The 72,089-nt window shown below is 45.3% G+C and overlaps 1 protein-coding gene across 1 annotated transcript; it reads left to right on the top strand.

Annotated features, from left to right (window-relative positions):
• The first annotated feature begins 7,301 nt into the window (after window positions 1-7,301).
• LOC126183331 (uncharacterized) lies at window positions 7,302-36,396 on the top strand. The gene is made up of 3 exons (XM_049925196.1): window positions 7,302-7,501; window positions 34,779-34,827; window positions 34,903-36,396. Exons 1-3 carry the CDS (start codon window positions 7,402-7,404, stop codon window positions 36,299-36,301), a joined length of 1,548 nt encoding a protein of 515 aa, XP_049781153.1. The 5' UTR covers window positions 7,302-7,401; the 3' UTR covers window positions 36,302-36,396.
• Window positions 36,397-72,089: the final 35,693 nt, after the last annotated feature.

Consider the following 72,089-nt stretch of genomic DNA (forward strand, 5'->3'; position numbering starts at 1 on the left):
AGTGTGTCGCTGTTGCCATCCAGGACTACTTAGCAGACCAACCTCCTCACTTTCAAATATTTCCATGTTAAGGCTCATTACCTTATTAAGCAGAGTAAAAAGGAATGCTGCAGGCGCTATGTTTCCTCCCTGGGACGTATGCCTCATCACAGGTTTGGTACAAGCTCCATAGCATTCTGGGCCGCCAACTGTCAAGAGTCTTAACCTCAAAGGTGATCTGTGCACTGATTCAATGGTCCTTGTAGAACACCTTGACACTTCGACAGCATTGGCATCCTCCTATCCCATTACCTTTCTCCAGGAGAAACAGTTGAACACTCCCCCCCTGTTTCATTGTGCACCATGTTGTGCCCTATAATGAACACTTCACTGAATGGGAATTCTTGCAGGCTCTTGCCTCTTCCTGAGACTTGGCCCCTGGCCCAGACTCCATCCACAACCAGGTGATCCAACACTTGGCTGTTCTGCAGAGGCAACATCTCCTCAGGGTCCCCCCCCCCCCACCCCCAGGGGGTCCACAACTCTTTTGTGGATACGTGCGTAGCGAGCACAGGACCCCGAGCTAATGTGGCTCTCCTTCCTTTCTGGGCTGCATACCTTCCCTTTCCTCATCCTTCCCCATCCCCTATCTTCGCCCCCCCTCACCTCTGGCTATTTCCTTCCCTTTCTCCCCCTCTGGGGGTATGGTTTGTGCCTACGTCTGGAGACGGACACTCTAAACTGTTACAAATTCCTTGCTTTCTATACTTGCAAGTCTTCGTCCTTCCTCTGTCCTTCTCTTTTCCTTCCCGCTTCTCTCTGCACTTTTCTCCGCTGCGGCGTTTGAGACCCCTCTTCTTTCCTTTCCCTTTCTCTTTTTTCCACCCTGTGCGTGTCTGAAGGCCGACCCACGCACTTCCATGCGTAGCCGGTGACGGGGTAACGCGTAATTCCCCGCCCCGGGTAGACAGGTAGGACATGTACGTACCCCCTGGTAACGGCCAGGCCCAGGGAGGGGTGATTACCTGAGCTGATACCTTCCGAAAGTGCCGATTGGTCCCTCCGTCCGTTTGTCGGGAGGTGTGACCTGAGGTGTGAACAATCACCTAAGGCGGGAGTGCCCTCAGTGAGGGCCCCCACAAGGGAGGAGCGCGCCATCGGAGACGCCGGTAATCATGGGGGATTCTTCCGCAATGGTTTCCTCACCTTCCACTATGTCTGCTCACAAACGTAAGTATACTGAGTCTCAGCCACAGACTGTTCTTCCATCGTTGCCACAGTTCCTTGTTGTTTCTCGGTCTGATGAAGGTCACGACTTCTCCACGGTCAACCCTTTCATTATTCAGAAAGGTGTCGACGCAATTGCAGGTCCTGTAAAGTCTTGTTCCAGATTACGGAATGGCACCCTGTTGTTAGAAACACACAGTGCCCTCCAGGCACAAAAATTGCTGCGTACTTCTCTGCTCCACACCTTCCCTGTCCGGGTGGATCCGCACCGTACCTTAAATTCCTCGCGTGGGGTCGTTTATACACGCTCCCTCGATGGATTGTCTGACGAAGAAATTCAGCACTATCTGTCTGACCAGGGCGTAACGGCAGTTCATAGAGTAATGAAACGGGTTGACACGAACATCATTCCAACCCGCACTGTATTCTTGACATTTGACACAGTTCAACTCCCATCGAAAATCAAAGCAGGCTATGAGATAATTTCCGTTCGCCCTTACGTCCCAAACCCTACGCGTTGCTATCGATGTCAGCGGTTCAATCACACCAGCCAGTCCTGTTCCAATCCAGCCAAATGTGTTAAGTGTGGCAAGGATGCCCATGAGGGTGCTTGTCCACCTCCATCCCCTCGCTGCATCAACTGTATGGGTGACCACGCTGCTTCCTCTCGAGATTGCCCCGTTTTTAAGGACGAGAAGCTCATCCAGGAAATAAGGGTGAAGGAAAAGGTGTCGACCTTTGCTGCTCGAAAATTATTCGCCAGTCGCAAGCCCACCGTGCCTCAGACAGGAAAATACAGCACTGTCCTTGCTTCTCCTCGGCCAACAAAGGAGGCGGCCACGCAGACTTGCGACCTCACCTTTAGTACCACGGTCGTCAGATCGGCCAGCGCAAAGATCGCTCGTTCAACCTCACCACTTTCGCCTGCCCACTCTATGGCTCACCCTTCGTCGGGTTCTGCTACATCTCGAGCCCAAAAGTCGGACGCCAAGTCTTCGAAAAAAGAGCATACTCGTGAAGAGTTTTTACGTACCGCAACTTCACAACCATCGGTTCCTTCATCTAAACCACATTCTTCCAAGAAGGCTACAAAGAAACCCAGTTCCTCTCCTTCTCCGCCAAGGCGTGCCCCCTCTACAGCACCACCTGGCGGAAATCGCCCTCGGCCATCTTCTGTGTCGCCGAGGCGCACTGCTGGTGGCCGGTCAACCGGCCGATCGCTGGTGGCAGGGACTGCTCCTGACCAACCTATGGATCAGGATCTTCTGCCTTTGGCTCAATGCCATTCCATGCTGTCGGTTGCTAGCTCCGAGCAGTCCTTGAGTTGACAGCAACTTTGGTCACATTCCTCCATTTTCTTTTCACCCCATGTCCATTATCCACTGGAATATCCGCGGCATTCGAGCCAATCGGGATGAATTGTCGGTCCTCTTACGCTCCTACTCGCCGGTCATCTTCTGTCTTCAGGAAACAAAGCTGCGTCTCCATGACCGCTTTGTTCTCCCTCACTTTCAGTCCGTCCGATATGACCTCCCCTCTGTTGAAGGCACTCCAGCCCATGGAGGACTCATGATTCTTCTCCATGGTACTCTCCATTATCACCCAATCCCCTTAAACAGTTCCTTCCAAGCTGTCGCCGTCCGTCTTTCCCTTTCTGGATACACGTTCTCTCTTTGTACTGTATACATTCCATCATCCACACCAATGGCACGAGCTGATCTCCTTCATCTTCTTGGTCAGCTTCCACCCCCCTATTTGCTGGTTGGGGACTTAAATGCCCACCACCCGCTTTGGGGATCTCCTCATCCTTGTCCACGTGGCTCTCTATTGCTAGACGTCTTCCACCAAGCGGATCTAGTTTGCCTCAACACTGGGGTCCCCACATTTTTGTCTGCCTCCACGACAAATTTATCTCATTTGGACCTTGTGGTCGGTACTGTTCCGCTAGCTCGGCGCTTCGAATGGTTCGCCCTTGATGATACACACTCGAGTGACCCACTTTCCATGTGTCCTTAGACTGCAGTCTCCACTGCCATATATGCGCTCGCGACGCTGGAAATTTGCCCAAGCCGATTGGACACTTTTTTCGTCTCTCGCGACATTCGATGACCGTCGCTTTCCCAGCGTCGACGATGAGGTCACACATATTACCGACGTTATTCTTACAGCTGCGGAACGTTCAATACCACGCACCTCCGAATTGCCCCGGCGCCCCCCAGTTCCTTGGTGGAACGAGGCATGCCGTGACGCACTACGTGAGTGGCGACGTGCTCTACGCAATTTCCGTCACCATTCTACTTTGGCCAACTGTATCCGCTATAAGCAGCTCCGTGCGCGATGCCGTCGCGTCATCCGCGATAGCAAGAAGGCAAGCTGGAAATTCTTTATTAGCTCATTTAACACCTTCACTCCCTCCTCGGAAGTTTGGGGTCGGTTTCGACGGTTCTCAGGCGCGCCTAGTTTCTCCCCGGTCTCTGGGCTCACTGTCGCGCATGATACCTTAGTGGACCCCGTCGCAATTTGTAACTCATTGGGTCAGCACTTTGCTGAGATTTCGAGCTCTTCAAATTACCCGCCAGCGTTTCTCCCGAAGAAACGTGCAGCAGAAGTGAGATATCTTGCTTTCTCCTCTCCAAATCACGAAAGCTACAATACTGTTTTCTCCATGCGGGAACTCCAACATGCCCTCTCTTCTTCTCGCTCCTCCGCCCCAGGACCGGATGGAATCCATGTCCAGATGTTGCTGCATTTATCAACCCATAGTCTGCGTTACCTCCTTCGCCTTTATAATCGAATTTGGACCGACAGTACCTTTCCCAGACGGTGGCGGGAAGCTATTGTCGTTCCCGTTCCGAAACCTGGAAAGGATAAACATCTCCCCTCTAGCTATCGTCCCATTTCTCTCACGAGTAGTGTCTGTAAGGTTTTGGAGCGTATGGTGAATTACCGTTTAGCTTGGTGGCTGGAATCCCGCAGTCTTTTAACACCTGCCCAATACGGATTCCGAAAGCATCGTTCTGCAGTTGACCATCTAGTTGCTCTCTCCACTTATATCATGAATAATTTTCTCCGGAAACGCCAAACAGTAGCAATATTTTTTGATCTAGAGAGCATACGATACCTGTTGGACAGGTATCCTCCGCACACTGTTCTCTTGGGGCTTCCGAGGTCGGCTGCCCCTTTTTAGGGTGCGGGTGAACACTACTCCCTCCCGTACTTTCTCCCAAGAAAACAAGGTACCCCAGGGCTCCGTGCTGAGTGTTGTACTGTTTGCCATTGCCATCAATCCAATTATGGATTGTCTCCTTCCTGATGATGTCTCGGGCTCCCTCTTTGTGGAAGATTTTGCGATCTACTACAGCTCTCAACGGACCAGCCTTCTTGAACGACGTCTTCAAGGATGTCTCGATCGCCTCCACTCTTGGAGCATCGAAACCGGCTTCCGTTTTTCTCCCAGTAAGACCGTTTGTGTTAATTTTTGGCGACGTAAGGAGTTTCTTCCACCCTCCTTACATCTAGGACCTGTCAACCTTCCGTTTTCAGACGTCGATAAATTCTTGGGTCTTATGTTTGACAGAAAACTATGCTGGTCCTCCCACGTTTCGTATCTTTCGGCTCGCTGTCTGTGATCCCTCAACACCCTCCGTGTCCTGAATGGTACCTCTTGGGGAGCGGACCGAGTGGTCCTTCTCCGCCTCTATCGCGCCTTAGTGCGCTCGAAATTGGACTATGGAAGCATAGTCTACTCCTCTGCTCGGCCGTCTATTCTTCGGCGTCTCGACTCTATCCACCACTGTAGATTACGTTTAGTGTCTGGAGCTTTTTACACCAGCCCTGTGGAAAGCCCTTATGCTGAGACAGCTGAACCTCCGCTATCCAATCGGCGAGCAGTCCTTCTGAGCCGTTATGCCAGCCATCTGTCTTCCATGCCTGCTAATCCAGCCCATGACATATTTTTCGACGCCTCCTTTGATGTAGGGTATGCAGGCCGCTCCTCCGCCCTAGTACCACCGGGAGTCCGCTTCCGTCAACTGCTCCATTCTCTTTCCTTCCGCTTTCCTAAAACCTTCTTGACAACTTGGGGTACAGCACCGCCTTGGCTCCGTCCCCGGATCTGCCTGCTCCGTGACCTTTGTCGATTTCCCAAGGATGGTACCCCTTCACTTGTTTATCATCGGGCATTTGCTGCTCTATGTGCACAAATGAAGGAAGCCACATTTATTTACACCGATGACTCGAAAACATCGTTAGGTGTAGGGAGTGCCTATGTTGTTGGCGACACCCCAAATTACTTTCGGCTTCCCGACCAGTGTTCGGTCTATACTGCGGAGCTTTACGCTGTTCTCCGGGCTGTCCACTACATCTGCCGCCATCAGTGGATACAGTACGTTATCTGCTCAGATTCTCTCAGCTCTCTCCTCAGTCTCCAAGCTCTTTACCCTGTGCACCCTCTGGTCCACCGGATTCAGGACTGTCTGCGCTTGCTCCACTTAGGGGGCGTCTTGGTGGCGTTCCTCTGGCTCCCGGGACACGTTGGTATCTGCGGAAATGAGGAGGCCGATATTGCAGCCAAGGCTGCAGTCTCTCTAATTCGGCCAGCTATTTCATCGATTCCCGTCGCCGATCTACGGAGCGTTTTATGTCGTCACGTTGTTCATTTATGGCACGCACATTGGTCGACACTTCCCAATAATAAATTGCGGGACGTAAAAACTCTTCCTTGTGCTTGGACCTCTTCCTCCCGAACGCGTCGTCGGGAGGAGGTAATTTTAACTAGACTCCGGATAGGGCACTGTCTTTTCAGCCATCGACATCTTTTAAGCTGCGATCCTCCCCCACTCTGTCCCCACTGCTCTCAGCTGTGGACGGTAAGACACCTTTTGAGTGCCCCTATTTTAATCCGTTACGCTCCCGTCTACAGCTGTCGCCTGATATATCGTCGATTTTAGCAGATGACAGGTTCTCAGCCGATCGCGTTCTTGAATTTATTAGTGCCAGTGAAATGACGTCAGTCATTTGAAGCTTTTTTGGGGACAACCCACCCCTTTCTGTAGAGGATTTTTAAGCCTTCGTTCTGCTTTTAGTTTCTCCAATTTTATGACTTTCGTTCCCATTGCTGCTGATTTCCATTTTCGGTTTTTTACTGTTTCCTAAGTCACGGACCGGGCGCTAATGACCAAAGCAGTTTTGCGCCCTAAAACCAAAACAAAACAACAAAAAATTGGTCATACCAGGCACACCCGTTGTTTCCTCCTACATAACAAACCACACCCACAGTAGGGTTGTGGAGCCAGACTGATGGTATCCCACATTGGTGGATTGTCCCCTTTTGTATCTTCGTGCTAGGTATAGTCATCCTGGTTCCTTAAATTTAATATTAGCAGACGATTCACGAATGTTTGAACGGCATCAGTTTCCTCTGAAAGTGGTTTTTATTTCTAGATGTAAGGTTTTACTTTATTCTTGGGGGCAGGGGAGTTGTGGTTGGGACCTATTCACGTATTCTGCCTGGGACCCCATAACCACTCCCCCATGGAAAGATCCCCCCCCCCCTTTCGATTAAGGCCTTTTATGGTTTGTTAACTTAATTATTTATAATTTTGCTCCCAGACCGGATCTGTCCACTTTTAGCGGACCCTCTTTCTTCTGTGATTAACTTCGGAATCGTGGGACTGATGACCTCGCCGTTTGGTCCCATAAACCCTCTGTTCTGTAGCCAGTAAGACGACTTTAACATTTTTGGCCTACTTCCACTGCTTGTATTTTACATTCAAGAATTGAGAATTAAATCTCAAAGTTGACAAAATCAAACGATCTCTTTAAAGTCTCTTTCTATGTTCAGTTTGTCATTGGTTACTTTAAAGAAATTGTGCTGTTAAAGGTGGAAATAAAAGAAAAAGGACTAAGTGAATTGACCACTGGAACAAAATGCTGAGGAAAAATTAGGCTGAGTACTAGATTCTAAAAGGTAATAATCTGTAGTAAAATAAAATAAGTTTATAGACTAACAACTGTGTAAAATGCCTAAAACACTTTCATTAATTGCTGAAAACTAGTGAAAATATCAAATGTTCCTCTTTCTCTGCTAGGAATCGGCGCTGGACGTAAGAAGATACTAATTTTAGAAATTCTACTTGGATTTTACGTAATTGTCAGTCTGTTCATTACATACCATCTGAGTACTGGACGTGAACAATGGGTCGCAGTATGCTGAAATGGCATGGCAGGCGCAAATATCGTATAAGGGACACACCATATGTACGCTTGGAAGAGAGCCCTGATACTACTAATGCAGGTGTGTAAACATTTACTTTCAATCTTTTAAATTGTAAGACATTTCCAGGGGCAGATTGGACTGTGACCACACAGTTGGTTATGAACTGTAGATTAAAACTGAGGAAACTGCAAAAAGGTGGTACCTGGATAAACTGAAGGAACCAGAGGTTGCAGAGTGTTTCAGAGCATTAGGGAAAGATTGACAAGAATTGCGGAAAGAAATGCAGTAGATGAAATACTAAAGGCAACAGATGCTGTAGTAGGTAAAAGGACGATGGCTAGTAGAAATCATTGAGTAACTGAAGTTACTGAATTTAATTGATGAAAGGAGAAAAAAATGTAGTAAATGAAGCAGGCAGAAAGGAATACAAACATTTAAAAAAAGAGATAGACAGGAAGTGTGAAATGGCTAAGCAGGGATGGCTAGAAGACAAATGTAAGGATGCAGAGCTATATATCACTACCTGTAAGATACTGCCTACAGGAAAATTAGACCTTTTGAGAAGAGAACCACTTGCATGAGTATAAAGAGCTCAGATGCCCAGCCAGTTCTAAGCAAAGAAGGGAAAGCAGAAAGGTTGAAGGAGTATAGTGTCTATACAAGGGTGATGTTTTTGAGGGTGATGTTATGGAAAGGGAAGAGGATGTAGATGATGAAATGGGGGATACGATACTGCATGAAGTTTGACAGAGCACTGAAAGACGCAAGTCGAAACAAGGCCCCAGGATTAGACAACATTCCATTAGAGCTACTGATAGCCTTGGTAGAGCCTGGCCTGATAACTCTACCATCTGTTGAGCAAGATGTATGAGACAGGCGAAATACTCAGACTTCAAGAATACAATTTCGATCCCATAGAAAGTGTTGACAGGTGTGAAAATTACCGAACTATCAGTTCATTAAGTCATGCCTGCGAAATACTAACACGAATTATTTACGGATGAATGGAAAAACTGGTAGAAGCCGACCTCAGGGAGAGTCAGTTTGGATTCCGTAGAAATATTAGAACACGTGAGACAATACTGACGTAAGACTTCCTGTAGAAGATAAAGGAAAGGCAAACATACGTTTCTAACCTTCGTAGACTTAGAGAAAGCTTTTGACAATGTTGGAGTACTCTTTCAAATTCTGAAGGTGGCAGGGATCAAATACAGGGAGCAAAAGGCTACTTACAATTTGTGCAACAACCAGATGGCAGTTGAATCGAAGGCATGAAAGGGAAGCAGTAGTTGAGAAGGGAGACAGGGTTGTAGCATATCCCGGATGTTATTCAATCTGTATATTGTGCAGGCAGTGAAGGAAAGAAAAGAAAAACTTGGAGCTGGAATTAAAATACATAGAGAACAAATAAAAACTTTGAGGTTCGCTGATGACATTGTAATTCTGTCAGAAGGCAAAGGACCTGTAAAAGCGGTTGAACAGAATGGACAGTGTCTTGAAAGGATATAAGACGAACATCAAAAGCAAAAAAGGATAATAAAATGTAATCTAATTAAATCGGTTGATGCTGAGGAATTAGTTTAGCAAATGAAACACTTAAAGTAGTAAAGGAGTTTCGCTATTTGGGGAGCAAAATAACTGATGATGGTCGGAGTAGAGAGGATGTAAAATGTAGACTGGCAATGGCAAGGAGAGCGTTTCTGAAGAACAGAAATTTAGCATAGAGTATAGATTTGTCAGGAAGTCTCTCCTGAAAGTATTTGTATGGAGTGTAGCGATGTATGGATGTCAAACGTGGACGATAACTAATTTAGACAAGAAAATAGCTTTCGAAATGAGGTGCTACAGAAGAATGATAAAGATGAGATGGGTAGATCACGTAACTAATGAGGTACTGAACAGTACTGGGGAAAAGAGAAATCTGTGGCAGAACGTGACTAGAAGTGATCGGTAGGTAAGATATGTTCTGAGGCATCAAGGGATCGCCCATTTGCTATTGGAGGGCAGCGTGCAGCGTAAAAATCGTAGAGGGAGACAAAGATGAATACATCAAGCAGATTAAGGATGTAGGTTGTAGTAGTTACTTGGAGATGAAGCAGCTAGTGCAGGATAGAGTAGCATGGAGAGCTGCATAAAAAAGCCTCAGGACTGAAAAAAAGGGTTGTCGTGACATAACATATCCTGTGAGCGAAGTAACTTTCTCTGTAGTTACTTCTGTAACCTAGTATCTATGAAAATACAGGGCGTTGAAGTATGAATAAAAAATACTTTAAGTGGTGGTACAGACCAATCAGAATAACATTCTATAAACGTGTCGAATTGTTACTCTTGAGGTACAACTGGTTAGTGTTAATTTCACGTGTTGATAAAAGCTGTGATGGGTTTGCTTATCCAGTGTCTTTTGTTTTAAAATTACTGTAATTGTAGTTTGTTAGCCAATTCTACTGCAGCATTTAAGCACCCCACAGATATTTACAAATACTGACATATCGATACAGTATTTGTGTAAATTTTGTAATAGAAATTCTGCGGCTGCTTCTTTCAGACAATAAGGGGAAGTTTTCCTAACTGCAGAGTACCGTACCAGATTTAAGTGCCAACTAGTGACTTCAGCACTGCCCTGCAGTTATCTCGTCTGAATGTACAAGTTAGTTGTGAAGTAAAGGAAATTAGTTGCTAGGTGCTTAAACCCTTAGTTAATAGTGTGTGGTCAGCATGAGGCAACAAGCAATTGCAGTAACTACTCAATTTTTTGTGTTACAGTCTGTCTTGCTGAAGCCTTCTTAGACTCAGTCTCAAGGACAAAATGCTTGTTAACCTAGTTTCTTCGCGGGGCAGATTGAAAACATCACATTTCTTTTATTCTACACAACTTATTTCGGTTAACTTATTTTCGGTGCCAAGTTCTGGATCTGACTGCGTATTCAAAATTTCTTTTACATATGAGTGGTACATAAAGTTCGCGAAGTACACAGCATGGTAGACGGTCCATTTTCATGTATATTTGTAGCCCCCTGACTATGCAGGCAACACACTATTGATTCGAGCTTTAACCAAGCGGTAGGTGCATGTCCGTTTGAAGCATCAGGACCTTGGGCAATGGCCATCCAGCTAGGTGGGAGGGCCTTTGTAGCCTTTGTAGCCACTTAAATTCATATTTACCTGGTAAGAGCGTTAGACATAGGTCCAACTTTTAAACTGAAATATTATGCTCAAAAACGTTTTTATGCACATCTGGCTTGAACACCTTCAGGTCGTGAATCCATCGTCGTTAAAGCAATTTCAGAACATTAGTTTCAGGTCATGAGCAGCAATCAGTAAACTCAGCTGTTAGTCTCAATGTGATCCTGCCTAGAGTGCGAATGCATGATTTTGGTTATGTTTGACCACTTTATTTTAAACATTATGCAGTAAGGTCACTATGCTGAGGCGAGTCACCATTAATCAGCCAGCAACTCGTGGCGTAAGAAACTTGTAAAATACTACTCCTGCCAGACGTCGGTCAAGCTGCAGCTGTAAAAGGCATGGCCGACCATGAGGGGGTAATAAATTTAAGTGGTGAAGCCCACTTTCCAGCTGAAGTCTCCTACCACTCACTCAGGTAAGACAGCCTCGCTGGCAATGTTCATTCGCATATGGCTTTAAATTATACATTTGTGAGCGCTGATAACGTAAGTTGTCTTCAAATTACTTCGCTGCTACAGCTATATTGGTTTTGCTCAAGAACAGTTTTAATCACACAGGAAGCTAAATTTTGACTCCCTTTTGAAAATGTCTCTGGTCAACTTGTTTCACCACGTTTACTGCCTTCGTCACTTCCACAGTAAAGTCCTGAAAATTTTGGTTTTTCCCAGTGACATTCGTCTAATTTTTAGCGGTATTTTCTGCGCCTTTGGTCCAGTGGGCATATTTCAGCCACCATTTGTAAAGTCAGTTTTCAACGAATAGGCTTTTTGTTCCTCTGATGCATCTGTATGAAGACATTTAGAAGTGGGTGTACCAATTGGCTCTCCATTGTCTCTGGCTGAGAATGACCTATTTTGTTCACATTTGGATCAAAATTTTTCAAAAGTCCATTTAATTTAGTTCACCAATAAAATTTTTCAGAACTGTCGCATAAACGCAAAGAACTACATACACATAAAACAGCAGTACATACAAATTTAAAGCTTCTTTCCCTGTCAGTGTAGACCCATTGCAGTCAAACATCAGGCGAGCTGGTAGTGCGCCAGAGGGAGTCTCAGCTGAGAATGTTTGGGATAGGATTTGCCGTACAGTCGTGGGAAATTACACGAAAACGTACTTCTATGTCCATACGCCGCAAGCAACCGTGTGGTGAATGGCGGAGGGTACCTTGCTCTACTAGTTATTTCCATTTAAAAATAGAGCAGGGGAAATAAGACGAAGATTTCCCTCACTGTCGATGTAGAAGCCACCTGATGGGGGCCCACTTAGACTGCCTTAATTTGGCTGCTTCCAGGCGGCATAGTAACCTTGTGACAAGCTCCCTCTGGAGCTACCAGATCTCAAAGCGACTGATCTGGTGTTAAGTTACACCCTCCTAAGATGGCTTCTATTCATCCCTGTAAGGTAGGGCGTTTTCTGGCCTCATTGACCGCCTGAGCGGTTGGAGGGGCACCCTTCTCCTGCTCCCCACCCTCTCCCCAATGGTTTCTTGGCGGCCCAGCCTGGCCTCTACTGCTCCTGTCTTTCTCTCTTTATCATTTCTCGATTTTAATGCCTAGCCTTGACTGACCTTCTAATGACCTGTCTGTGCTGTCTTTTTGTGGGCTTAGGTTTTTTGTTAGTTAAAACCCAGGATTTTTTGCGTCCTTTTGATAACTGCTGGTTTGCCACTAAACGGCTGAAGGACTGATGAGCCTGTTGTTAACTCTTTCACTCCAAACAGAGGGAAAATAGTCTATGAACCCTAATATCTCTTACCTTTGTGGTCCTTACTGCAAAATGTAAGTTGGCTACCATTCTGCAGTCAGCTTCATGTGCCAATTCTCTGAATTTTCTCATCAGCATTTCACGAAAAGAACGTAGTCTTCCCTCCAGGGATTCTCATTTGAGTTAGAAAAGTCTGTAATAATGGCTTATTGATCAAACCTACAGGTAAATAAATCTAGCGCCTCACTTCTGAATTGCTTCGAGGTCTCCCTGTAGTGACATGGTGGGGACACCCAGGCTCTTGAGTGGTACACAAGAATGAGTCAAAAGTGTGCTACATGCGATCTCATTTATAGATCCCCAGGGCTCACGGTTCTTCAGAGAGATCATGCATGGTGCACACTGGCCCTAAGCTATTGCAGCCCATTCTTACTTACCTGGCAGCAGTTCCTTCACTGTGCATCTCCCTCTCCATCCTCACTCCTTCCCCACTGCCCCCTCATTCCTCTCTTGTTCTGATTCATCGACCTGGCTATCCACCTGGTTACCCATACTACTTGCAGTTTTGTTCCTTTAGCCTCTTTCATTTTTGGCTTTTTGGTCCCCCTCGGGTGTTACCCCAATTCTAAACTTCCTGCTTCCTTCCTAGCAGGTGTGGCGTGGATTCCTCTCCACCCCTTCCTCCTTCCCCTCTTCCTCCTGTCATAACACCTCTCGCCCCTGCTAGGTCACCAGCAGGTGTAGTGGGTCATTGTGGTGAGGCTGTTATGTACCCATCGGGTTGACCCCCTGACAACCCAAAGATCACACTGATGAAATATACCAAGCTGCAAAAATCTGGCCCTTCTCAAATGACTGCTTCTGAGTGGCAAATGTTGCTTGACTGTTGCTTCCGTGGCCTTGGAGCCTTCCCTTCCTGGCTACACCCTGGGATGACTGCCAGGATTGCCACCTTCAGCTAAAACACATTCCCCACTACATGGTTTGTCCTAAGACGGATTGGAATAGACTGTGTCAGAGCGGTTTTTTGTGGAGAATATTAAGGACAAATTTGGAGAAGTGGGGGTCTCGGTAAGATGTGGATGGGCTCCCTGTTGTTAATTTCCTCTGCCACCCAGTCTGCAGCTCTAAATGCTGCCAATCGTCTTGGCGACGTCCCAGTGTCTATTACCGCTCACCTGTCACTGTATATTGTCCAGGCAGTGATTTTTCATAGAAACCTCAACCTGCAAACTGATAAGGAACTGCAGGCTAATCTGGAGTGGTGTGGCGTTCGTTTGACATGTGCAGAGGCATGAAATGGACGACTGCACCAATACTGGCGCCTTCATTCTTGCATTCGCAGGAAGATACCATTCCAGAGGTTAAGGTTCTGTGGTAATGATAAGATATGAAGCTATACATCACACCACCCATGATGTGCTTTAGGTGCTTGGGTTTTGGGCCCTTGACATCCTGATAAACAGCAGACCCTCTGTGTGGTGACTATGGCCCCACTCCATGAGGAAAGCCCCTGTGTTCTGCCACCTGTGTGTTAATTGTGACTGCCACAGTCCATGCTTGCCAGATTTTTCAGTTTCCAAGAAAGAGTTCAAAGAGTAAAAGTCCATGGAGCGTCTGTTATGCTGAGGCTCGCAAAAATAAGACAGACTCCACTCACTGTCCATTCCTTTTACTTTCGCCTCTGTTGCTACCTTTCCCTATCTTAACTCTTCCTTACACTGGCCCAGTTCACCTGTCATCTCCCACTGCCTTGTGGTCCCCTCGCTCTCCCCTCCCCACCCAAAGAAGTGCTTCCCTTCTTTAGAACTCACTGACGATGGGACTCCTTCACTGGATCACTCCCCTTGGTGTCTATCAGACCAGAGGCCTGCTACCACAACTTGGACACAGGACACACTCTGTGTGCCCCAAGGTTGCCTACTCTGTTGCGGATCCTGCAGAAGCCTACTTTCCCTCTGCCCTACCCTCCTAAACCTAAGACAGAAACGAAGAAACGAAGATAAGGCCCAGGACAAGGTGCCCCAGTGCCCCCCTCCCTCCAGAGGTGCTCTGTCTACCTACTTGAAACTTGAGTCTGACATACACATGGTTGTCGACCTGATGTGATTGGCTGTAGCCCATTCATCTCCCATTTGGATACCTGCTCTACATCTTTGTACCACATTGGAAGTGGTTCATTAGTCCTCTTGGACTCAGCCATCACAGTTGCCTTCATATTGGCCTTTGAGGGTGATACATTGCCCGAGAAGGTCAAGGTGATCTCCTACCACTGTGACGTAAAGCCCTATATCCCTCCTGTGATGCAGTGCTTTAAGTGTTGGAAGTTCGGCCATGTCTTCCTGCTGTACTTCCAGCGTCACATCGAGATCGTAGACGCCCATCACTTCCCAATACTCAATGTGCTCCACTTCCATCTGTGTCAACTGTGGAGAGCACCATTCGCCTTGCTCACCAGACTGCAGGATTCTCCAGAAAGGAGAATCATGGAGTAAAAGACCCTGGACAGACAGACCTACACTGAGGCTAAGAAAAAATGTGAATGCCTGTATTCTGTGCATATGACATCGTCTTATGCTGCTGCTGCTGCTGCTGCTGCTGCTACAATAGTTGTGGCACCATCAGCTCCGCTAACCCAGGTCACCTCTGAGGTGGAAAATTTCCCCCACCTGCTGCCTTGATGGTGGGGTAAATTTCCCTCCCTGTTGCTTCTGCACCACCTACTTAAGGAGCAACACCCTCCTCCCCCCCCCCCCAACCATCTGGGATGTCTCTCCCCACTTCCAAGCTGGAGAAGCATAAGTTTTATTTGGGTTCTGCTTTAGGAAGGGGTCCCTTGGGTCACTCCATTCCCAGGTTTCTGCTAGTGGGAAATAAGACACCCACCAGTGACTGAATAGCTCGAAAGCAGCTGTTCATATGTCTTCACTTCATCCCTGGTCCTAGAGACTGAGCCAGTGAAGTCCTCCCAGCCAGGGAAACCCATGGAGCAGCGAGAGAACTCCAAAAAGAAAACCCCTAAGACCAAGGAAATAGTGGTGGCATCCAAACCACTGCTACCCACAAGCTTTGAAGCTGCAGATGGGGTAGAGATTTTGGTGTCCACTAAGGACCTATATGTCGCCACCATCACACAATGGATATAGACTGCTCAGGCAATAAATCCATGGCAGCAGGTGACTCTGAGGCGTAAACTGCCTCATTGAATGTTCCATGCCTTCCCAGTCTGACAGTGTCATCCTCCAGTGGAATTGCGGAAGTTTCTTCCACTGCCTGGCTGAGCTATGGCAACTGTTAAGCTTTACACCTATCTCAACTGCCCTCCACAGCTATAAGGGATATTACAGGAACTGTAGCAACCATAAGTGTCAGGTGGAGTTTTTCTCCTAAACTCGGTCTGTTGTGAACATGTGCCCCTTTGACCCCTCTTGAAGCTGTGGCTGTCAGAATGATGACACTGGAAATAACTGTCTGCAATGTATATATAACGGTCTGCAATGTATATATTCCTGCAAATGGTGCAGTACCCCTGAATGTATTAGCTACTTAGCTACACTGATTGATCAACTCCCTAAACCTTTCCTACTTATGGGAGATTAACGCCCATAACCCCTTTGGGGTGGTACCATGCTTATTTGCCGAGGCAGATGTCGAAACGTCACTGTCTCACTTCCTTCGCCTCATAAATACTGGGGCCACCACACATTCCAGTGTGGCTCATGGTTGTTACTCTGCCATTGATTTATCAATTTGCAGCCAAGGACTTCTCCATCTATCCATCTTCCTGTCACTGCCCCAGCGTCAGGCGCACAGACGCTTGCCCAGATGGGCTTTGAACAAGGTGGACTGTGGAACTTTTCTTTCTGCTGTCACCACTGACTCTCCCCCACACGGTAACATCGATGTGATGGTTGTTTCTGTGACAGAAAACGCGATCCCTCGCTCTTTAGGGTACTAGAGGCATAAGGCAGTCCCTTGGTGGTTGCCGGAAGTCGCTGAAGCAATTAAGGAGCGTCGGCGAGCTCTACAGTGGCATAAGTGGCACCCTTCCCTGGAGCACCTCTGTCTTTAAGTGGCTCCTTGCCATTGTTCGCTGCCCTACTAAACTGAAAGTGCTGGGAAAGATACATCTCCACCATTGGGTTCCACATGTCAACTTCCTGAGTGCAGACAAATATGAAACGTTTCAGGCATCAGGCCCCCACAGCTGTCCCCAGTGTTACCATAAAGGGCGAGTTAGTACAGACGCAAATGCGATTGCTGAGCACTTCGCTCGAGCCTCTGCATCTGAGAATTATCCCCTAGCGTTTTGCACTCTCAAACGGCGGCTGGAAGGGAATGTCCTCTCATTCACTACACGCCACAGTGAATCCTATAACGCCCCATTTAGTGTGAGAGCTCATCAGTGGCCTTGGACATTACCCTGACGCAGCTCCTGGGCCTGATCGCATCCATAGCCAGAGGATTAAACATCTCTCATCTGACTACAACCAATATCTTCTTATCTTCAACTGGATCTGGTGCAATGTCGTCTTTCCATCGCAATGGTGGAAGAGCACCATCATTCTGGTGCTCAAACGTGGTAAAAACCCGCTTGATGTGGATAGCTATCGGCCCATGAGTCTCGCCAACGTTCTTTGTATGATGCTGGAATGTATATGTCAGCAGTTGGGTTGGATCCTGGAGTCACTGGGCTTGCTGGCTCAATGTCAGGGCAGCTTCTGCCAGGGTCGCACTACCACTGATAACGTTGTGTCAATCGAGTCTGCCATCCAAACGGCCTTTTCCAGATGGCAACACCTGATTGCCGTCCTTTTTTTTTTTTTTTTTGACTTGGGTAATGCATACGACACCACTTTGCGACAAGATATCCTTCCCACATTGTATGAGTGGTGTCTCTGGGGACCACTCCAGATTTTTATCCAAAACTTCCTGTCGCTCCGTACTTTCCATGTCCAAGTTGGTGACACTCCTAGTTTCATCTATATCCAGGAGAAGGGAGTTCCACAGGGCTCTTTCTTGAGTCTCTTTTTAGTGCCCATTGACAGTCTAGCAACAGCTGTCAGGCCCTCAGTCTCATTTACTCTGTATGCAGACGACTTTTGCATTTTGTACTGCTGCTCCAGTACTATTTATGCTGAGCGGCGACTACAGGGAGCCGTCTACAAGGTACAGTCATGGGCCCAAGCCCACGGCTTCCAGTTTTCAGCCAGTCATGTCACGCACTTCTGTCGGCGTCGTACTATTCATCTGGAACCTACACTTTACCTTAATGACTATTCACTCACTTTAGTGGAGACACAGCAATGCCTAGGACTGGTTTTCGACGCTCGATTGACTTGGCATCATCGTCAGCTTAAGCAGAAGTGCTGGCAGTACCTCAATACCCTCTGTTGCCTGAGCAACACCACTTTGTGTGCAGATAGCTGTACGCTGCTGCAGCTCTACAGAGCCGTTGTCCAATCCCGAATTGACTTTGGGAGTGTGGTTTATGGTTCGGCTGCACCTTCAGCATTGCATTTACTCGACACTATGCACCACTGTGGGGTTAGATTAGTGACAGGAGCTTTAAGGACGAGTCGAGCGAACAGTGTACTAGTGGAAGCTGGTGTCCCTCCACTGCAGATCAGACGTGAACAACTGCTCGCCAGTTACGCAGCACACCTTCATTAGTAACCCTGACCATCCGAATTAATGTCTCCTTTTTCCGTCTGCAGAAGTCCATCTTCCGCATCGGCGGCCCAGATCAGTGCTTACGATTGCGGTTCGTGTGCGATTCCTTCTGTCTGGAGTCCTTCCCTTTACCACCTCTACTTGCGGTCCGCTCATGTACACCTCCTTGGTGTATGCCTTGGCTACAGCTTCGCCTGGACCTTTTGCATGGCCCTAAGGACTCAGTCAACCCTGCCGCTCTCCACTGTCGCTTCCTCTAGATCCTTGACGTGTTCTGGTGCTCTGAAGTGGTTTACACTGATGGCTCAATGGCTGATGATGGCCATGTAGGCTTCACATACGTTCATGGAAGACATATTGAGCAGCAATCCTTGCCAGTTGGCTGTAGTGTTTTTCCTGCAGGGCTGGCGGCCATATCTCGTGCTCTTGAGCACATCCGCTCATGTCATGGCGTGTCATTTCTCCTGTGTACTGACTCCTTGAGCAGCGTAAAAGCTATCGACCAGTGCTACCCTCGCCACCCTCTGGTAGCGTCCATTCAGGAGTCCATCTATGCCCTGGAATTGTCCCGCCATTCTATGGTGTTTGTGTGGACCCCAGGACACGTCGGAATCCCCGGCAACGAACTTGCCGACAGGCTGACCAAACAGGCAACGCAGAAACAGCTTCTGGAGATAGGCATCTCCGAAGCTGAACTGTGTTCTGTCTTACACCGCAGGGTCTTCCAGCTTCGAGAGATGGAATGGCATAACAGCATGCATAACAAACTTCGTCATTAAGGAGACTATGAATGTGTGGAAGTCTACCCTGCAGGCCTCTCACAGGGAATCAGTTGTCCTCTGCTGGCCCCGCATTGGCCATATGTGGCTAATGCATGGTTACCTACTCCGTTGCGAGGACCTACCTCAGTGTCGCTGTGGCTCTCAAATGACAGTTGTTCACCTCTTGCTGGACTGCCCAGTTTTAGCTGCTCGGCGGCAGGCTTTTAACTTTCCAGCACCCTGCCTTCGGTGTTGGGCGACAGTGCCTCCACAGCAGCTTTAGTTTTACGTTTTATCCATGAGTGGGTTTTATACCTCGATGTAGGTTTTAGCACATGTCCTTTGTCCCTCTGTCCTCCACCGTAGAGCTTCTAGGGTGGAGGTTTTAATGTGTTGCAGAGTGGCTGGCTATCCCTTTTTATTTTCGTAGTTGGCCAGCCACTGCAATCTGCTTTAACGTTTTACTCTCTTCTGTTTCTAGCGTCTGTTTTTGTGCTATTTTGTTCCTTTTAGTGTTTGTTGCTTTACCTTCGTTCTTGTGGCTTTTCCTTTTTGTGTTAAATGTTTCCTCTTTATTCTCACACTTGACATTATTAGGAACAAGGGAATGATGGCCTTGTAGTTTGGTCCCTTCTGCCGCCTTTAAACAAACCAGCCAACCTCCTCACAAGACATCTATGTCCACTGCCTCACTTGAGCAACTCCCCTCCCTCCCTCCTTGCTGATTTTAATACCCATTACCCTTTGTGGGGCAGTGCTTCATCAAATCAGGGGCTCCTCATTGACAAATTTCTTGCAGCCCATGACCTGTGCCTCCTTAATAGTTTTTCTCTTAGTGATTTTAGTACTACATGTAGCACTTCATCTGCCACTGATCTCCCTTCCTGTTCCCTTCTTCCATTCTCTCACAGGTCACCACACGATGAACGTTATGATAGAGAACTTCCAATTGATTCTCTTGTTCCTTCCAACCTTGCAATGACAACGTCACCCTGCTGGGCTTTCAATCGTGCTGATTGGCCTCTGTATGGCTAAAGAGTCGTGTTTACATCTTTGTGGTTGTATTGATATTGTCTGTCATCTGTGTGATAAGATAATCCATGCTGCCAGCTTTGGCCTTCACCACTTGACACTCACTATTCACCATCAGCCAGTTCCATGGAGTGCAGCTATTGCCACCACTATCTGCAATTGTCATGCCTCACAACTTATGCAGCACCTGTCCTCAGCCAGTCCAACCTTTAAACATCATTGCATCAGTGTGTTGGGGCTCTCTTCTTCCCATGATTTGGCTCCTGGCCTTGATTCCATCCATAACCAATTGCTTAAGTGCCTTGAGCCTCAACATCAATTGTCTTATCCATATTTGGCTCAAAGGCATTTTCCCCTCTCAATGGAGAGACAGTATTGCGATTAATGTTCTTGACTCTGGCAAGGTTCCATCGCCCCCTTGATAGTTATTGGCCAGTCGGCCTGACAAATGTCCCCTGCAAGTTGCCAGTGTGGCTTTTGGGAGGGTCCTTCGATCAACAATCTGTTTTGTTTGGAAACTGCAGTTTGGCAGTCTCTCAGCACTGCCATCTTGTTGCAGTTTTCTTCAATCTCTGTAAGGCCTAAGGCCATGTTAGTTATTGCGAGCTCCAGTGTTAGACGGGTCATGGAGTCCCTCAGTAACATAGTGGCTAGGGTGCGGAAGAAGTAAAATGTTCACTTGGTGTGCTTGCTGGAGGCCTTCTCTGGGATGTGGAAGAGGCTCCTGGGGTGGCTATAGTGCGCGAGGTGGAGCCAGCTGCAGATTGTTGCACATGTCGGCCCCAATGATGCCTGTCTTTGGGGTTCTGAGGAAATCCTTGGGTCTTTCGATGGCTGCCGAAATTGATGAAGGTGGCCTCCATGTTTGGACGAGTGGAAGCAAAGCTGACAATCTGCAGCATTGTACCCAGGGTGGACCGGGATCCTCTGGTTTGGAGAATCTAAACCAGATGCTACGTAGACTCTGGCGAAAATGGTTGTAGGTACATCGACCTGAGCTACGGGGTGGAAGGTTGTAGGACGCACCTGCAGATCAAGGGTGCACTACACACGGGAAGCAGCTGCATGGGTAGCACAGTACTTGTGGCGTGCACATGGTTTTTTTAGATTAGGTTCCTCCCCATGGGAAATAAATTGATGGCTTGGAAAATAACCAGTTACACTGTGGGTGTGACAACTGTAAAAGTTGTTAGTTTGCCTAAACAGGTCATTACAAAGGTTTTAAATATGCTTAATCTCATGTTAGTAAATTGCTTAAGTGTCTGTAGCAAGATCCCAGAGTTACTCTCCGAAATACAGTAGCAATGCCAATGTTGTATTGGGTACCGAATGCTGGTTGAAACTAGACATAAAAGCAGTGAAATTTTGAACTTCAATTGGACAATTTTTAGGAAGGATAGAACCGATGCTATGGTAGGTGGTGTTAGTTGCAGTTAAAAGCTGTTTAAACGCAGTTGAGATATACTGGGCCGGACTGTCAAATAGTCTGGATAAAGCTGTCAGACAAGGATTGACCATTGTATTACAATGTTTTTTATAGACCACCAGCATCTGCAACAATCGTCGCAGAACGTTTCAGGGAAAGTCTTGAGTACATAAGAAGTAAATATCCACATTATCCATTAATTATAGGTGGCGACTTTAATCTAGCATCCAATGACTGGGAAAATTGTTTATCACAGGGGGCAGAAATAGATTCGTGTGAAGTTATTCTAGGAGCGCTCTCAACATACAACCGTGAGCAATTTGGTTAGAAAACCAACTCTAGATGGGAACATATTAGATATCTTCGCGAAAAAATAGACCTAATTTTTGAGGAAGTTAATCTAAGAGGTATTAGCTACCATAATGTCGTTGGGGCTTCTATGTCATTTGGAAGTTGCAAAAACGAAAGAAACAGCGTAGAGTTTTGTTTGGGAAAGCAAATAAGTGTCATTAATGAATATCTTCATAGTTGGCGCCAAGCACTCACTGCGGGACACAGATATTGAGCATCTTCGGTCAGAATTTAAAGGTATGGTCTACCATGTGCTGGAGAATTATGTGCCTAGCAAAAGTATAGGGGAGGATCCACCTTGGTACAACAAACATATTAGGAAGTTGCTGAGAAAGCAGATAATTTTGCACAGTCGTTTTAAACGTAGTCGCTGCCCTGCCGACAAACAAATTATACGAAATGAAAGCAGCTGTCAGTCAATGAAAGATTCTTTTAACAAATTTGAAAGCAATATTTTATCTGCGGATTCTAAAAAGCACCAAAAAATTTGGTCGTATGTAAAATCTATGAACAAAACAAATAATTCAATACCTTCTTCTGCTGACAGTGCAGGTAATGTAACTGATGATAAACAGGACGAAATTCTAAACCTACCTTTCAAAAACTCGTTTACAATAGGACTGCAGCACCATTCCCCCTTTCAGTTATCGAACAAACAAACGAAAGGATGGGTGACAGTGTTCAGTGTATCTGGGATTGTAAAACAGTTAAGATCCTTAGATGCCAGGAAGGCATCTGGCCCAGACTCCCCATAAGATTTGTTGACTATGCTACAAATATAGCACCATTCTTATCCATCTATCAGGGATCATTGTAACAGCAGAAAGTTCCACAGGACTGGAAGAAGGCCCAGGTCATAGCAATCTATAAAAAGGGTAGACAATTGGCTGCACATACTTACTGGCCAATTTTACTGACATAGATTTGATGTAGAATCGTGGAACATAATTTGTGTTAAGACATAATGACCTTCCTAGACTCTTTGCCTATAATGCTGTAGTCTACAGGAAAGTAGTATCATACGAAAGTTGTGAACAAATCAATGAGGATTTGCAGAAAATAAATGTGGTGTAATGACTGGCAGTTATTTCTCAATATTATTAAGTGTAACCTACTGCGTATAACAGGGCGAAAATCCCCATTAATGTGAGAGTACAAAATAAATGCCCAGTCTTTGGAAGCAGTAATGCAAAGTATCTGGGTGTGACTATTCGAAATGATACCAAATGGAATGATCAGATTATGCAAGTAACAGGCAAGGCAAACTCTAGATTGCGGTTTATTGGTAGAATCCTGAAGTGATGCAGTCCTTCAACAAAGGAAATAGTTTAAAATACGTTAGTTCGTCCTGTCTTGGAGTGTTGTCTGTATGGGACCCTTACCATCTGGGTCTGATTCAAGAGTTTGAGAAGGTCCAAATAAGAGTGGCAAGATTCTTTACTGCTCACTAAATTACGAAATCCGATCGTCACTGAGGATGCAGAGCATACATTTTCACCAACTTTCAAATCGCGCAATGATCACCATTCAAAGATAAGGGAAAGAAGTCGTACTGAGGCATTCAGACAGTAGTTTCGCCTCCTGCGGGTTCGGGGGTAAGAATAGGCCCGAGGTATCCCTGCCTGTCTTGAGTGGCGACTAAAAGGAGTTTCAACCGTTTCGGCCTTCCATGTGATGGTCCCCCTTGGGGTTTGACCTCCTTTTTTCAAAATTCTACAGAAGTACGAGCCTTTTGGGGAAGGACACCTTACGCGGTGTATCATTCGTCCTCAGTGCACTAAGACCTTGGCACTCAGCATTGTAACGGCGTTGTAACCACTCTAATTATTCCTCAAATTGGGCCTAAACGCCTGATGGGTTGCACAAGTTACGCCCATAGTGCGTTCCCATCTGCACCTACGATCATGATGGACTTTCCATGGCACCCAGAACTGCATGGATCAGCTGCCTCTTCAGTGCTTCTCTCAGGCCAAGTTCGCCATAGTGTTATCTGTGTAAGCATTGGTGCTTTTAACAATAGCCTTGTTGAGTCGTCTGATTGATACTGGTATCTCTCCCCTTCAAATTCAACAGTCCAGCACGATTTCCTATGTTACCAGTATCCGCTAGTCCCCTGCTAACCCTTCCTATACTGTTCTTTTCACGGTTTTGTGCTATTACATACCCATTTCCCACCCTCGGGTGGGCATACTGGTTCGGCTCTGACTCGGTCCTCTCTGCTGCGACTTCTATCTCCGCTCCTTGTCCTCTTACGTTGTCTGCTAACAGACTCCTTGGTTTGTTCCTCAAAACATTCATTAACATTTTCTGTTGGCACTTCGTCCTGATGACAGCCTGCAGATGTGACTGTGGAACAATAACTGTTAGCTTTTGTGGTTGCACTTAGTGGCATCTCTTCCCTGCCACGTGTGTAGTTTCTGTAGAATTGATGTCCATCTATTGGGCTATCTGCTTCATTAAATGGTCCTCAGTTTTGTTACATACAGCCTCAATGAGTTGCGTTGAGGCTGACTATTATTTTTCCAGCCACCCCATGGTATCTGCTATTCATGACATTCTTGGTGATGGGAATGAACTTGCTGCACATCTGGGTGGGTGTGGGGAATCACCTAACCCCCGTTCTCAATGCCCCATCCAGGTGTGGATTTAAGACTTTACATAAAATTACTATTTGCTCAATCATGGGTTGATTTTGGAGGTACACCTCTGTGTAGTAAACTTCGTGCCATCTGGGAGACTCCCACCATGTGATTCTACCCTCTGCCATCTTATTGCCCATACTAGGCTGACCCATGATTTCTTATTCCACAATGAGACCACCTTTTTTTTTGTTGTGGGACTCTGCTCATAGTAGCCAGCCTGTTGTGGTGGGGTCGTCATGTACCCTCTAGGTTGTAGCCCCCTGACAACAGAGGGATCATACTGCTGATACCTGAGCTGCACCCTCCCCACGTCGGCCAAGGAGTAGTTGCCAGTCTCCTTGGGGCATCGGGACTCCCGGCAATGGTCATCCTGCCAGGTGGCCCTTGCTGAGACTGGGTGGCACCCGTGGGGAGAGCCCCTGATCGGAGTGGGTGGTATCGGGCGGACGTTTCGCACATGAAACGTCAACATGTATCAGGTCACTCAGCAGCCGAGTCTTTTAAAAAGAAAGGTACTGTCTCTGGTTCTCCTGCCCTTTCCCCCTTGCCCACGCCCTGGGAGGAAGGACAGGCCCACCGGCTTGGGGCGAAGTACTTCCCCCGCTATTTAGTCTGTTCTCGGACCGATGGGGGGACGTTCGCCACCTCCAAACCCATGTTCTTTGTCCAGCACATCGAGGACATCTTTGGGGAAATCGAGGGTCACAGCAAAATGCGTTCGGGGTCCGTTCTTAAAAAGACCACTTCCGCCACACAGTCGGGTGCGCTCCAGGCGTGCGACCGACTGGGGTACATCCCAGTGTCTATTGTGCCGCATCTGGCTCTGAATAGGACGCAGGGGGTTATTTTTCATCGGGACCTCCTGCTGCAATCTGATGAGCTCAGGGCCAACCTGGAGCGCCGAGGTGTGCATTTCGTCCAGTGAGTTCAGCACAGCCCCAAAGACTGTCGCATCGACGCCGGAGCCTTTATCCTCGCCTTCGAGGGGGACTTTCTCCCAGAGAAAGTAAAGGTGATGTGCTACCGGTGCGACGTGCGACCTTACGTCCCGCCTCCTATGCGTTGCTTTCGGTGTTTGCGCTTTGGGCACATGTCGTCACGGTGTGAGGCTGAGCCCATCTGTGGCGATTGTGGACGTCCTCTTTGTGAGGAACATACATGCACCCCACCACCTCGGTGCGTCAATTGTCCTGGCATCCACTCGCCTAGATCTTTAAAATAGTCTGCCCCACGTATCAGAAGGAGAAAAAGATTGAAGAATTAAAAACTTTGGATCGTCTCTTATTCTGAGGTCAGGAAGAAGTATGACCGCCTCCATCCCGTGACGTTGACAACTTCGTTTGCCTCAGTCGTGTCCACTCCTTCCACAGTATCCTCAGCCCTATCCTGTCTCCCCTCTACCTCCTCACCCCATCCGGGTTCTATGCCTCCGCCTCCCAAATCCCTCCCTTCCCAATCCTCTTCCCTCGCGGTCCCTGCCCCCTCTGCCCCAGGGGCCACCCTTCCTCCTCCTTCCCCCTCCGCCGCCTGAGAAGCGATTCTCTTCTCAGGCATCCATCGGGGAAACGTTCTGGACCCTGGCTTCCGAGGTCCGGCGTCCCAAAACAGACCCTGCGCGTGAGGACCTTCTTCGGGTCCAGCCCACTATCCCCATGCATCATTGGCCTTCCAAGAAGGCCTCCAAGAAGAAATCTTTATCCCCTCTCCTCCCTGGCGCGTTTCGTCTGACGCTCCATCCGTGAGTTGCTGCTCCCGGCCGTCCTCAGTTTCGCCGGGACGCTCTGCTGCCAGGCGCTCAGCCGGCCCCTCGTCGGCGAATGATGCTGCCCCTACTACGCAACCCGGGAAAGCGGCTGCCACTGGCGACGATTCGATGGAAGAGGATCCGCCTCCCGCCGGTTGTAGCATTGTTCCCTCGACACCTGGCCCTCCGCGGCAGTCGAGGTGACCAGCTCTTCACCCATTTAGTTCGCTCTCTTTTCTGACTAGTTCTTCACCCATTTAGTTCGCCCTCTTTTCTGACTAGCGATGGCTTTGTTACATTGGAACATAAGAGGTATTCGATCTAATCTGGAGGAATTAAAACTGCTCCTCTGCCTGTACTGTCCACTCGTCCTTGGTCTCCAGGAAACAAAGTTGCGCCCAACTGACCGTATTGCTTTTGCCCACTATACCTCGGAGCGGTCTGACCTCCCCCCTGTGGACGGTATTCCAGCTCATGGTGGGGTCATGTTGCTTGTTTGGGACGATGTCTATTACTATCCCCTCCCATTGACCACCCCACTCCAAGCAATAGCTGTCCGTATTACTCTTTCTGCCTTTACTTTTACCGTTTGTACCGTCTACACTCCATTGTCATCTGCAGTTAGTCGGGCTGACATGATGCACCTGATTGTTCATCTTCCTCCGCCGTTTTTATTGTTTGGCGACTTCAATGCCCACCATCCCCTTTGGGGCTCTCCTGCATCCTGGCCAAGAGGCTCACTCTTGGCAGATGTCTTCAACCATCTCAATCTTGTCTGCCTCAATACCGGTGCCCCGACTTTCCTCTCGGACTCTACTCATACCTACTCCCACTTGGACCTCTCGATCTGTTCTACCACTCTTTCCCGTCGGTTCGAGTGGTATGTCCTTTCAGACACCTATTCGAGCAACCACTTCCCCTGTGTCGTTTGTCTCCTGCACCACACCCCATCCCCACGTCCTTCGAGCTGGAACATACCGAAAGCTGACTGGGGACTTTACTCCTCCCTGGCGACCTTTCCGGACCACGATTTTCTCAGTTGTGACAGTCAGGTCGAATACCTCACGGCTGTTATCAATGCTGCCGAACGTTCCATTCCTCATACTGCCTCTTCTTCACGTCGCGTTTCCGTCCCCTGGTGGAATGAGGCTTGTCGAGACGCTATCCGTGCTCGACGACGTGCTTTACGCACCTTTCGCCGCCATCCTACGTTGGCGAATTGTATTGGATACAAACGACTCCGAGCGCAATGCCGTAGAGTCATCAAAGACAGCAAAAAAGCTTGTTGGGCCTCTTTCACCCGCTCCTTTAACAGTTTTACTCCTTTTCTGTCTTCTGGGATGGCCTGCGCCGGCTGTCGGGCATGAAGGCCCACTCCTCGGTACCTGGCCTGACCTCAGGTAATGCGGTCCTTGTTGATCCTGTGGCTGGCTCCAACGCCTTTGGCCGCTTTTTCGCGGAGGTTTCAAGCTCCGCTCATTACCACCCTGCCTTCCTTCCCAGGAAAGAGGCAGAAGAGGCTCGGCGACCTTCCTTCCACGTGCTGAATCTGGAAAATTATAATGCCCCCTTCACTATTCGGGAACTCGAACGTGCACTTTCACTGTCCCGGACCGAGCGAGGTGGCGCAGTGGTTAGCACACTGGACTCGCATTCGGGAGGATGACGGTTCAATCCCGTCTCCGGCCATTCTGATTTAGGTTTTCCGTGATTTCCCTAAATCGTTTCAGGCAAATGCCGGGATGGCTCCTTCGAAAGGGCACGGCCGATTTCCTTCCCAATCCTTCCCTAACCCGAGCTTGCGCTCCGTCTCTAATGACCTCGTTGTCGACGGGACGTTAAACACTAACCACCACCACCTTCACTGTCCCGGTCCTCAGCTCCGGGGCCAGATGCCATTCACGGCCAGATGCCATTCACGTTCAGATGCTGGCACACCTTTCTCCGGTAGGAAAAAGCTTCCTTCTTCGTACCTACAATTGCGTCTGGACCGAAGGTCAAGTCCCCATGCGTTGGCGTGACGCCGTCGTTGTTCCTATACCCAAACCCGGGAAGGATAGACACCTTCCTTCCAGTTACCGCCCCATTTCTCTTACAAGCTGTGTCTGTAAGGTGATGGAGCACATGGTTAACGCTCGGTTAGTTTGGATTCTTGAATCTCGACGGCTACCTACCAATGTTCAATGCAGCTTTCGTCGCCGCCGCTCCGCTGTTGACCACCTTGTGACCTTGGCGACATTCATCATGAACAACTTTTTGCGAAAGCGCCAAACGGTCGCCGTTTTCTTCGATTTGGAGAAGGCTTATGATACCTGTTGGAGAGGAGGTATCCTCCGCACTATGCACAGGTGGGGTCTACGCGGTCGCCTGCCCCTTTTATTGATTCCTTTTTAACAGATCGAAAGTTTAGGGTACGTGTGGGTTCTGTATTGTCCGACGTCTACCTCCAGGAGAACGGAGTGCCTCAGGGATCCGTCTTGAGCGTAGCACTTTTTGCCATCGCGGTCAATCCAATTATGGATTGCATTCCACCTAATGTCTCAGGCTCTCTCTTTGTCGATGACTTCGCGATCTACTGCAGTGTCCAGAGAACATGCCTCCTGGAGCGCTGCCTTCAGCCTTGTCTAGACAGCCTATACTCATGGAGTGTGGCAAATGGCTTCCGGTTCTCTGAAAAGATGGTTTGCATCAACTTTTGGCGATATAAAGCGTTCCTTCCGCCATCCTTACATCTCGGTCCCGTTGTTCTCCCATTCATGGAAACAACTAAGTTTCTAGGGCTCACACTGGACAGGAAACTGTGTTGGTCTCCGCACGTCTCTTATTTGGCTGCTCGTTGTACACGTTCCCTTAATGTGCTCAGAGTTCTTAGCGGTTCATCTTGGGGAGCGGATCGCACTGTCCTGGTTTGCTTGTATCGGTCCATAGTCCGATCAAAGCTGGATTATGGGAGCCTAGTCTACTCGTCTGCTCGGCCATCCCTATTACGCCGTCTCAACTCCATCCACCATCGGGGGTTACGTCTTGCGACCGGAGCTTTCTACACTAGTCCCGTCGAGTCTTTATGCTGAAGCTGCCGAATTACCATTGACCTACTGGCGCGACGTACTGCTTTGTCGGTATGCCTGCCAGCTGTTGCCAATGCCCGACCACCCCTCTTACCAGTCCTCCTTCGCCGATTCTCTCGACCGTCAGTATGGGTTGTATGTGTCTGCCCTGCTGGCCCCCCCCCCCCCCAGAGTCCGCTTTCGTCGCCTGCTTCGACAATTGGGTTTTGCCCTCCTTACCACCTTCAGAGAGGGTGAGAGCCCGACACCACCTTGGCTCCAGGCTCCGGTTCATGTTTATCTCGACCTCAGCTCGCTCCCGAAGGAGGGTACTCTGGCTGCAGTGTATTGCTCCCAGTTTGTCGAACTTCGTGTGCGACTTGTCAGTCACACCTTTATTTACACTGATGGCTCAAAAACTGACGATGGTGTCGGCTGTGCCTTTGTCGTTGGGGCCGTCACCTATAAATACCGGCTCCTCGACCAATGTTCCAGCTTTACGGCCGAGCTTTTTGCTCTCCATCAGGCTGTTCAGTATACCCGCCGCCACCGCCATTCATCGTATGTACTCTGCTCTGATTCACTTAGTGCTCTTCAGAGGCTTGGAGCTCCATATCCGGCCCATCCCTTGGTGCAACGGATCCAGCAGTCCCTCCATTCTTTCGCTGAGGGTGGCTCTCCTGTCAGCTTTCTGTGGGTTCCCGGCCATGTAGGAGTGCCTGGGAATGAGGCTGCTGATGCTGCAGCCAAGGCTGCAGTCCTCCTGCCTCGTCCAGCCTCCCATTGTCCCGTCATCTGACGTTAGTGGGGTTGTTTGTAAGGGGCTTGTGTCCTTGTGGTGGGATACTTGGTCCTCACTTCAAGAAAGCAAGCTCTGGGCAGTCAAACCGTTCCCAACTGCTTGGACAACCTCCTCCCGACCATCTCGGTGAGAAGAGGTCCTTCTGACCAGGTTGCAGATTGGGCATTGCCGGTTTAGCCACCGCTACCTGATCTCCAGTGACCCAGCCCTGCAGTGCCCTTGTGGTCATGCATTAACAGTGCGCCATGTTTTATTGTTGTGTCCCGGTTTTAGTCAATTTCGTGTTGTCCTCTCTCTGCCATCTACTTTACAGGATATTTTAGCGGATGACGCTCGAGCAGCTGCTTGTGTTCTTCGTTTCATTACTTTGACTGGATTGTCAAGACATCTAACTCTTTCATTTATTTTATCTGCCTCTTTGTAAGAACTTTCTGGTGGTCCCCCCCCCCCCTTGAGTTTTACTAGATTATATGTGCTCTAACAATTGTGACTGGGCGCTAATGACCTCAGTAGTTGAGCGCCCTTAAACCCCAAAAGAAAAAAAACAGTAGTTTTCCCCTCACGCGATCTGTGAGTGGAACAGGGGGGAAATATGATTTTGGTGCGAATCGCGCCCTCCGCCACACACTGCTTGGTGGCTAGCGGAGTATATATATGTGGACATAGCTTGACACCATCACATCATCCTCCTTACTCCATGAGTAGGGTCTCCAAAGCCCCCCTTCAGATTTTCGCATGTTCCTGTCCCACTGTTCGTTCAGAATCTGGGTTGGCACTGTTCTGGGGACCCAGGAGAATGGCGTTCCGCAAGGCTTAATATAGCGTCCTTTTTGTGATCGCCATTAATGGACTTGGTACCTCTGCAGGGCTGTTGGTCACTCCTGCACTGTATGTGGATGAATTCTGTATTTGGGCTAGCTTCTACACTGTGGCCTCTGCAGGACAGCTCTAGGTGCCATCTTGACTGTTTCCCTGTGTCCACTCTACACGGTTTTCAATTCTCTCCCCTTAAGTCGAGAGTGCTGCATTTTTCGCCATACTATGGTCCATCCTGACTTGGAGCTCTCCCTCGATGCCCAGCAGCTGACATAGATTCCACAGTTCTGTTTCTTGGGTCTTACTAACAAGCTTACTTGGTGGCCCCCATCCATCACCTGATAGTGGGCTGTTTTTGTAAATTCAATGTCCTTCGCTTCCTTGCACACACCTCTTGGGGTGCAGATTGTTCGATCCTTCTCCACTTTACTGTGTTGTCTAAGGTTGTCAAGTTTATGGATCAGCTGCCTCTTCAGTGCTTCTCTCGGGCCAAGTTCGCCATAGTGTTATCTGTATAAGCATTGGTGCTTTTAACAATAGCCCTGTTGAGTCGTCTGATTGATACTGGTATCTCTCCCCTTCAAATTCAACAGTCCAGCATGATTTCCTATGTTACCAGTATCCGCTAGTCCCCTGCTAACCCTTCCTATACTGTTCTTTTCACGGTTTTGTGCTATTATGTACCCATTTCCCACCCTCGGGTGGGCATACTGGTTCGGCTCTGACCCAGTCCTCTCTGCTGCGACTTCTATCTCCGCTCCTTGTCCTCTTACGTTGTCTGCTAACAGACTCCTTGGTTTGTTCCTCAAAACATTCATTAACATTTTCTGTTGGCACTTCGTCCTGATGACAGCCTGCAGATGTGACTGTGTGGAACAATAACTGTTAGCTTTTGTGGTTGCACTTAGTGGCATCTCTTCCCTGCCACGTGTGTAGTTTCTGTAGAATTGATGTCCATCTATTGGGCTATCTGCTTCATTAAATGGTCCTCAGTTTTGTTACATACAGCCTCAATGAGTTGCGTTGAGGCTGACTATTATTTTTCCAGCCACCCCATGGTATCTGCTATTCATGACATTCTTGGTGATGGGAATGAACTTGCTGCACATCTGGGTGGGTGTGGGGAATCACCTAACCCCCGTTCTCAATGCCCCATCCAGGTGTGGATTTAAGACTTTACCTAAAATTTCTATTTGCTCAATCATGGGTTGATTTTGGAGGTACACCTCTGTGTAGTAAACTTCGTGCCATCTGGGAGACTCCCACCATGTGATTCTACCCTCTGCCATCTTATTGCCCATACTTTGCCACTTTTTTTTTTTTTTTTTTTTTTTTTTTTTTTTTTTTTTTTTTTTTTTTTTTGTGGGACTCTGCTCATAGTCTATATTTTGCTGAACTGCCCCTGCCTCTTTGCGCTTTGCACTAAATATGCATTCCTGTCTTCCTTGTGTTGAGTGTTTATGGACGACTCTTTTATGGTTTCGTCTGCCCTGTTACCTGTACAAAAGTGATTCGTATTCTCACGTATAAGTCCTTTGCATCCTTCCATTACTGTAGGCGTTGGTCATAGAGGCCTTTCTTACCTCCACACTGGCTAGGCTCTCCCCACCTTTTCCATACGTTTTGTCTGGTCTGTTGTGCAGTTTCGTATTTCCTTTTCTTCTTCGTGTGTGTGTGTGTGTGTGTGTGTGTGTGTGTGTGTGTGTGTGTGTGTGTGTGTGTGTGTGTGTGTGTGTGTGTCAGTATCAGGGCTGGTGCCCCCACTGCTCATAATATTTTTGTGGCACCTCTGCTCTTCCACTTTGAGAGACTGGGAGGAGACTGTTGTTTTTCCCACCTTAGGTCATGGGACTGAGGAAATGGTTGCTTGGTCTCCACCCCCGCCAACCCCCCCCCCCCAAACATACAACCCCCTATAATCTGCATTGTAAAGTGAGCAATCCTTAGTGCATAGTTCATAGGTGAATACAGATTTGGATATTTCCCATTTCATGAATGTCTCCACTTTGATATAATGCCCAGTTTTTATGTTATTGCCAAATGCTCAGATTTTTTGGCTATTTCGTCTTCAGTGGCGCAATTGTTCATTGTGTACATACAGGTAGTTACCAATATATGAACTATTCTATGTACATACGCCATTTTCCATGTAGTCCCCAATATGGTTCAGAATCTGTCCTATTGCAGCACTAAATTTGAGATGCCCTGTGGCAGTTTTACTGGCCGACTCTAACCGTCAGACTGCTGTCTTGCTTTTGCCATGTGAATTACTGTCCTGCTAGGAACTTGTTTGGCAAATTCCAAGTGTTAAAATCACAAGGATTGGTGTCGTGACCATATGGTGGGTGGTCTAGACTGTGCCAGTGAAATTATTGGAACTTGTAGGTGGTTCTGATTGTCATATGTGGCCTCACATTGTCGTGGAGGATAACCACATAGTCCACGTAGTATCCTTTGGCACTTCGTCCTGATGGCAGCCTGCAGAAGTGAGTGTGGAACAATAGCTGTTAGCTTTGGTGGTTGCACTTAGTTGCATAAAATTCAGTACTGGCAGTCCATGGAGATCTCAGAAAACCACTTTCCCAGCAGATGGCACTGAAACAAATTTTTTGTCGCAGGCAAATCCAGGTATTTTCACACAATGCTCTTCTGCTTGGATTCCAGTGCAAAATGCAGTATCCACGATTCATGACCAGTAACAATGTGGTCCAGTAAATTGTTATTCCATAGGCAAATAGTGTTAGATGATATAGTGAAATTATTCACTTTTCTTTCAGCCAAGTATACTGACAGTTTCTGATATCCAAAGGACCCATGAACACTCGGATACAAAATGAAACTCCCAGGTAGTGTCCTTCAGGTGCACATGCCAATGTACGCTGTGGACATGTGAAGCACAACACAATCATAAATGGCAGTATGTTGCCCCAGAGCTACTGGCAGATGAGGTCCTGCTGGTCCAAGAAAGGTCCACCACTGGGAATGGATATGTCTACTTCTCATGTACACCTGTAATTTGGCAAAAAACAGGTGCAGAGACTCTGATTCGCTCTAGTAATGCGGAATTGACCATTAGATATCAGGTGTGGTGGACTTAGCTGTGTAAAAGGTGAGAGCACTCTTGTTGGCAAAGTGATAACAGAATGGGCCAGTCAGGAGAGCTTAGTGACTTCGAATGTGGACTTGTCACTGAACGTCACCTAAGTAATAAATCCATCAGGGACATTTCAACCCTTCTAAAGCAACAAAAATACACGGTACTGAAACGCGAACCACTGTAGCTATGCAGAGACAAGGCAGACTTCTCATACTGAAGAACAATGACCAACAATTGCAGATGGTACTTCTAAAAATAATTGCACGAAATCAGCAGAAGGAATTACTTGAGACTTCCAAAGTGCTGTCAGCCTAGCTAGCAGACTGCTTGTGGGTGGTTAAAAGAATGGTGTAAAATTGCTGGGCAGCTCCTTATAAGCCACACATTTGTTGTCAGTGCCAAGTGACACTTCTGCTGCGAAAACGCCAATGGACAGTGGATCACAGGAAGCGAGTTATATGGGATGATGAGTGAAGCCGTATTAAGGAAACTCTTGTAGGATATGAACACATTTACAGCCTTACGTACATCTTCGCAGCATTATGTACTGCATACAGTAGAGGCGTGCAGAAGAGTGTATTAGCATGTATGTACACTGATATAAAGCGGAATCTGGGACAATGGTTTGTGGAGAACATTAATACATGGACTGGCCTACCCTGAGTCCAGACTTGAATCAAATGGAACATATTTGGTATACGTTAAAACATCTACTTCGCTGCAGACTCAAGTGTCCAATATCAGTACCTTCTATGGTTTCGTATCTGGAGAAAGAATGGGCTGTTATTCCTGAAGAAATCCCTAGACTTGATTGAAAGCGTCCCCAGTAGTGTTAAAACGACTGTAAAGGCGAAGGGTGGGCACACGCCATATTAATGTCCAGTAATAGGAGTCTGGACACATTTTGATAATTTGTTTATGAAATATGCTTCAACGTGCTAATTCATGCAAAATCTAACATGCTGTGTATGAAGTATTTTACAAAAGTTCATAAATAGTATTAAAATAAATTAGTGCAGTAGATTTGTACATTGAAGTGTGGTCTTAAATGTGTTAAATTTGTTGTTACAGGTAAAATGAAGAAACAGGGATTCGAGACCAAACACTTGCGGAATATATGGTAATTTCATGTCAACAAATTTAGGCAGATAGTGTATGTCAAAACTGCCTCTAAAGTACCTTACTTTTTTAACAGGTCATCTGGATGTCTGGCTCGGCGAGCCGTAATTAATAATGCTAGAAATGGCCAGAGCGATGTGACTCCCATGAGTGAAACTGGCGATGCCGAACAATCCTCTTTCGTTACAATATCATCAGAGGAGCTTCACTCAGACTCCGGTACCCAATCGGAAGTTTGCATGATGGAAAATGAACAGTCGCAGCATGTCATGCGTAACACCTTTAGAAGATTTTCGGAAAGTAGTATAGCCTCAGTGGCGAAAATGTCAGCAAAATGGTGCAAATTTCGGGATTCATTTGCTTCAGCTCGAAGATCTTCTTGTAGTTTGCCTGAAGCCGCAGATAACTCTTGCAAAAGGCCAAGGAGTGAGGGTGTGAAGGCTGATGCTGGCATGTTAACAAGCAGCAAGAAGTCCTTGGAATGTATCAAACAGACGAACAGTGTGCATAACAGAAAACGACGTTGGTCACTATTTTCAACAGGTTATGTCAAACTGGATAATAGTGATTCATCTCAAAGCATTGTGTTCAGTATGGAGGATGCTGCGCATTCTACCTTTATTCAGGAGCGCAAGAACCAGGAAGCTGAGAAACGCAATTATAGGGGAGGATTGGAGGACTCTGCAGCCGCACACAATAAACCTATTGGGGAAAAGTTTGTCACTAACACATCACTTGGATGTATTCGTAAACACCCAACATATTATAAAAATGAGAAAGTTAGTAAGAATCTAGGTATGCTCAAAAGTACACACAGCATTAGTAAAGTGAACAAAATGCCTGTACGAATGACAGCATGCCCAAATATCTCTAGTGAAAGAAATACTAGGTGTGTAAAGACGAAGAGACTAAAGAGGAATATTAGGGCAACCAAGTTGCCTAAGGTCAGAAGAAAGGACATATATAATGTCAGGACTCTTAGTGTAAAGAGCTCAGAAGGCAAAGTAGAAGTAAAAATTTCACTGGAGCTATCAGATGCTAGACAACATAGAAAAGTTTCTCCCACTAGTAGTAATAGTAGCAGGTCGGGCATAAGAAATGATTATTACCTTAAATCACCTCTTCAAACTACTGATGTTACGCCAGTGTTACCTAAACGTCCTCTATCCCGCAGATCGCTGTTTTCTGGGAGTTCTGATCTCAGAGAAACCGTGACTCGTGGGGAAACTGAAATGACTAGTTATGATGAAGCAACATGTAACGACAGGAGTAATTTGTGGAAACTGAATAAAACACCTACTGCGAAAGAGAATTGTGTGCATCTCTCACCTCACACAGCTGGAGCAGAGGACCAGCTCATTACACCTCCAAATAGAAAAGAATTAACACTATCCATCGCACAGATAGGGAACTGCCGCCCTCGTCGTGTGCGTAAGCAGAAGAGTGATATACTAGTGGATAAAAGTGATGAATGAAATATGTAGTTAGTGATAAAAACAGCTAATAACTAAGACCACGTGAATATCTTGACAGAATGACCAGTGTTGCTTCATAGAAAATGAGGAAAATTTTAACCTAAGACATGTGGTATTTATATTCATAGATTTTTAAATTCTTCAAAATACTAAATCCTTCAACATATGGCGCTTTCATTTAATAAATAAAATTATATTATGGCTTATTTTAATGAACCACCAAATTACCCTCCTCCTATAAACTAGAACGTATAGAAAGAAGCCTTGTGATGAAAGAGCATACAGTAGTGAAAAGTCAAATCTTGTCTTAGCAGATGAATGCCAGATTATAATTCGTATTTTAAAAATCTACGTCGAGTAACTGGATTGTCTTACAGATCTGTCAGAGCAATGGTCACACATGTATTTCCTAGTACAACGCTATGTAGTGGAAACATTTTTCCATTCACACGCTGCGACAGTCATTACTGCAGGAATTAGTATACTAGCCACTTACGGAGAACAATTAGCTAAAGCCACCCCGTTATGGTATGAAGCGTTCTCTATAATTTGCAGAAACCTTAATGAAAACGTAAGTAATTGACACAAGTCACACAGTGAGAAGCTTTGATTATGAGTAACTATTGTAAAAACGTCACAGGGAAGCTTTCCAGCTGAGTTGACATGGGGGTTAATCACTAAAGATTTAGATCCTGTGGATGTTTACTGAAAACACAGAACAGTGCACACCTTTGTATCCAGTCTCTAAGGAATTTTCATCAAAGTGTGAACCTTTGTTCTGACCAGTGATCACTGAGCGATCGCTGAAATTTTTTGATTTACTCCACAGTATTAGTAAATACTATGAATTAATATTCTGGAAGCACAACGAAAGAATGGCCAGTACAAAGTTCACTAACATCACAGATCGTTCTAATCACCCTTGCCTGGGCAAGAGATGTCTATAAATGTAGAACTTCCCTAAAATATGGACCCATGACACAGTGAAAACAAAGTAAACAAGGTGGTAGTTAGTGTTTCCAGCGTATATTGCGGAAAAAGTTTGGGGGTGAACGGCCGAATCTTCATGACACGCCTGTTACCAAAATTTTACATCACAGGTAAGTTTCAACGGCTGTCAGTACAGAGTTTTGTATTAGACAGCAGCATCCAGTTTTTGCACCATATTCTGAATGTGCTACGTTCAGGAAAGCTTTCCGCCTATCTCGTACGGAGAATTAAACATGTAAAATTTCATTTCTAGGTGCTCTCTTAAAACTACCTGACAGTCATAAGAATTGTTAAATTATGTGCACGGTATTTTATTACTGCTGAGCGATCGTACATGCCCTAACGCGATGTTGTTGCCCTCGTTGGCAAATTTACATTACATGCTATTTTTTTTCACACACTTGCCTTATTATAGGAAATCTGACATTTGTGATATTTAGGACCTATCACTGAGACAAAATGTCAGACCCAATGAACTCGCAGTTTTTCCTCGATATCTACCATCGAGTCAGTCATAAAATTAACTCTAGGACTAGATAATGATATGGGACGAACTGAATTTTAAAAATCACTTTGGTTGAAATCTGCAAGAGACAAAAGGAGATGAACTTCAGAATTTGAGTAGGAAGAGGGTTCCAAATTTTTATCGTTGAAAAGAACTCTGAAAATGTTTCGTCTGGGAAGATCTTAGATATTTTGCTGCTTTGTCATCTAGCGTTGACAGGTTGAAAACCGTTAAAGAAATTTTATGGGATATGACATAGTAAAAATGCCCTTCAGGTGTGTTGTACCTGGTGAGCTCGCAGCGACCAGCATGTTGCCAATATATGTACATTTGCCATTCTAGAAGCATTACTAAAACATAGTATGACTGGTCCGCTTCTATCCTAACACACTGACAAGGTATGTTTCGAAGTATTGATGCCTACAGTGAACAAAACTTCCGATGGCGAAATAGGCAAATGTAGTTTTCCCAAGAACTCTTAAACATTTTTATGAATATTTAATGAAATCTTAAGATTAATTTATAAACAGTTGAACTGTAAATCACAATACCTTAGACATTATCCTAAAACCTTTTCAGCCATTACCAGGAAGATGTTTAGTTATCAAATCAGTGCAACATAAAGAAATTCCTACTGGCAACCGACGTTCGGTAGTCTTTAATTCATTAGTTCGGAAGACCAATGGTGTACCAGGCCGTCACTGTAAATTGCTCCTTTGTCTGAAAACTTGAATTTACTGAAATAGGTAGGTGTGGGTGCTGAGGCTATACTTAGGGCAGCTCACTTCTGGATCACATGACACAATCATTGAGTAAATTACATACGTATTTAAATGCCTGATATACAGTACACGTGGATGCGTGGGCAGGGGCATGTCTGGTTTGCCCAAATGGTACGTTACTGTGTAAGGAAATGAGACAGCATTATCTATGCCGAAAGTCTTGGAGCGAAGTTAGAGGGTGTCATATTGAGTTAATTCTGAGTGGATACGACATACTATTGTAGAGAAATTTGTTGATAAATTTCATTCGTTAAGAATAGACAAAGCGGTCAAAATTTCCGATCGTTAGACACTGAAACAAAGATGCACCATGATGGAATGAGCCGAATGGGATGGAAATATGTAAACATGAATGTTTACAAACAGGTCTTTTTAATAAAACCAGTTTTTTCTGAAATTATAGAGCATACCAAATGGGGCAAGTAAATAACGTGTTACTCCACCTCTGGCTCTTACAAAAGTAGTTACTCCCACTTGACATTGATGGATACAGCAGCTGGATGCCCTCCAGAGGGATATCATGCCAAAATCTAACTGGCGCGTTAATCAAAACTCTGAGCTGGATGGGGACCCTACCATAATGCTTTGCGGTCTGGCAAGCACGAAGACAAGCAGTAGAAACTGTCATTGTGTGTAGCAGGGCACTCTCACCCAGGATGGCTTCCCATGGAGGGTAACAAAACGAGGCCTAGAGTATTGTCAACATACTGTTGCAAGGTTGGTGTGGATGACAGTGGTCTAGCTATAGAAATGACAGCAGAGTCAATCACTTCTGCTTGTCAGGCAGTATGGTGGAAAAGTCAGGTTGGCATCCCACCAGTCTATGGGCGTCTAAAGACACGTCGTCACTGGTTACTGTGGCCAGAATACCATTGACTGGAGTGGAATGGTCTTCAGAAATGTCTGCCTTCGAACTGAGCCCCAATGATCAGCGATGATGTCTGGAGACCTGGACAGTGGTGGGATACCAGACTGACTTGCCCACCATATGGCCTGACAAGTAGGTGTGATGGTCTGAGGTGTGTGCTTCGTAGGAGCCATTTGGTGGTAATCTGCGGCACTCTTACAGCACGCCAGCACGTCGATATTCTACGCCCTGTTTTTTCCCCCACTTCCTGGAAAGACATCCTGGGCCTACATTTCAGCAAGCTAATGCTCGCCTGCACACGGTGAGACGTCTATTGCATTGCTTCGTGCTCGCCAAACCCTACCTTGGCCAGCAAGGTCGCTGGGTCTCTAATTGAGAAAATTTGGAGCATTGTGAGCAGGGTCCTCAAATATTGACATTTTGACAATCTAACGCGCCTGTTGTACAGGACTTGACAATTTTTACTGGTCTCAAGATATCTTGCCAATACCAAACTAAATAATTGCTGCATAAGGGCTAGTGGTAGAGCAATGTATTGTTTTTCTCATTTTGTGAAGATTTCTTGAATAAATCTAGTTTTTCTGAAATTCCAATTATTTCCTCTTCTGTACATGTACTATCATGCTCAAAACGATCCAAATGACCTGAATTGCGTTTCGCCCGATTTGTATGCAAACACACAACGCAGCTGTCTCGCAAATCTGCTCTTTTCAGTCGTCTATCCATACAAAATGCTTAAGAGGCCACAAAATGTAACATCTGTATGGCTATCAATCCAGGCGCAAATTATCACGATAATGCAAATATTGGAAAACGTTATTGCGGATGAATCATTGTTTGTAAACTCTAATTTACAACAAATGACACTTCGTAATGTAATTTAGACTAGCTTTATGAACATTTTTGTAGCGGACTAGGATCTCCGACTCCAGTCAAGCAACTATTGTTTGTCAACAACGAAAAGTATTTAATATCGTTCCAGTCACAAGCAGAAAGTGTGCAGGTTTAAATTTCCAATCACATGGAATGAAATTTCGTGTTGGATGGGAATTAGAACTCGGCACCTAATCGGGTTTTAGCAAAGTGTAATAAAATGTTAAAAAGCATAATTATTCACAAACAGCAAGGTGTAAAACTGAAGTGAGACTAAAATTTTTTTGTTACCAGGATTAGAATGTAGTATCTATAGTTGTTAACGTCTAGTGACTTTCAGTAGCGATGTGCTCATCATGTCTTAAGCGGAAATAACATGTAAACTTCGGTTGAGACAGGGAGTCTAACGCTGACTAGATGAAGGGCCGTTGATTACTGGATTCTTCAACCAGCAAGAAAGTGGCATGTTTGAACATGAAATAAATTTTGGCTGGGTGTCGAAACCAGTACCTATAGTTATTGTTGAAAACTCAGAAAGATGTCAAAAATAACAATTTGTCACCTGCAGTTTGATATGCACATGTTAAAAATCTGAAATAACTCGATGGAAACATTTGTACCAGGCAAAGATATGAACTGCAGCAGGTTCTATTCGTGGAGACCTGGAAGAGTTGGGATCATGAAGACAACGATGGAACTACATGGTCTCAAAGGGGTCAAAGCCAGTGAAATGAGAGATCAGAGTTCTAATGTTAGACCAGCACCAGTAATTTCAACATGTTCAGGTACAATAAATCTTCCCCCAGGGGTCCCCAACTCTCTAGTGGATACGTATGGTGAGCATGGGACCCAGAGCTAGTGCACCTCTTTCCTTTCCGGGCTGTGTACCTTACTTTTCCACGTCCTCTCGCCTGGAGACAGACGCTTGTAACTGTAAGACATTCTATCTCTTTTTCGCTTTCTCTGCTGAAGTCTGTCTTCCCATTGTCCACTGCGGCGTTTGAGACCTCTGTTTCCTTTTCTTTGTTCCTCCCTTTCTTTCTTTCCTCCCTGTGCGTGTCTGTAGGCCGTCCCACGCGTTCCCACACATAGCTGCTGACGGGGTAATGCGTAATCCCCGCCCTGGGCAGACAGGTAGGACACGTATGTACCGACCTGGTAACGGCCTGGCCCAGGGAGGGATGATTACCCGAGCTGGTACCTTCCAAACGTGCCGATTGGTCCCTCTGTCAATTTCTTGGGAGGTGTTACCTGAGGTGTGAACAATCACCGAAGGTGGAGTGCCCTCAGAGGCCCCCCACAAGGAAGGAGCGCGCCATCAGAGACGCCGGTAATCATGGGGATACTTCCTCAATGGTTTCCTCTGTCTAAAATTTCTGCTCAGAAGCGAAAGTTAGACGAGTCTCAGCCACAGACAATTCTTCCATCAGTGCCACAGTTCCTTGTTGTTTCTCGGTCTGACGAAGGTCAAGATTTCTCCAGTCAACCCTTTCATTATTCAGAAAGGTGTCGACGCAATTTGCAGGTCCTGTAAAGTCTTGTTCCCGATTAAGAAGCGATACCTTGTTGTTAGAAACAGTCAGTGCCCTCCAGGCACAAAAATTGCTGCGAACTCCACTGCTACACATCTTCCTTGTCTGGGTGGAAGTGCACCGCACTTTAAATTCATGATGTGGGGTGGTTTATACACGCTCACTCGACGCACTGTCAAACGACGAAATTCAAAACTACCTGTCCGACCAAGTCGTAACAGCTGTACATAGTCATGAAAAGGGTTGACAAGGACTTGGGTACCAATCTGTAATATCTTCTTGACATTTGACATTGTTAAACTTCCATCGAACATTAAAGTGGGCTATGAGATAATTTCAGTTCACCCTTACATCCCCAACCCTACGCATTGCTATCAGTGTCAGCAGTTTAACCATACCAGCCAGTCGTGTTCCAATCCGGCCAAATGCGTTAAGTGTGGCAAGGATGCCCATGAGAGTGCTTGTCCACCTCCATCCCCTCGTTGCATCAATTGTATGGGCGACAACGCTGCTTCAGCTAGAGATTTCCCCATTTTCAAAGATGAACGGCTTATTCAGGAAATCAGAGTGAGGGAAAAGTTGTCTACGTTTGCTGCTCGTAAGTTATTCGCCAGTCGAAAGCCCACTGTGCCTCCAGCAGGTAAACACAACATTGTCCTTGCATCTCCTTAGCCTACTAAGGAGGTAGCCATGCAGACTTGTGGTCTCACCTTTAGTGCCACGGTCGTCAGATCAGGCAGTCCAAAGATCGCACGTTCAACCTCCCCACTATCACCTGCTCACTCTACGGCTCACTCTCATCAGCTCCTGCTAAATCACGAGCCCCAAAATCAGACACCTGGACTTCCAAAAAAGAGCCTACTTGCGAAGATTCTTTACATACCCCGACTTCACAACCATCGATTCCTCCCACATCTCAACGTCATGTTTCCAAGAAGGCTCATAATAAACAAAGTTCTTCTCCTGTCACGGCATGTCTCATCTACAGCGCAACCTGGCGGTAACCGCCCTTGGCTGTCATCAGTGTCGCCAAGGCGCACTGATGGCGGCTGATAGTTGGTGGCAGGAGCTGCCCCCAAACATCCTATGGATCAAGATCTTCTGCCTTAGGCTGAATGCTGTTCCACGCTGTCAGCTGCCACCTCTCAGCAGTCGTTGAGTTGAGAGCAACCATGGTAAGATTCTTCTCTTTTCTGTCCACCCTATGTCCATTATCCATTGGAATATCCACAGCATTAGAGCCAATTGGGATAAACTGTCGATCCTCTTACGATCCTACTCGCCAGTTATCTTCTGTCTTCAGAAAACAAAGCTGTGTCCCACAATCGTTTTGTTTTCCCTCATTTTCAGTCCGTCTGGTTTGATCTAGCATCTGTTGATGGCACTCCAGCACACGGGGACTTATGATTCTTCTCCATTATACTGTCCATTATCACCCAATCCCCTTAAACAGTTACTTCAAAGCTGTTGCTGTCGGTCTTTCCCTTTCTGGATACACCACCTCTCTCTCTGTACTGTATACATGCCATCGTCCACACCGATGGCAACAGCTGATCTCCATCTCCTTGGTCAGCTCCTGCCCCCTATTTGCTGGTTAGGGATTTCAATGCCCACCTCCCACTTTTGGGGTCTCGCGTCCTTGTCTGCTAGGCTCTCTATTGATTGACCCCTTCCAGCAAGCGGATCTTGTTTGCCTCAACACTCGGGAACCTACATTTTTGTCTACCTCCATGACGAATTTCATTTGGACCTTTCGGTCAGTACTGTTTAGCTAGCTCGGTGCTTTGAATGGTTCGCTCTTCCATGTGTCCTTAGATTGCAGCCACAATTGCAATCTATGCGCCCAAGATGCTGGAAATTTGCCCAAGCCGATTGGACACTTTTTTTCGTCTCTATCAACATTCGTTGACAGTCACTTTCCTAGTGTCGACGATTAGGTCACTCGTGTTACAGAAGTTATTCTTACAGCAGCGGAACGTTTAATACATCGCACCTCTGATTTGCCCCGACGCCTCCCAGTTCCTTGGTGGAACGAGGCGTGCCGTGACGCAATACGCGAGTGGAGACGTGCTCTTTGCGTTTTCCGCCACCACCCTACTTTGGCCAACTGTATCCGCTATAAGCAGTTACGTGCGCAATGCCGTCGCGTCATCTGTGATAGCAAGAAGGCAAGCTGGGACTTCTTTACTAGCTCTTTTAACACCTTCACTCCCTCCTCAGAAGTTTGGAGTCGAATTCGACGGTTATCTGGTACGCCTAGTGTGTCCCGATCTCTGGGCTAACTGTCGCGCATGACACCTTAGTGGGCCCAGTCGCAATTTCTAACTCATTGGGTCAACACTGCTGAGATCTCGAGCTCTTCAAATTACCCACCAGCCTTTCTCCCAAAGAAACGAGTAGCAGAAATGCGACCTCTTGCTTTCTCCTCTCAATAGCGAAAGCTATAATACTGTTTTCTCCATGCGGGAACTCCAACACGCACTCTCTTCTTCTCGCTCTTCCGCCCCAGGACAGGGTGGCGTCAACGTCCAAATGTTGCTGCATTTATCATACCATAGTCTGTGTTACCTCCTTCGCCTTTATAATCGCATTTGGACCGACAGTACTTTACCCAGACGATGGCGGGAAGCTATCGTCGTTCCTGTTCCGAAACCTGGAAAGGACACATCTCCCCTCTAGCTATTGCCCCATCTCTCTCACGAGTAGTGTCTGTAAGGTTTTGGAGCGTATGGTGAATTACCGTTTAGCTTGGTGGCTGGAATCCCGCAGTCTTTTAACACCTGCCCAATACGGATTCCGGAAGCATCGTTCTGCAGTTGACCATCTTGTTGCTCTCTCCACTTATATCATGAATAATTTTCTCCGGAATCGCCAAACAGTAGCAATATTTTTTGATCTAGAGAGAGCATACGATACCTGTTGGAGGACAGGCATCCTCCGCACACTGTTCTCTTGGGGCTTTCGAGGTCGGCTACCCCTTTTTATTCGTGAATTTGACAGAGCACACATTTAAAGTGCAGGTGAACACTACTCTTCTGTCCCATGCTTTCTCCCAAGAAAACGGGGTGCCCAGGGCTGCATGCTAAGTGTTGTGCTGTTTGCCATCGCCATAAATCCAATTATGGATTGTCTCCTTCCTGATGTCTTGGGCTCCCTCTTTGTGGACGATTTTGCGATCTACTACAGCTCTCAACGGACCAGCCTTCTTGAACGTCTTCAGGGATGTCGATCGCCTCCACTCTTGGAGCATCGAAACCGGCTTCCGCTTTTCTCCCAGTAAGATCGTTTGTGTCAATTTTTGGCGTCGTACGGAGTTTCTTCCGCCTTCCCTACATCTAGGCACTGTCGACCTTCCATTCGTGGACGTCGCTAAATTCTTGAGACTTAAGTTTGACAGAAAACTGTACTGGTCCTCCCACGTTTCCTTTCCTTCGTCTCGCTGTCTGTGATCCGTCAACACCCTCTGTGTTCTGAATGGTACCGCCTGGGCACAGTGGCCTTTCTGGCTCTGAGCACTATAGGACTTAACAGCTGTGGTCATCAGTGGCCTTTCTCCTCCTATATCGTGCCTTAGTGCGCTCGAAATTGGACTATGGAAGCATAGTTTACTCCTCTGCTCGACTGTCTATTCTTTGGCGTCTCGACTCTGTACACCACCTTGGATTGCGTTTAGCATCTGGAGCTTTTTACACCAGCCCTGTGGAAAGCCTTTATGCTGAGACTGCTGAACCTGCACTGTCCAATCGGCGAGCTGTCCTGAGTCCTTATGCTAGCCATGTCTTCCATGCCTACTAATCCGGCCTATGACTTTCTTTTACCGCTCCTTGGATTTAGGGTATGCAGGCCGCCCTTCATCTCAACTACCACCGGCAGTCTGCTTCCATCAATTGCTACTTTCTTTCCTTTCACTTTCCTAAAACTTTGACAACTGGGGTACAGCACCGCCTTGGCTCCGCCCCCGGACCTGCCTGCTCCGTGACCTTTGTCAGCTTCGCAAGAATGGTACCCCTTCTCTCGTTTATCGTCGTGCATTTGCTGTTCCATGTGCACAAATGAAGGATGCCTCATTTATTTACACTGATGGCTCAAAAACATCATTTGGTGTTAGGGCGTTGCCAAGAATAAAGGCACTCCCAACAGATTTTGGCTTCCCAACCAGTGTTCGGTTTTTACTGCGGAGTTTTACGCTGTTCTCCAGGCTGTCCAATACATCCGTCGCCATCAGCGGATACAGTATATTACATGCTCAGATTCGCTCAGCTCTCTCCTCAGTCTCTAAGCTCTTTCCCCTGTCCACCCTCTGGTCCCCCGGATTCAGGACTGCCTCCACTTGGGGGGGCGTCTGTGTGGCATTCCTCAGAATACCAGGACACCTTTGTATCCGTGGAATCGAGGCGGCCGGTATAGCGGCCAAGGCTCCAGTCTCTTACTCAGCCTGCTGTTGGCATGGTTCCCTTCGCCGATCTACAGAGTGTTTTATGTCGCCGTGTTGCTCTTTTGTGGCACGCACATTGGTCTACACTTCCCAATAATAAATTGCGGGATGTGAAAGCTCTTTCCTGTGCTTGGACCTCTTCCTCCCGAACGCGTCGTCGGGAGGAGGTAATCGTAACTAGACTCCGGATAGGGCATGGTCTTTTTAGCCATAGACATCTTTTAAGTGGTGATCCTCTCCCGCTTTGTCCCCACTGCTCTCAACTGCGGACGGTGAGACCTTATACTTCAGTGTCGCTATTTTACTCCACTACGCGCCCGTTTACAGCTGTCGCCTGATATATCTTCCATTTTAGCAGATGACACGCGCTCAGCCGATTGCATTCTCGAGTTTGTGTCAGTGAGATGACGTCGGTCATATGAAGCTCTTTCTGGGGAAAACAACCCCTCCCTTCTATAGTGGTTTTCTAAGCTTTCCTTCTGTTTTTTAGTTTCCCCAATTTTGAGTTTAGCTCCCATTGCTGCTGATTTCCAATTTGGTTTTTTACCCTTTCCTAAGCCACACAATGGACGCTAATAACCGTAGCAGTTTTGCGCCCTAAAACTATAACAAAAAAGTTACAATAAATCGGTGCCCTGTGACGCTAAATGACTGGTTCATCAAGAAAAGAGAATTTCTTGTAAGAAAGCAAGCTAACAAGTTTCTACCTGGCACGACTGCAGCCTGCCACGGCATCACGCGATCACGCGACCACGCGCAGCCACGGTGTAATCCTAAACTGTTCAACCTGAGTTGACAGAGGAAGAGTGTCTGTATGTGCATGTTACAAATGGTTGCCTGATGTTTGACTGGAACCAAGGTGTCAATATGTAGCAAGAAGCATTCCAACAGACCAACCTACACAGTATTGGTTCATGAATGTGTTGTGAAGGATGCAGTACACTGAAAGAATTTATTCACTGCAGGTTGAATACGACCTGTTCGGAACATTCGTTTCCCTATTTTTGCACATTGATATCAATTAGTAGCCTTGGCTACGTAATGTGTGATTTGGACTTGAATTTGTAATTCGTGTTAGCCAAAAGAAACAAGACCGAGGTCTTGTAAACTCAATGACAGGTTTCCCTCGTATCAGAATAGTTGAAGTAATAGTCCATTGCTGTCCCCCCCCCCCCCCCCCCTGATAACTTCTGTAGTTTGACGAAGGGATCAAATATCGTCTGAATCGAAAGAGAATGAAGGCGATAGGGAAGAAATTTGCAAATCACTGTATAAACAGGAATAAAAAATATGGGTTGGCCTAACAGACAACTCGCATAGCACTGTACACAATCTTAAAATAGTTGCGAGAAATGAAACCATTCCCAAATAATTTTCTACATACTGGCAACCAAGAGACGAGAAGAAAATCCGAAAAGAGAACATTGGAGAAATGGTTGTCTGTAGAACTTACTCATGCATCCCATTAAAATGTCCACATTAACTTCCTCGCTGAAGAATTTGTAGTGAAAAGTATAAACATAAAATACTGCTTCACTGAATTTTCAAACATTAATTCTACCTAACCATTACCTATTCCACGTTTCTCCAATTAAGTTACAAAACCAAAATTGATTCAGCTAAATACTGATTACTGACGGGAAACAGTAAGTTGCACATGAAGAACGTACGTGCGTACTACTTAGTGTGACATTATATATACTTCAGAATTGACTTGTATGTGCATTAAAAGTGCAGAGAGAACAAGCATTTGACTTGCTATGTGTAAATTGTCAGGGCGAGAATAAAAACGATTGACATACTGGTAATGTTTGACATTTATGGTAACATCTTCAGAATAATCACTACGAAATAGACCACACAAGAACAATTTGTGCGAGATGGTATTCACTGTAGATGTGTCGGAACAAAATGTATAGAAGAAATGTGTTTTTTTTTTCTTTTTCCCTCTCCCCCCCTCCGCCCCCCCCCCCCCCTCCCCCCACAAACGACCGCGTAATTGAGTCAACGCTTAAGCGCAAACAGTTTGCGTCGGGAGACAAACTTGGTGTTGAGGTACTGGGTCCCGTGGCAACCCAGTTACCACTTGTTCATTTGGTTATGGGAAAAGCTAACAGCATTAACTATAAACCGTGCCTCGCGGCTATGTATGACGAGTTAAGCGAGTCTGCTCGCATTGGGTGGGAAATTGGTTGCCTTACGTTTTCTTTGCTGCGGTAATTTCCCGCAACGTGCTACGTAAAACGTTTGCAACTCTGCGCTCCCAACAGGCCCACACTCTTGATGCAGACATACCAGACCGCTTTCCTAGGGTGCGGTCAAAGCAGTGCAGCTGCAGACTCAACCTGCGAAAAAAAGCTTGCGTTTTTCTGGAGGAGTCTGCCACGGACGTTGCAGCAATTTGGTTGGAGAACATAACGGCTCTAGACTTGCGGCCGTGGACCAGAAAGTAAGTTAGTATTAAAGGACGTGAGTAACGACAGACTTTTTCGAAATTTATCGACAAGGTAGTGGAGCCCGAAATTTAAGGTGACACTCGTTTGTTCTTCAAATCCATGGAAGCAAGTAAAATTTAGATCCAGTCTTATATGCAAAGCAGAAAAACAAATCTCCAACATTTCGATGGAAACTGCAAACCGGACAGATATAGGATTTGCCAATCCGATGTTTTGATAAGAAAACTGCACCAGCACATGATCTTGCCTTCCTGCTTCTATCCCAGGCCCTAAACACCGACAGTGTCGCTACTACAGACTTCGCTACTTCCAATAAGTGAGATTGACTTTGTTTTATGCCATATAGTATGACATTGTTCCTGCTGCAATAGATTTCATCCATACTACAGAATCAACACTTTTCTCTTTCTCAGTCCCATTCCTTGTCTTCGAAAACCGTAAAAACTGTGTTTACACATTGTAACTAGTGTTAAAGGAAAATAATTCAGTAACATCCAATAAGATCAACACTTTCATTTTAGATAGCACAAGTTCACAATCTTACATTAACGTCGTCCCTTCCCCCCCCCCCCCCAACCCCCTTCCCCCCTCCCGTCAGGGGGCTAGTGATTCTTTGTGAATTTGCATGCCTGGGGCCTCAAGCCATTGTAGGCCGTGCTTACTTCCCGGCTTTCATTTCCTTAACAATCAGCCCTCCCCCATCCTGGATCCTTAAACCCTCTCGGCTTTTATTTATATCGACTTGGCTATCAACCTGGTTCCCCAGATTCCCTGCGATTTTGTTCCTCTTGCCTACTCTTCCATTTTTGGCTTTTCTCTCTCTCTCTCTCTCTCTCTCTCTCTCTCTCTCTCTCTCTCTCTCTGATCACTGTGAGATACTGAGGTCAGCTGAGAAAAACTGCTGACACACGTTCAGCTCTAAGATGTGGTGTCTAGAGCGGAGTCACTTCTCCATAGAGATTTTTACATCAAAGCACTCTGTATGTTTCAAAATATCATCTTTTGGAAAATGTAGTTCACATACCTGAAAATCATTTCACAAACAATGATTGAATGTATTACATCTCATGAGTTAGAAACTGCATACTATTGTTTTTCATAGAACTCCCTTGATAAGGCTGATTTACTTAATCACAACACAGCTAATTACTCTACAAGGTTTATTCTGAAAAGTATTCATTGCCAGAATGCAGATCATATTCAAAAGAAACATAGAACACACTGTTGGTTTTAGGCAACTGTGAAATACATTCTGGACTGAGCAGTCAAAATGCATTTAATAAAGTAAGGCTAACATAAAATCAATACTGGTACCTGGTTACAATATCATACAGGTCTCCTAAAGGTACAGATAAGTCATAAAAACCTAAGAACCTGTCACGTTAAGCAGTACTATCTGTGCAGCCCTAAAACATTGATTTATTTCGTGTTCTATAGGTCTAACTGTGTTGGATACACAAGGACGTTGAACGAGTCAGTTTTTTACAACTACAATCTGATAATCTTATAGCATATACAGAAATTTGAGTACATAATTATATAAAAATTTATACAGTAAATTCTTTGGGCAGCAATACAGAAAAAGAAATCCCCCTGCGGGTTCGGGGGGGTTAGAATAGGCCCGCGGTATTACTGCCTGTCCTAAGAGGCGACTAAAGGGAGTCCATCCCCCTCGAGGGGGTAGTTAGCGCCTGCGTCCGGAGACGGACGGTTCCACGACCTATAATTGTGGTCTTTTTGGTTTTTCACTTCTCGTTTCTTCCTTCCTTTGGTTGGTTCCTTTCTTTGTTCTTCTCCATCTCACTGTCTTCCTTACTCTTCTCCTTGCCTCCTTCTCCTTGCCTCCTCCTCCTTGCCTTCTCTGGTCTCCGCCTCGGCGTTTGAGACAGTCTGTCCTCTCTCTCTCTCTCTCTCTCTCTCTCTCTCTCTCTCTCTCTCTCTCTCTCTCTCTCTTCCTTTTCCTCTTCTTCCTTCGTCCCTGTGCGCGCCTGAAGGCCGACCCACGCGTTCGCACGCGTAGCCGGTGACGGGGTAATGCGTAATTCCCCGCCCTGGGTAGACAAGTAAGGCAGGCACGTACCCCCTGGTAAAGGCCAGGCCCGGGGAGGGGTGATTGCCTGAGCTGATACCTTCTGACCATGCCGATTGGTCCCTCCGTCTGTTTCTCGGGAGGTGTGACCTGAGGTGTAAACATTCACCTAAGGCGGGAGTGCCCTCTGAGAGGGTCCCCATAAGGAAGGAGCGCGCCATCGGAGACGCTGGCAATCGTGGGGGATTCCTCCGCAATGGATTTCTTCTTCTCTCTCGACTTCTGCCCACAAACGGAAACATGACCAGCCATCAGTGACAAAGGTACTACTGCCTGCCCCACAGTTCCTCGTCGTTTCTCGATCTGAGGATGGAAAGGATTTTTCCTCTGTCAACCCTTTCGTTATCCAGAAGGGCGTAGATGCCATAGCCGGTACTGTTAAGTCTTGTACAAGGTTGCGTAATGGTACCTTGCTACTAGAAACTGAGAGCGCCTTTCAGGCACAGAAACTGCTTCGAGCCACACTCCTGTACACGTTCCCTGTCCAGGTGGAGGCTCACCGAACTTTGAATTCGTCTCGTGGTGTGGTCTGTACTAGATCTCTCGACGGATTGACTAATGAGGAAATTCAGTCGTTCCTCGCTGAGCAGGGCGTGACGGCTGTCCATAGGGTCATGAAAAAGGTCAACAATGACCTTGTACCGACCCGGACGCTCTTCTTGACGCTCTTCTTCAGCTGCCATCGCGCATCAAAGCGGGCTACGAGGTTATTTCTGTTCGCCCCTATGTCCCGACACCTACGCGCTGCTACCAGTGTGAGCGTTTTAATCACACTCGCCAGTCTTGTTCCAATGCGGCTAAATGTGTCACTTGTGGCAGGGACGCCCATGAGGGTGACTGTCCACCTCCGTCTCCTCGTTGTGTGAACTGTCAGGGTGACCATGCAGCGTCCTCCCGCGACTGTCCCATCTATAAGGAAGAGCGATGTATCCAAGAAATTCGGGTCAAAGAGAAAGTGTCCACCTCGGCTGCTCGCAAGCTATTTGCTAGTAGGAAGCCCACGCTGCTCCCAGCGGGCAAATTCAGTACTGTCCTCGCCTCTCCTCGGACTACCAGGGAGGTGGGAACCCAGACATGCGGTCTGACCTTCAGCACCACGGTCGTCCGTTCGGCCAGTGCTAAGATCGCGCGGTCGACGTCTCCTCTTCCTCCCATCACCCCACAGACACAAGCCCCTTCATCAGCTTCTGCTAAGACGAAGACCCAGAAGTCAGATGCACGGGCCTTGAAGAAGGAACCGTACCGTGTAGACTTCCTACGTACCTCGACCTCCCAGCCATCGAACAGTACTTCCACCAAACGAAGCACAGTTCTCCTTCTCCGCCACGGCGCATTTCTTCTCCTGCGCCACCCAGCGGTTGCCGCCCCAGGCCGTCATCCGTTTCGCCTGGCCGCACCGCTGGTAGCCGAACATCTGGCCGTTCACCAGTGGAGGAAGCTCCCCCTCCTGGCCATCTTACCGAAATGGCCGATGAACCTATAGACCCAATGGACGATGACTGTCCGCCTACTGATAGCGGCGGCAGTGCTCGCTCGAAGCTAGGCCCTCAGCGGCCTTCGAGGTGACCCCTTCTTTCATCTTCCTTTTCTTCTTACGATGGCACTTATTCACTGGAATATTCGCAGCATTCGCTCCAACCGAGAAGACTTGAAGTTGCTGCTCCGCTTGCACCGTCCGCTCGTCGTAGCCCTCCAGGAAACGAAGCTCCGCCCATGCGATCAAATTGCCTTGGCACACTACACTTCTGTGCATTTCGACCTACCCCCTGTGGTAGGTATTCCGGCTCATGGAGGGGTTATGTTGCTGGTCCGGGATGATATTTACTACGATCCCATCACATTGCACACTGGCCTGCAGGCAGTTGCCATTCGAATTACTCTCCCCACTTTCACATTTTCCATTTGTACCGTTTACACTCCATCGTCGTCTGCCGTTACCAGGGCAGACATGATGCAACTTATTGCTCAGCTCCCTGCACCATTTTTGTTAACTGGAGACTTCAATGCCCACCATCCCCTTTGGGGCTCTCCAGCATCCTGCCCGAGGGGCTCCTTGTTAGCAGACCTTTTAAACCAGCTCAATCTTGTCTGCCTCAATACTGGCGTCCCTACTTTTCTTTCGGACACATCTCTCATCTATTCCCATTTAGACCTCTCTATATGTACTACCCAACTTGCACGCCGGTTTGAGTGGTATGCACTTTCTGATACATATTCGAGCGACCACTTCCCGTGTGTTATCTATCTCCTGCAGCATACCCCCTCTCTGTGCTCATCTAGTTGGAACATCTCCAAAGCAGACTGGGGGCTCTTCTCTTCCAGGGCGACCTTTCAGGATGAAACCTTCACAAGATGCGATCGTCAGGTCGCACACCTCACGGAAGTCATTCTCACTGCTGCTGAATATTCCATCCCTCACCCTACTTCTTCTCCACGTCGCGTACCGGTCCCCTGGTGGACCGCAGCTTGTAGAGACGCTTTACGTGCTCGTCGACGTGCTTTACGCACCTTTAAACGCCACCCTACAGTGGCGAATTGTATCAATTATAAACGATTACGTGCACAGTGTCGTATTATCAAAGATAGCAAGAAAGCCGGCTGGGCTGCTTTCACAAGCACCTTCAACAGTTTTACTACTCCTTCTGTTGTCTGGCGTAGCCTGCGCCGGCTATCTGGCACTAAGGTCCACTCACCAGTTTCTGGCTTGACGGTCGCGAATGACGTCCTTGTGGCCCCTGAGGATGTCGCCAATGCCTTCGGCCGCTTTTTCGCAGAGGTTTCGAGCTCCGCTCATTACCACCCTGCCTTCTTCCCCCGAAAACAGGCAGAGGAGGCTAGGCCACCTAACTTCCGCTCCTCGAATCGTGAAAGTTATAATGCCCCATTCACCATGCGGGAACTCGAAAACGCACTTGCCCGGTCACGGTCCTCCGCTCCAGGGCATGATTCTATTCATATTCAGATGCTGAAGAACCTTTCTCCTGCGGGTAAAGGTTTCCTTCTTCGTACATACAATCGCATCTGGATTGAGGGACATGTTCCCGCATGCTGGCGCGAGTCTATTGTTGTCCCGATTCCTAAGCCGGGGAAGGACAAGCACTTGCCTTCCAGTTATCGACCCATCTCGCTTACCAGCTGTGTCTGTAAAGTGATGGAGCGAATGGTTCACTCTCGTTTGGTTTGGCTGCTCGAGTCTCGACGCCTCCTTACCAATGTACAATGTGGATTTCGTAGGCGCCGCTCTGCTGTTGACCATCTGGTTACCTTGTCGACCTTCATCACGAATAACTTCTTGCGGAAGCGCCCGACCGCAGCTGTGTTCTTTGATTTGGAGAAGGCTTACGACACCTGTTGGAGGGCGGGCATTCTCCGCACCATGCATACATGGGGCCTTCGCGGTCGCCTCCCTCTTTTTATTCGTTCCTTTTTAATGGATCGACAGTTCAGGGTACGTGTGGGTTCTGTCCTGTCAGACACCTTTCGCCAGGAGAATGGGGTGCCACAGGGCTCAGTTTTGAGCGTCGCTCTCTTCGCCATAGCGATCAATCCAATAATGGATTGCCTCCCAGCTGATGTATCGGGCTCCCTTTTCGTGGACGATTTTACCATCTATTGCAGCGCTCAGCGTACATGTTTCCTGGAGCGCTGTCTTCAGCGTTCTCTTGACCGTCTTTACTCTTGGAGTGTCGCCAGTGTCTTCCGTTTTTCTGCCGAGAAGACGGTCTGTATTAACTTCTGGCGTTACAAAGAGTTTCTCCCACCGTCCTTACGACTCCGTCCCGTTGCTCTCCCATTCGTGGAGACAACAAAATGTTTAGGCCTTACATTTGACAGGAAACTTAGCTGGTCTCCACATGTGTCATATTTGACTGCCTGTTGTACCCGTTCTCTAAATGTCCTCCGTGTTCTCAGTGGTATGTCGTGGGGAGCGGATCGAACCGTCCTACTTCGTCTATATCGGTCGATCGTCCGCTCCAAGCTGGATTATGGGAGCTTCGTATACTCCTCTGCACGGCCATCCATCTTACACCGCCTCAACTCCATACAACATCGGGGTTTACGACTTGCGATCGGAGCATTTTATACTAGTCCCGTAGAGAGTCTTCATGCTGACGCTGGCGAATTGCCACTCACCTACCGGCGCGATATACTGCTTTGTCGGTATGCCTGTCGGCTACTGTCAATGCCCGACCATCCGTCTTATCGTTCCTTTTTTGACGACTCTCTCGACCGTCAATACGGGTTGTATGTCTCTGCCCTGCTACCCCCTGGAGTTCGCTTTCGTCGCCTCCTTCAACACCTTAATTTTTCACTCCCTGCAACCTTTCGAGTGGGCGAGAGCCACACGCCACCTTGGCTCCAGGCTCAGGTCCGCGTTCACCTTGACCTCAGCTCGCTCCCAAAAGAGGTTACCCCCAGTTCGGTCTGCCACTCCCGTTTTGTCGAACTTCGAACGAAGTTCAGTAATATGACCTTCATTTATACAGATGGCTCTAAGACCAACGACGGGGTCGGGTGTTCTTTTATTGTCGGGGCACAAAGTTTCAAATACCGGCTCCATGGCCATTGTTCGGTCTTCACAGCTGAGCTCTTTGCCCTCTACCAGGCTGTTCTTTACATCTGCCGCCACCGACATTCTGCTTATGTCATCTGCTCCGATTCCCTGAGCGCCATCCAGAGCCTCAGTGATCCGTATCCGGTTCTCCGGTTAGCTTTATGTGGGTTCCTGGCCATGTTGGTATCCCTGGGAACGAAGCTGCAGATGTAGCGGCCAAGGCTGCGGTCCTCCAGCCTCGGACAGCTTCTTGTTGTGTCCCTTCGTCAGATTGTAGCAGGGTCATTTGTCGGCGCATTTTATCGCTGTGGCATGCTGATTGGGCTGCACTTACAGACAACAAGCTTCGGGCCTTGAAACCTCTTCCCGTGGCTTGGACGTCCTCCTCCCACCCCTCTCGGCGGGAGGAGGTCGTTTTGGCCCGGTTACGAATTGGACACTGCCGGTTCAGCCATCGCCATCTGCTGACGGCTGCGCCGTTCTGCCCATGTGGGCAATTGCTGACGGTCCGCCACATTTTAACGTCCTGCCCAGATTTTAACACACTGCGTCTTGATCTTGGCCTGCCCTATAGTCTAGATGCCATTTTAGCGGATGACCCACGAGCAGCTGCTCGCGTTCTTCATTTTATCAACCTGACCAACCTCTCTCAGGACCTTTGATTATGCAGTTTTTTTTTAATCTTACACCTGTCAGTCTGTCTTTTATCGTGTTTTCCCTTTTAGTTGCTGTTTTAAACTTGTGCCTGGCGGTGCATTCCTAACTTAGTCTGGGCGCTAATGACCATTGAAGTTTTGCGCCCTAAAACCACAAAAAAAAAGAAAATACATATTTTCTAAGAATCATTAAAACACTACAGAAAACAGATATGCAGCACACACAGTTACAGAGCTCAGGTTAAATAAAATTCATAGTGGCATTATGTCAACTTGTATTATATAGTATTAAAATATTACAATTTAGTTAGTTAAAAATTCATCTAGACTGTAAAAAGCTTTTTCTAGCAAAAATATTTTTAGAGCTTTCTTAAATTCACTATTGTTATGAATCTTTGTCTTTATTTCGGGAGGAAGAGTTTTGCTCCAGTGTAGTGGACACCCTTTTGTGCCAAGCTAAAATTTCTGAGTTCACTGTGTATGTCATTCTTCCTCCGTGTGTTATGCTCATGATAATTACTGTTTGGTTGAAATATATCTATATTTTTACAAACAAAACACATGAGAGAAAAAATATATTGGCATGTAGTTGTGTATATTTTAAGATTACGAAAACTATTTCTACAAGAGTCTCTTGGGCGCAATCCACATATAATTCTTAAAGCTCGCTTCTGTGCAATGAACACTTTCCTTGCTAATGGCTGGTTGCCCCAAAAAATAATTCCGTACTCGATGAGACAATGAAAATAGCCATAATATGCCACTTTTGCAGTGTTAGGTTCAACACATGTAGTGACAACCCGTAAAGCATAGGTAGCAGAGCTAAGCCTCTTACAGAGATCAATAATATGTGAAGACCAGTTCATTTTCTTGTCAATGTGCACTCCAAGAAATTTTGTTGTTTCCATTCTAACTATTGGTTGATTACCACATGTCACACTTATCTCTCTCTCTTTTTCTGGTTTTGTACAGAATTGAATAAAGCTGGTCTTACTGGAATTTAATTAGAGACCATTCACCTTGAACCAATTAACCATATCTGAGAGTATGTGATTAATGAGTTCCTCAGGAGTGTTGTCTGTTCTACTGCTCATAAAAATTGTGGTATCATCAGCAAATAATGTAAATTTACACGGCAGGCTTGTACATGATGGTAGATCATTTATAAAAATCAGGAATAATAGTGGCCCAAGAATTGAGCCCTGCGGCACTCCACATGTAATGGAACTCCATTCAGAATATGAGGAAGTGTCACATACTCCACCCAAGCTATTCAACACAACTTTTTGTTTTCTGTCTTGGAGGTGCGACTGTAGCCAATTGCCTGCAACACCACTTATTCCTACTAATTTTGCTTTTTGCAAGAGAATCTGGTGATCAACACAGTCAAACGCTTTGGATAAATCACAGAAGACACCAAGTGCTAGCATTTTTTCATTAAGAGTTTCTAGGACTTCATTTGCAAGTGCGTAGACTGCATCTTCTGTTGAACGGCCCTTTTGAAAGCCAAACTGGCTCTTACTGAGAACTTCGTTCTTCATGAGATGATCAGTAATTCTTACATGTATTAGCTTTTCTAGAATTTTGGAGAAAGCTGTCAGCAAAGAGATAGGTCGACAGTTAGTTCAGCTTTATCACCCTTTTTGTACAGGGGCTTCACAATGGCATACTTAAGTCTACTGGGAACAACACCTTTCTGAAGGGAAGCATTGAAAATATGACAGAGAATGTCCCTTATCCACACACAAGAATATTTCAATAAATTACTAGATATATTATCAACCCCCTGCAGAATTCGTACTTTTTAGAGACATGATGATTTTTTGAATTTCTTCTACAGTGACAGGATTAAAGTGCATTTCTGAAATTGTGTTTGAATATACGGCTTGACAAAGAGTTACAGCTTCATCAACATCGGGCTTGCAACCAATCTGTTGAGCTACTGATAGGAAGTGTTTATTAAAAATCTCAGCCACCGTTTTGGGATTATCTACTAGGATACCTTCATATCTGATATTATTTATATCTTCTTTACTTGTTGTATCACTTCCTGTTTCTTTTTTTACAATGCTCCAAATTGCTTTTATTTTATTATTAGAATTATCTACACTCCTGGAAATTGAAATAAGAACACCGTGAATTCATTGTCCCAGGAAGGGGAAACTTTATTGACACATTCCTGGGGTCAGATACATCACATGATCACACTGACAGAACCACAGGCACATAGACACAGGCAACAGAGCATGCACAATGTCGGCACTAGTACAGTGTATATCCACCTTTCGCAGCAATGCAGGCTGCTATTCTCCCATGGAGACGATCGTAGAGATGCTGGATGTAGTCCTGTGGAACGGCTTGCCATGCCATTTCCACCTGGCGCCTCAGTTGGACCAACGTTCGTGCTGGACGTGCAGACCGCGTGAGGCGACGCTTCATCCCGTCCCAAACATGCTCAATGGGGGACAGATCCGGAGATCTTGCTGGCCAGGGTAGTTGACTTACACCTTCTAGAGCACGTTGGGTGGCACGGGATACATGCGGACGTGTATTGTCCTGTTGGAACAGCAAGTTCCCTTGCCGGTCTAGGAATGGTAGAACGATGGGTTCGATGACGGTTTGGATGTACCGTGCACTATTCAGTGTCCCCTCGACGATCACCAGTGGTGTACGGCCAGTGTAGGAGATCGCTCCCCACACCATGATGCCGGGTGTTGGCCCTGTGTGCCTCGGTCGTATGCAGTCCTGATTGTGGCGCTCACCTGCACGGCGCCAAACACGCATACGACCATCATTGGCACCAAGGCCGAAGCGACTCTCATCGCTGAAGACGACACGTCTCCATTCGTCCCTCCATTCACGCCTGTCGCGACACCACTGGAGGCGGGCTGCACGATGTTGGGGCGTGAGCGGAAGACGGCCTAACGGTGTGCGGGACCGTAGCCCAGCTTCATGGAGACGGTTGCGAATGGTCCTCGCCGATACCCCAGGAGCAACAGTGTCCCTAATTTGCTGGGAAGTGGCGGTGCGGTCCCCTACGGCACTGCGTAGGATCCTACGGTCTTGGCGTGCATCCGTGCGTCGCTGCGGTCCGGTCCCAGGTCGACGGGCACGTGCACCTTCCGCCGACCACTGGCGACAACATCGATGTACTGTGGAGACCTCACGCCCCACGTGTTGAGCAATTCGGCGGTACGTCCACCCGGCCTCCCGCATGCCCACTATACGCCCTCGCTCAAAGTCCATCAACTGCACATACGGTTCACGTCCACGCTGTCGCGGCATGCTACCAGTGTTGAAGACTGCGATGGAGCTCCGTATGCCACGGCAAACTGGCTGACAATGACGGCGGCGGTGCACAAATGCTGCGCAGCTAGCGCCATTCGACGGCCAACACCGCGGTTCCTGGTGTGTCCGCTGTGCCATGCGTGTGATCATTGCTTGTATAGCCCTCTCGCAGTGTCCGGAGCAAGTATGGTGGGTCTGACACACCGGTGTCAATATGTTCTTTTTTCCATTTCCAGGAGTGTATTTTCTTCTCATAATAAAGGGTTTTGATTTCTGTGTTAGAATTTCTTCAAAATTTTACAGTAGATTCTACAATGTTCCCATTTTTCTACATCTTTACAGAATCTTATTGCAGCATAAGTTTCCCTTTTGGTTTTACATGACTGTTTTATACCTTTTGTAATCCAAGGCTTGCTTACAGAATAGGAAGCCCTGTTTCTGACCCATTTCTTGGGAAATATTTCTTCAAAAAGAGCACAGAATTCATTTATAAAACAGTTAAATTTAGTATTAACATCATCATGGCTATATACTAAAGACCAATCCATTTGCTGCAACCTGTGGTTGAAAGTTCCTTTCGCCTCTTCATTAATTACTCTTATGAATTTCCATCGAGGAAATTCTTTTTTGAACAGATTAACGTCATAAATAGTGAGAATTTGTCCATCATGATCTGAAAGCCCACTTATAACCTGCCTGACAATATAATTTTGATGTCTATTTACATCTAAAAAAAATGTTGTCTATCATAGTTTGGCACTCGGATGTAATTCTTGTTGGGAAGTTTATTACTGATGTCAGATTGTGTAAGGTCATCACAATCTCAAAGTCTATTTTATTCTTATTTTCTGTCAAAAAGTTTATATTGAATCACCTAATACTACAATATCCTTCGCTTTTGAAAGTAACCATGACAGTAGGAGTTCCATTGAATGCAGAAAAGTTTTATTTAGTTGTTATTTCTGTGGCACATGCCTCAAATTGTTGTTCCACACAATATTTCTTAATATCTATAGCTTTGTATGCTACACTATCCTTAACATAAATTGCTACTCCACCTTTATCTTTACTTTACCTACAGTAGTATGTTACTAAAGTATAACTTACTATAGATGGCAAGGCACATTTATCAGTAACATGGTGCTCAGTTAGGCGCAAAATCTGGGCATTATTTATACTGTCCTTTTCACTAATGTTAATAAGGAGTTGATCTGTTTTGTTTAAGAGGCCCCTTATGTTTTGATGAAAGAAAGAGATGCCTTCCTCTTGCTTTTTCATTCTATTAGTGCTGTTACCTGACTGAGAATCCATTGGAGTCTGCCTTGAGACAGGAGAGAGGAGACACCTGACACTACCTACTGTTGTCCCTTCTTTTTCTTCAGGCCCACACATAAAAAATCATTGAGATGAGAAGGAGGCTCAGCATTTCTTCTGTCCACCAGCCTTCTATTTGTTGTTGTTGATGGTGGTGCTGTTTCTGACACTTCAAATGTTGGTGCTACCACTACTGCTGTGTTTCCTTGTGAACTTGGAGTCTTCTCTTTTTTGTTATTTTCGTCTAAAATAATACTTGGCTGATGAGGAACAGTAGTTCTTTTGTTGTTGAAATCGATGTCCACTGTTCTTTCTGTTAAAATTTGGTCTTTTTTTACATGTTTTGCTGCTGCTGATGAAGTTTCTAATGAATTTTTTTTGAAGAGTTTTCGTTATGGAGTCAGGCGATGGCAATGCAATTATCGTTTTGGTTTTGAATTTATTTTGATGGTTTTTTATTACCCTGGTTATCAGGCTTGTCAGATATTCTTTCCCCAAGCCATTCAGGTGAAGTCCGTGTTGCGTGTGGAATCTACGTCCAATACTGCTTATATCAACGCATTTCACGTTTTTAAAATGTCTTCAGATTTTTGCAAACTGACTGTTGGCACTTTCTATTTCCCTGTTAACACATGACCATCTTACAAGATCATAGCGCTGCGGAATATTGACAAGTATTACGTTAGTGTGAGTGAGGTTCCTCAGACACTGTTTAAGATCGCGCGTTGCACTCGCTGTTTCATTTTTGTAGACATGGTTTGCGCCTCCCATAAGTACAACGAAGTCTTTATCATGCAGATTTTTTGCCTCTGCGGATTCGGTCATTTTTTTAATTTCGCTAAGTGGGGCTCCCGGTTTCACTATACCACACGAAAATGATTTAGTTGTTTCTTTTAGTTTAGTCGGAAGTCCACGACCATGGCTGTCTGAAAAAAACAAACAGTTTCCTGTTATTGGAGTTCACAATTTGCGAATCGTTTTGTATTGTTTTACTACACACTTCGACACAATTTTTGGTCGGCACATTTATATTGACCTCCTTCACAGTTGTTTGCGTCAGTAAATTTTCTTCTCTTACCTTATTCCCCAAAGTGCCTTTTTGCTTTTCCCATCGTTCATGCGAATTGTAAGTTGCATTTTCACTATCGGCGATCGAAAGTACTTGAAATGTGTGACTTCTGAAATGTGTTTTCGTGCACAAAGCAGGTTTTCCGAATTTGCACTTTGGACTTGCTGTTCTTGCACTTTACATTAGACCACTTTTCCGTATCGGACGAACTATCTCGCACAAGTTTTAGGGTGTTCAGTTCACTATTTTCTTGTTGTATTTTCGAAATGTCTGTTTTCAAACTGCCGATTATGAACTGTAAGCTCGTTATGCGTTCATTCAGTTTCTTGATTTCGTCTTTACAATTTTCACACGATTTCTTTTTTACGGCAAAATTTAAGTTTTTCTGGAAGGACACTTGCTTAACTTCTACTGTAGCCGCCATCTTTAGTAGCACATTGAGCACACACTGCCCAGAACAGCACAGTGCCGCAAAAGAAAGCGCTGACCCACGCGCCAGTGGGGAAAGAGTGGGCAGTGCCACACCTCCGCAAAGACAGAGTTCAGCACCCCTCAGTTGATGCTGACTTATCCAATCCGCGCCCCCGAAATTGGGCAACTTAAAAATCAACACAAATATGTACCTCGAAGCCATGCATAGATGGTTAAAGTATGTTATCTGGATGAAGACTAATAACAGACTGGACAAGTTGCTGCTGATACTTGTGAAGTTAACGAGAGATAAACCTTTTTGAAAGACAAGTGTAACCCCACAAGGGTAGACATTCTCATAGGATACTACAAATTCAGGAATGCCATACAGAATAAAAAAAAAACTGACAAAGACCAGATACAGCTGGTAATGATATGAAACATTTTCATGTGAAGTCTGTCAATAAGTGCTATTATTTACACTGTCATCCTTCAAACTCTGGACTGTAACCTTAAGTGCAGACCATTGTGTTCCACTTGTGATATTTGCGTTCAGTTTTTCTTTCTGTTGACCAGACGATTTAATCAACTTCGATATATGCAAGCATATTCATGCTGTCTCAATGATACAAGCACTACATTCCACTAAAGCAACTAAACAGATGGAAACTACTTCAGTGGAAGAGGCATCTGACATTTTCTCGTCAATGAAAAAATGAAATGACAAGGTTGAAATTGCTTCTCAGGGAACATGGTTTAAAGCTAAATTGAAAGTCCTCCTAAGCCACATAGATACATTGGATATGGAAACAGTAGGTACCGGTACTGTGGAAAAAGAAATTGACCAGTTATCACTAATCAACTCTGGCTGCAATAGGGAAGATCGATGTTGTGCCACAAAGGAAAAAGTGAAAATGAAATGGAAACATAATAAGCATAATACCTGTCCAAAGAGCATTTTTGGAAAACCAACCCTTGCCGAGAAGTCGAACATTGCAGGTGCACTGAAGGAACCTGACCGTGAAGTGTTGATGGCGCATGTTGGTTTTGATCACATGTAGTGTAAGAATTAATTTGATCTTCCCTTGATTTGTGTGTTTCAGGGTTTATAGGCCTACTGGGGAAGCTTGCCATGTAAAAAATAAATAAAGAAAGAAAGAAAGAAAGAAAATTGATACATCTATGGTGATCTGCAAAGTCAAGCATTGTTGATAAGGAAATTAATTCAGTGTTTGTCTGTTTGTTTTGATTATTTTAACTGGTTGGCTATAGTTGACAAAATTTAATTGAAATATCCAGTTGACAATTTCAACATAAATTGGATTATGTGCATAGCTGTTTCTAATGGCTTTGCTGCTTTTGACAGGTAAAGTATGAGTATTCACCACTCCTCCAGTATGCATGTTTACTAGTCACTTGTGGCAAAATAAATCACTAACAAAAAGCAAAATTTGTTTGGTAGACACAACTGGAATTTGCCTTTCAGTTATAATTTTACTTTTTTAGATTGTGGTATTCCCTGAGAGTTTATTTTGCTGGCTTTCTTGATCTTCATTTTCTATATTTAATGAGTTGACTTACCTATGGTTAGCAACGGATGTTGCACTGCCAGGTCAGGCATACAGCGTTAAGCATGCTGCCCTACTCTGGCTGCCAGCAGCCACACCAAGCTCAGCATGTGGTTCTGCTGTTGCTGTTGCTGGTGGCAGCAGCATGATAGCCATTGTGTTAACCAGGCTCTTAGAAACCTTGAGCATGAGGTAGATGAATCTATAATAGTCTTGGCTAAAAAGATGCAGCTAGAATACTACTTACTGATTGAGGGATTGTCCTTTACATAGTCAAGTATCCTGTGTTGAAATATGTATCTAAAACTGAATTCATGGACAATTTTCTAGTCATTTAATCATTTTGGTTTTGCAAGACACTGAAATAAAAATACTGCATACCCAAAAATCTTCTGGAAATGGTAAGGAATATCAGATATAAATAAATATTTTTGTTCACTAAGATTAAAGTGTAAAAATGTAATATCTAGTTGTTACCATGCTGTCTACCATGAGGCCACTGCCAGCCACAGCAGAGCCATCTGCTGTGGCCTCCAACAACTTTGTGCCAGTCAATGGGTTAATACACAAGAGGGCAGTGCAAGACTTGGTACATAGTTCTCTTTGGTTGAAGCACTTAAAATTAAATTTTTTGGGGTATGCTGGAACTGTGCTGTTGGTATATTCCCCAGCATTATTTAAAAGGTTTGCATTGAAATGGTACTGGAATAGATACTTAAAAACTGACTAGGAATATATTTCATGAAATCCTCCAAAATCAAACCTGGCAAATGCACTGACACACAAGTATACCCATCTGAATGGCACACCAGGTTATACAAGCATTAGCTGTATGTATAGAATAGGTAATTTACTTAGAAAACTTTTCATACAAATTTTATTAGAAAGCATACCACAGTTAAGGAAAAGATGCAGTGCATAGATGAGATAAACCTGGGTAAGCAAGAACTGATATGCCTCACAAGGGGAGGCCATGACATTGGGATCATGGATTTACTTCAAACATTGCACACCTTTAGTAGGCCATTAAAACAACATAATGTGCAAGTAGTAAGGTGCACTGCTCTGGCAATTTTGAAAAAGTCACAAGAGAAGTTTCATACTTCTATTATGTAACTGATTTATCTGTGTGTAGGTGCCAGAAATTAGAGTTCATGGTGGTCAAGTGGTTAGCATTCAAGCTTCGTATAGACAAATGTGTATGAGGTGATGGTTCCACTCCTGCTCAACCCTTCATTTTTGTAGTACAAGTGTCAATTTTCTGATATTCAAAAAATTTGCAACTACACTATTCATTCTTGCCCCATAGCAACATCTCAACACTATGCAGGTTAACTGCCAAATGGGAACTTTCTCTGTGTCTGCAGCTCAAAGCGTCGAGGTGCAAAGTAGTTCTGGGTACCTTACCAATGGCATGTATAAGGAATTTCACAAATTGTGACAGGCATACATTTTCAGGAAAATTCTATGTGTTTCTTTATTTACTTGTTGACAGTTATAATTCTGTTTGTTTAAAAAAAAATAACTAAATTCAGTTAAAAATAGTAAGTAGTCAAATAACACGAAATTCACCAAAACTTCATGAAAATACATGTAATTTTTTAAAAATTACATTACTTCTCAAACATCATATAAATTAAATTATATGACCAGTGATGAGAAAAATATAGATAATTTGTTTGAATGGAAGTCGAACTGTTACTTTATACACCAATGTCTTAAGAAGCCTGAACGCTAACCACTCAACCACCATCAACTCCAATATCCAGCTCCTATGCACAGATACATCCATTAATAATAGATGCATAAAACTTCTCTTGTGATTTTGTTGGAACTGCCCGAGTAGTGCACCTTACCACTTACACATTATGTTGCTTTTAATACCTTACTAAATGTGTAAAGTTTGAAGTAAATGCACGATCCCAATGTCGTGGCCTTCCAGTGTCAGATATATGGACAATGAACTGTAGTATCATATTGACATATTTGATGCAGTTTCTTGTGATCCCAACATGTCTGAGATGCAAAGTTCTGGGAGAAGACAGATTACAGTGAACCTGTAATGTGTATGGTGTACTTTTTGTTGCACTATTGGGATCATGAGGTCATCTGGATTTCAAAATTAAGGTTCCTGGAAATGAAACTCATAGCAGCTTTAATATTTCAAGGTGAACATACTTGAAAAAGAAGCTGAATTAGGACTTTCAGATAAATTGCAAAAATTTTCTTGTTCACACATTCACTGCACCTGACACTGTGTTAGTGGCTCATGTTGACCCCTATAAGTGTCGGCTAAAGTGAACATGTTGAAGATTTTAAAGCAACAAAGTAGTTGTTGACACTCTGATATTAATGGATAACAGTAGGAACCATAGCAAAGAAGTAATGCAAATGGCTTAAAACAGGAATTAAACAAATCTACATAGCTTTGAACACAGTCATTACACACACTTCTTAGTAACTGCTTATTGGTGCGCTATAACTAATAGAGTAACCTTTTGTTTTCCTGTCCTTGATCTGGGATACATGTTGCATCTTACTCACTTTGCTAGATCAGCTCTAGGTTTACAAGATCCACATTTCAGAATTCTCATAATTGATAGTCTTACCTCCTGTGGAAAATGTGGGTTATAGCTGTCTGTTCAGATATGGTTTGATCAACTGCCATATTTGGGACTTGAAGCAAAAATGTGACTGTTCAATTTTCTGCCAGTGGTAATTATATCCCTAATGAATTTACCACAGAAATATTCTTGATGGTATAGAACAGTGAGAGACTATCTTCTGGAACACCTGCCGGTAGAGAAAATTGTGCACCTTGCAATCAGTGCATCAATTTCTTAGTAGGTATTATCACAGTACTCTCTTATCTCAGGCTTGTTTGTTCCCATGCTCAATGCAACAGCATTAAGCCTTGAAGACACTAAACTAAGAGCCTTCTTAGGTTTTGGGAGGAAAGATATAAGTAAGTAATATCGACAAAAACAAATAAGTTTTGCATTTAGCAGTCAGGAACTCTTTGGAATCTCTGTTTTTTACATGTGTGGCCTTTTTGTGTCCTCTTGCCAGTTTGACAAGTACATCTGCTTTGCTTAATGAGGATATTTATGGCTCTAAACAAAGAAAAGAAAAAAAGATAGTGGCAATGCAGCCTGCAAACTTAGTCAAAACACAGGTTGGAGTTAAATCTGCAAATATGATGTACCAGTCCAGAAAACAGTTTCAAGATTATCCACCAAAACTAGGAAATAAGCACAATGATTTTGACATCATAGTATGTGTTAATATATCAGATGTTTCAATGTAATAACTGAAACACTGGTATCCCAAAGAAGACTCTTACTGTGCACTCATTAACAAAAAATCTCTGCTCATCTTTCAGTAGGGAGATCAAGCCTTGTGGTGGTGTTTCAGTATTTGCAAAAAGTGGTAATGATAGATGTAAGTTCTTTAAGTGTTGAAGGTGTCACTGAAATTTCTGTGATAAACAATAGATGGAAAAGGAAACATATAATTGTGGGTAATGGATTTTAACCCCATAAGACAGATTATGAAATTGAGTTGTGGATTGGAATTGATATTGCCATCAAAGAGAACTATAAAATTCCTGGGAATAACAATACTGGGATTTGCACGTTCGCTCTCTGGCAAACAAACTGGCTTAAAATATATTTGCAGTAAATATGCAGAGCAAATACTGAAACAATACCCATGTACTACGGTCTGCTTATCATGTGTCAATGTATTCTAGTCTAAACTATGGAATAGAAGTATGGCGTGCCACAACACAAGCAAACCTCCATAATCTTTTAAAGTTACAGAGGAAGGCTGTAGGAATAACTTGTGGTGCAAAACCAAGAGATGCATGCTGTGACCTATTCCCTAAAGTTGGGATATTAATTGTTATAAGTATGTACACTGATCAGCTGGAACATTATGACCACCTACCTAATGACCAGTATGTCCACCTTTGGCATGGATAACATCAGCAACACATCACGGCATGGAAGCAGTGATGCCTTGGTAGGTCGCTGGAGGGAGTTGGCACCACACCTGCACACTCAAGTCACCTAATTCTCATAAATTTCGGGGAAAGGGGCAATGAGCTCTGACACCACATTCAGTCACATCCCAGATGCATTCCATCAGGAGATCTGGCTAGTTATGGGGCCTGCACATCAATGTTCCTTGAACCATTCCATCACATTCCTGGTCTTGTGGCAGGGCATATTATATTGTTGAAAACTGCCAGTGCCATCAGGAAATATGACATCATGAAGGGGTGTTAATGTGCAATCAGTGTACGATACTCCTTGGCTGTCATGGGCCTTGCTTGAGCTCCACTGGACCCATGGATGCCCAGGACATTGGCCAGAACATAATGGAGCTACCACCAGCTTGTCTGCATCCTGCAGTACAGGTATAAAGGAATTGTTCCTCTGGAAGACGACGGATTCGCACCCTCCCATTGGCATGATGAAGGAGGTATTGGCATTCATCAGACCATGCAATGCTCTGCCAATGTCCAGTGCCGATGGCCATGTGCCCATTTCAGTCTCAGTTGCCGATGTTGTGGTGTCAACATTGGCATGTGCACAGGTCGTCGGCTGCAGAGGCCCATTGCTAGGAATGTTCAGTGCACTGTGTGTTTGCTACTGGGCAGAATACAAGAGTGTGCAAAGTCTGATGTTCATTCTGCCACAGTTTGCTGCCAGTCCTGTTTTACCAGTCTGCCCAGCCTACAATGTCATTACATCTGTAATGAGGGGTGATTGTCCAAACCCACAATGTCTGGACTTGGTTTCACATCCAAATAAAAGTGCATCATTAATACATGTGGTATGAGCAATGAATGATGGGATGGGAAGGGAAGCAAAGGAGGCCAAGAGGGACATGGTGCAAGGAATACAAAATAATCTCAGCTTATATAAATGAAAGCCAGCAATCTCTAGCATTGGCAAACTTAAAATATGGAAGAACTGTAAGCCTATCAGATGTTGTAGAAACACATAATAAGATGAAAGTGAAATTTCTTCACAGTGCATATACATGTTATTAAATTATTGCAGCTGTAAATAAAGGGTGTTACAAAAAGGTACAGTCAAACTTTCAGGAAACATTCCTCACACACAAATAAAGAAAAGATGTTATGTGGACATGTGTCCGGAAACGCTTAATTTCCATGTTGGAGCTCATTTTAGTTTAGTCAGTATGTACTGTACTTCCTCGATTCACCGCCATGATTTAGTACAGGATACTCTACCTGTGCTGCAAGAACACGTGCCTTTACAAGTACAACACAACATGTGGTTCATGCACGATGGAGCTCCTCCACATTTCAGTCGAAGTGTTCGTACGCTTCTCAACAACAGATTCGGTGACCGATGGATTGGTAGAGGCGGACCAATTCCATGGCCTCCACACTCTCCTGACCTCAACTCTCTTGACTTTCATTTATGGGGGCATTTGAAAGCTCTTGTCTACGCAACCCCGGTACCAAATGTAGAGACTCTTCGCGCTCGTATTGTGGACGGCTGTGATACAATACGCCATTCTCCAGGGCTGCATCAGCGCATCAGGGATTCCATGCGATGGAGGGTGGATGCATGTATCCTCACTAACAGAGGACATTTTGAACATTTCCTGTAACAAAGTGTTTGAGGTCACACTGGTACGTTCTGTTGCTGTGTGTTTCCATTCCATGATTAATGTGATTTGAAGAGAAGTAATAAAATGAGCTCTAACATGGAAAGTAAGCGTTTCTGGACACATGTCCACATAACATATTTTCTTTCTTTGTGTGTGAGGAATGTTTCCTGAAAGTTTGGCCATACCTTTTTGTAACACCCTCTATATGAGCATGTAATGTATTCAATATAATGTTATTTACAATCCATGAGTAAGTCAGGATAGGAAAAAAGATGGGCGCATATGCATCGGAATGGGAGGATTGTGGGGGAGCAAGGGCACTTGGAAAAATTTATCTTATTGACTTACAATGCCACTGCACTAACAAAGTCACAGTACAATAAAATATCTCAAAATTTACAAACATAAAAAAAAACAATGAAGAGCAGCAATAAAGTTCACCAGGCCCTAGAAGAGATAATGTATTTCAGTATTAAACATGCGAAAATGACATGCTTTTGCTTGTGCCATGGACAGCATTAAAATTACAATACTGTTTTTCATATCTAATAATAAATCATCTGTTTGAACAGTTAAACACAAATCGCTTACTCTGGATAAAAACCTCTTGAGTTTATTTTTACAATGAGTACTTGGAGGATATACAAATGAGGGGAGGGGAACAAGGAAAAAAAAGATGCAGTTGATTGTGTATGATTAAACAAGTGACCATACATGGTCAGAGGAAGATTTAAACAGAAAATTGACTAAAGTTGTGGGAGAAAAGGGGGTTGCAGCATGGAGGTGTACTAAACAAAGGCAGAAGGGAAAGGTGCCTTTGTTTGATTGTGGAACAACAGGCCAGACAAACACCATTTTACTGTTCCTGGTACTGATGAATGTGAAAGCCAACACTAACAGGTAAATGTAAATGTCATCCTGTAATGACTGTTTTATTGACAGTCATTAGGTGCCTGGTACAGTAATATCGTCTTTGTGAAACTGGTGTGGCCTGTGGATTTACAGTCAGGTGAATACTTTGTTTCTTCTCCCCATGTTTGGATATTGTTTACTGTTCTGCATAATTAATGATTTGTTTTTTTATCTTGGGTTATTACTAAAATGTTTTTTGTGTTTGCATATTCAGCCAAGCATGAGACTGTTTATAGTGTTTGCATTCTTTGCGATATTATATAATATTTCCCAGACATAAATGGGGTTGCTATTAATTCTTATAGTAAACTGCTATGAAAATTGCAATTATGCATTAGTATTTGTGATCCACAGTCTTGTCTTAATGTTATGATATAATCTCCTATGGTTTTGTACACCTCATCACGCCAAGCCCTCACCCTCACTCCTTTATTTCGTATTTAGCTTAGTTCTTCACTTGCCAATGCCTGCTCATCTTTCCATTTCTCATGCAAAATCTAATCCACCTCCACCCCCACTCCAATGCATATTCTGCTTGTGAAATTAGGTCAAATCTGTCAAGGAAACCAAGACATGATACCATTCAACCAAGCCATGTGAACCAACACGTAGAACAACTTCCACTCTCTGGTGCAACAATGAGTAAGATAGGTAGAGTCTAAACAGACCAAGGAATCAGACCAGTCTTTTGGCCACCCAAGAAAATTAAAGAAACATGACCTGTCAAAGATACTCTCACCCTCACAGTACCAGGGATTTATAATATTTCTTGCAGATGTGGCATCAGTTACATAGGGTGGTCTGTACAGACTGCTGCTAATTACTGTGTTGAACATTGTCACCTTAAGTACAGAAACATTAAAAACAGCAGTTTCTGTGAACTGTCTAATAACAAACACAAGATTGATTGTATGGACAAGAGTTCAGGCCGATGCCTCCAACTGTTGGGTGTCTGTGATTAAGGAAGCAGTAGAAATTAGACTGTATGCTCACAAAATCAGTAGACATACTGGTAATGCACTTAGCAATTTATTTATTTATTTATTTATTTATTTATTTATTTATTTATTTATTTATTTATTTATTTATTTATTTATTTATTTATTTATTTATTTATTTATTTATTTATTTATTTATTTATTTATTTATTTATTTATTTATTTATTTATTTATTTATTTATTTATTTATTTATTTATTTATTTATTTATTTATTTATTTATTTATTTATTTATTTATTTATTTATTTATTTATTTATTTATTTATTTATTTATTTATTTGCTTGCTATTGTTTTTTGTCTTAGCTAGATACAAGAACAGAACAAATGTGTAGGAAAACTTAACATAGTTTTACATCTACACACAAACTCCGCAAGCTGCCATATGATGCATGGCACAGGGTATCTTGTACGATTACTAGTCATTTTCTTCCCTTGGAGTTTTTGAATTGATGTGGCTTGAAAACTTGAAGATTTTATTCATTTTGTTTCCTGTTCCACTCACAAATAGAGCAAGAGGAAAATGACTGTCTACATGCCTCCATATGAGCCCTAATTTCTGTCATCTTATTTTTGTGGTCCTTACATAAAATGTACATAGGTGGCAGTAAAATCATTCTGCAGTTTGCTTCAAATGCTGGTTCTCTAAATTTTCTCAGTAGTGTTCCTCGAAAAGAGCATCACCTTTCTTCCAAGTATTCCCATTTGAGTTCCCAAAGAATCTCCATAATACTTGCATGTTGTTCAAACCTACTGATAACAAATCTAGCAGGCAACCTCTTAATTGTTTCAACAATTTCCTTTAAAGCAAGCTGGTGGGGATCCCAAACACACTAGCA

This window comes from Schistocerca cancellata, chromosome 4 (genome assembly GCF_023864275.1).
Source record: "Schistocerca cancellata isolate TAMUIC-IGC-003103 chromosome 4, iqSchCanc2.1, whole genome shotgun sequence".
In the NCBI taxonomy this organism is placed as follows: Eukaryota; Metazoa; Arthropoda; class Insecta; order Orthoptera; family Acrididae; genus Schistocerca; species Schistocerca cancellata.

Bases quoted from the DNA above. Each gene is read 5' to 3' on its own strand.
- LOC126183331 (XM_049925196.1), top strand. From the start codon at position 7,402: ATGGGTCGCAGTATGCTGAAATGGCATGGCAGGCGCAAATATCGTATA. The intron at 7,502-34,778 runs GTGTGTAAACAT...TTGTTGTTACAG, and splicing joins CCCTGATACTACTAATGCAG to GTAAAATGAAGAAACAGGGA. The intron at 34,828-34,902 runs GTAATTTCATGT...CTTTTTTAACAG, and splicing joins AAACACTTGCGGAATATATG to GTCATCTGGATGTCTGGCTC.